A 72,089-nucleotide genomic window follows, 5' to 3' on the forward strand; every position below is an offset into this window, starting at 1 on the left:
ACTCTCATTCACATGTCTCTTTTTTAAAATGTACTTATTGATTTTAGATAAAGGGAGAGAGAGAAACATTGGTTTGTTGTTTCACTTGTTTATGCATTCATTAGTTGCTTCTTATAATACATGTGTACTGATGGAGATGGAACCCCCAACCTTGACATATAGGAAGAATGCTCTAACCCAGTGTTTCCCAAAGTGTGGTACGCGTACCCCCAGGGGTACAGGAAGAGTTTGGTGGGGGTACACGTTGCACCAGAGTTGGTGGGATATGCACTGCACCGTGCTTAACTGCGCCTAATTCTACGTTCTCATGAGTACGAGGGGTACTCAGCGTTATGAAAATTATAGAAGGGGTACACATATGTCATAAGTTTGGGAAACACTGCTTGAACTACCCAGCCAGTGCCTCATTCATATGTCTCTTAAACCTGATTACTTTGTTCATTTTGATGTTTAGTGCTACTTCTATCTAATTGATTTCTTATACAATTTATACTACTTTACCAACACCCCCCTCCCCATCCCTCCTCTTTCTTGTATTAATTACATACTGTGTCAAATAAAAACTTTGATGGCTTTCCCTCTCCCACAATATCTTGTGCTCTTTCAAATATGGGCCTGGCATAATGGCTCTCAGTACAGAAGGGTGGTAAGAACAAAGGCCATTCTGCCATCAGTGAGTTAGTGACTAGAGAATACGCAATCAATATTGAAGTGGATTTCAAAAAACTCAAAGAGATCTGGAAATTTGCCATGATCATGAGATGGAAACTCCAAATGTACCCACTGACACTAACCTCAACAAAGCTGTCAGGGCCAAAGGAATAAGGGATGTCCCCTACTATACTCGGGTGCTGTTGTCCAGAAAACATCATGAGGCTGAAGATTCACCAAACAAGCTCCATATGGAGGTTACTTATGTACTTATCGACATTTTCAAAAATCTACAGTTAATATAGATGAGAACTCACTGCTGATTGTTGAATGAAGTTAAAAAACTGCAAAAAGAATACTCAAAACAAACAAAACCATCCAAAAACTTTGGTAAACAATTCAAGATGTTCCATATATTATGTTCCCATCAATTCACTTTTTTTTCTTATAAGTCTGAGGACTCTACTTCAGCCAAACAAAATTATTTGTTTTAGGCACAAAATCAATTACAGTCTAGAGATATGAAGTTATTATTTTACCTTCATTTATAACTCTAATTAGTAATGACCTCAAAAAAAGATCTCTCTAAGCTAGTTCCTCTGTGGTCTTTGCCTTATATGAGCTCATCAGTCTTTATACAGGGTAGGGAAAATGTAGGTTTACAGTTGTTTGTATGGGAAATAACACAATAGTTAATGAATAATAATATGAAAATAAACTCTGTTTCTATAATAGTATCACAACCATAAACCTGTTTTTGCCTCACCCGTATTTCCTCACCTCCTTAATTACTTTGCACCTCCATATTCCCCCTCCAAAAATGTGCAACATTGAGAAAAGAAAAAAAAAATATTAAGAGGATAAATACAGTAGTGTAAATTGGATTATGTACACAGTAAGAATAGCAGAGTTAACTTTAGTGCTGGTTTATGAGTAGACTGTCTTTTCAAGAACATCTGTGTCATTCACTGTGGTTTATTCTACTACAAAGTGTCTGTGCACTTATGAAGAATGGCCACTAGAGTGCTGCAAGTATCCATTCAAGTTTGAGCCCCTGTTCTGTGCGGATATTCTTAGTGATAAAAACAAGACTGATCTATCTTTGGAACTTAAGGGCCACAATCAGTAAAGAAATACTAGGAATATTATAAACCATTCATAGTTTTATGGACTTGTACATCTATTACACATTTTTGCATTAGAGTCAGAAGTTACAGAAATAATTTAAATAAAGTAAATGTCTCAGTTAATGAAAATTAGTTTCAATTTTACAATCTTGTCATCAGTCTTTTAACTTGCTTTTTAAAAAATATATAGGCTTGAGCTTTTATATATATCCTTTACATAGCAATTCTTAATTTCTATTTATTAAGAATATAGACCATGCTAAAGGTGAACTTTGATTTTCTTCTTTAAGATATGCTATTTTGTTTGTATATTTATTTATTTAATATATCAATGAATACAATTTTTTAAAAAAATTAGTTTTACTTTAAAAAAATACTACTTTAATGATTTTTTTGTACTTAGTGGTGAGTTCTTTGAAGATAAGGATTTTATTCATCCTTATAGCTATAATATCTATAGCATATTTAAAAATATATAAATGTTGATTATTTAAAAACAGAATAAAATGTATTTTGCAAAAAACATTAAAAAAGCACTTTCCCTAGCATCTATGTGCTTTATTATTTACTAATATTTATCCTATATAAGCGAACTACTTATGCAAGGCTTGGTGCTCAGGGCTACTAGTAGTTAAATAATACTTTATATAAAATACTTTGTGATAAAAATAAACTCAAAATGGATACAGGACTTAAACATCAGACGGGAAACCATAAAAATACTAGAAGCATCCACAGGCAGCAAAATCTCAGACGTATGCCAAAAGAACTTCTTCACCGATACTGCCCCTAGGGCAATGGAAGCTAAAGAGAAAATAAACAAATGGGACTTACTCAAAATAAAAAGTTTTTTTTACAGCAAAAGAAACCATCAACAAAACAACAAGAAAGCCCACGGTGTGGGAGAACATATTTGCAAATAATACCACTGATAAAGGTTTAATCTCCAACATGTACAGACAGCTTATACAAATAAATAAAAGGAAGATGAATGATCTAATTAAAAAATGGGCAATGGACCTAAATAGAATATTTTCAAAAGAAGACAGAAGGAAGGCCAAAAGGCACATGAAAACATGCTCAAAGTCACTAATTGTCCGAGAGGTGCAAATCAAAACAACAATACGGTACCATCTCACACCTGTCAGAATGGCCAACATCAACAAATCAACAAACGACAAGTGTTGGCGAGGTTGCGGAGAAAAAGGAACCCTCGTGCACTGCTGGTGGGAATGCAGACTGGTACAACCACTGTGGAGAACAGTGTGGAGTTTCCTCAAAAAACTGAAAATGGAACTCCCATTTGACCCAGTAATCCCACTTCTAGGAATATATCTCGAGAAACTAGAAACACCAATCAGAAAGGATATATGCACCCCTATGTTCATAGCAGCACAATCTACAATAGCCAGAATTTGGAAACAGCCTAGGTGCCCGTCAGCAGATGATTGGATCAAAAAACGATGGTACATCTACACAATGGAATACTATGCTGCCATAAAAAAGAAGGAATTCTCATCATTTGCAGCAACCTGGATGGAATTGGAGAACATCATGCTGAGTGAAATAAGCCAATCAATGAAGGAGAAACACCACATGACCTCACTCATTGGTGGATGATAAAGATCATTATAAACTGAGGAACCAAGAGACAGATATAGAGAAAGTAAAGCAACAGGCAGACTGTCAAATAACAGTGGGGAGGGGAGGAAGATCTGGAGGAGATAATAGATCAACCGAAGGACTTGTATACATGCATATAAGTACAACCAATGGACACAAAACTCTGGGGAGGGAGGGGATGTGTGAGAGGGAGGGAGGGGGGCAAAAAAATTTAATAAAATATGTAAAAATAAATAAATAAAAAATATATAAAAAAATAAAAATAAAAAATAAAATAAAATAAAATACTTTGTGATATTATTATTTATAATGAGAAATATATATTTGGTCTTTATCCCAGTTTCTGAAACAGAGCTCCTGAAACCCTTGGAATCTCTTAAATGATGGAAGTAATCAAGGTGACTTTTGTTATGTTAATGAGATGTCTTTTGGATAGCAGCTAACAATGGGGGCTGATCAGAGGAACCAACCATGAAACTAAAGGGTTAGGAATTTCAGTCCCATCTGCAGAGTGTAGAGAGGAAGTTAAATCAATGACCAATGGCCAATGACTTAATCAATCTGGCTATCTAATGAATCCTCCATAAAAACCCAAAAAGAGCCCTAACTGGTTTGGCTCAGTGGATAGAGCATTGCCTGCAAACTGAATGGTCCTGGGTTCGATTCTGGTCAAGGGCATGTAACTTTGTTGAGGGCACATCCCCAGTAGGGGTTGTGCAGGAGGAAGCAGCTGATGGATGTTTCTCTCTCATTGATGTTACTAACTCTCTCTCCCTCTCCCTTCCTCTCTGTAAAAATCCAATAAAAATATATTTAAAAACAAAAGAAAACAAAAAAGGAGAGTGTTTAAAAAAATTCTGGGTTGGTGAACATGTGGTGATTGGAAAGAATGGTACACAAGGAGAGGGCATGAAAGCTCCTGGCTCTTTCCTCTCACCTTGCTCTATGCATCTCTTTCATCTGGATGTCCCTGGAATTGTAACTTTTTATAATAAACTGGTAACCCAGGGAGCAAACAGGTTCCTGAGTTCTATGAGCTGTTCTAGTGGTTCTCATGAGAACCTTTGGTTTATAACCATCAGTCAAAAGTACAGTTAACAACAGGGACTGTAACTGGCATCGGAAGTGAAGGAGGGAAGGTTTGTAGGACTAAACCTTCAACCTGTGAACTCTGACAATATTTCCACGTATATAGCCTCTGAGCTGATCAGAATTCTAGAGCATCCTGCTGGTATCTGAGAATTGCTTGGCGTTATATGGGGGGAACCCTCCCACACTGGAATTGATACAAAAATACAAAAAAAAAAAAAAAGGATACCTCATTACCAATCTTAGGATTAGAAATACTTGGTAGTGATAAATTGATTTTAAATATAAAGAAAATCAAGTCACAGAGTTTACATTATATGTTACATTATTGATTGATGTCATACTGGAATTCATATTTCCTGGCTGAGAAGAGAACTATTTTTATGGTCTTCATTGTAGAATAGTCTTGAACTTGCCAATGTCTATGTTGAATCAGTTCATATCTCATCAATATGAGATATAGTTCAATTAAAAGTATACCTCTACACACCAACTAAATAGAATCAGTTAGTTTCAAATTAATTAAATGTATTTCATAGCTCAGTGGGTTAGTGTCGTCCCCATAGGCCGAGGTTGTGCATTCGGTCTCTAGTCAGGCACATATAGGAGTCAACCAATGAGTGTATGGATAGGTAGAACAATAAATCTCTCTCTCTCTCTCACTCTCTCTCTCTCTCAAATAAATAATTAAAAAATAAACATATTTCATATAAGAACAGAAACTATTTTTACCCATCAGATGAGTAAATGAAATAGAGTCATTAAGATCCTATACCTGTTCATTTGTCTCTGAGATTAACAGATTAACAGATTGCCCTCTGTTGCCTGGTAGAGCCAGTGGTGAGAGAGGCATTCATTTTCTCAATAAAACTATCCAGCTCTCTGCTGCTTGCTGCTGTCCAGTTTTCCATGAAACTCAAGGCAAACCTATACTTCTAGTCTCATTTTTTATAAGAATATTTCATAAACTCTACCCCAGGAATTCATGTCTGTCTGCCTCTATTTCATTATGCACTTATTCTTAAATACCACCTTTCCAAGACAGCTCAAATTTCAGCTCATTAGAGAAACCTTCATAATTCCCAAATTGGAAAGAATTGCTTCCTTACTAGGAACCCAAAGTGTTCTGTTTATACCCTGTTTCCCCCAAAATAAGACAGTGTCTTATATTAATTTTTGCTCCCAAAGATGCGCTAGGTCTTATTTTCAGGTGATGTCTTATTTTTCCATGAAGAAGAATACAGTACACATTTATTGTTAAATGAAAATAAAGGAAATTTATTACCTGTATATGGTATGGTAGTATGATAGTTGTCAACACAAACCAGACAAACTGTGAATCCTACAGTATCAAGAATTTACTCATTTATTCAATGACAATCATGTCATCATCTTCTGGAACATCATCATAACAATCCAATTCCTGAATTTCCTGATGAATTTCTTGTGACTCCATTTCTTTCAGAATCAGTGGACCAAATCTCTCATGGTTAGCCTAGGGGGGAGCCTTTATTTTGGGGGATTGCCTTATATTTCACTCAGAAGGAAACCTGTAAGTAGGTCTTATTTTTGAAGGATGTCTTATTTTCGGGGAAACACGGAGGTCCAATTATGATATCATGGTAAGTATTTCTCTCTGTTTTACAAATAGGCATTTTTTTAAATGGATTTCTCACTCAGACAATTGATTAATTGAATTATTTGTTCATTTATTCCCCAAGTATTTGATGAGTACCTACTATGAGCTCAGAATTGCTCCAGACCAGTGGTCGGCCAAGTCATTAGTCAATGGAGCCAAATATCAACAGTACAAAAATTGAAATTTCTGTTGAGAGCCAAATTTTTTAAACTTAAACTCCTTCTAACACTGCTTCTTCAAAAGAGACTCACCCAGGCCATGGTATTTTGTGGAAGAGCCACACTCCAGGGGCCAAAGAGCCACATGTGGCTCTTGAGCCGTAGTTTGCTGACCATAGCTAAGAACTCTGAGTATAAAATAATGACAGACAAAAAACTCTGCCTTTATAGAGTTTACTCAAATGTAATTTGGGCAGATAATAAAATTTATAGTATGTAATATAATTAAAGTGATGCATGGTATGGAAAATATGAAGCAGGATAAAAGAATTAAGAGTGATGATAAGTTATATTAAAAAGTTTCTGTCAAGGAAACAGAGGCAGGCAGAGATTTGAGTGTCCAGAGGAGAGGACCAACCCATGCCACTATCTGAGGAAGAAGTTATCCAAACAGAGAAAATAGCAACTACAAAGCCTAGGACAAACGTGAACTTGACAAAGTGAAGAACAGCTCTTGCTGGGTAGCAAAGGGGCTTTCAATGAGGCAAGTTGAGAGAGGGGAAAGTGATGTCTTACCACCAAGCCTATCTTCCATTTGTTTCTTTTTGTTAAAAAAAAAAAAGTATCTTTATTGTTGAAAGTATTACAGGTGTCCTCCTTTTATCCCCCATTTGCCCACTTCTCCTCACTCCCTCCCCCTCCCCAGGCTTTACCACACTATTGTCTATGTCCATGGTTTTGCATACATGCATAAGTTATTTGGTTATTCCCTTCCTGGCCCCTCCTTTCCCTCTGAAAATCATCAGTCTGCTGCATGCTTCCAGGTTTCTGGATCTATTTTGTTTACTAGTTTATTTTGTTCATTATATTTCACATATGAGTCAGATCATGTGATATTTGTCTTTCTCTGACTGGCTATTTCACTTAGCATAATGCTCTCTAGGTCCCTTCATATTGTCTCAAAGGATAAGAGATCATTCTTTCTTTTACTGCTGCATAGTATTCCATTGTGTAAATGTACCTCAGCTTTTTTTATCCACTCATCCACTGATAGGCACTTGGTCTGTTTCCAGATCTTAGTTATTATAAATACTGCTGCTTTGAACATAAAGATATATATATAGTGTTTCAGGCTTCTTAGTATATATTGCTAAAGGTGGGATCACTGGGTCCATTTTTAATTTTTTGAGGAAACTCCACACTGTTTTCCATACTGGTTGTACCAGTTTACATTCCCACTAGCAGTGTATAAAGCTACCCTTTCCTCCGCATAGCAATCCCTTTGTTTCTTATATATCATATTAAATTTAATATATAGATTTCACACAGAGTGATAATGATAATGTAATACAGTGATTTTGAGTTAGAGTTGAATTTAATTTTCTTATTTGGTTAATGACATTGAGCAGATTGCATAGCTTGAGGCTTGGTGTTTGTTTTATCAATGTTTTCACTTTCAAGTTGAAAACCTTATACTAAAATTATCTATTAGAAAAAAAGAGATTAAACAAGGTAATTCTCATAGAAAAAAATGTATATTTAAGATAATTAATATTTAAGATAATTAGTTGAACAGAACTTTTCTCCTAAAATAAATACTTTAAAATACATAAATCCTCAAAAATCAGACAAAATTATTGACTTATTTTAAATGATAAAACTCCTTGGAGAACTGTGGGGGAGGAATAAATTATTCTTTACCCCTTCAGGTTCTTTTGGCTGGTATATTTATTAAGTCTATATGAGGCAGATTAACTAAATAACCAATTTAATTACATATGCATATATGACCACCCCACATAAGAGAATCAGAGACTCAGCATACATGAGAGGTCCAGAGACAGACCTAGCACAATTGTAAAATGAGGTATGTATGACATTGAGTCAAAGAATAAGAGAATGTACCCAGGGCTTCAGAGAAGAGGCGGGAGATTCATACGATGATGAGAAGAGTAGATGTTCCATAATTACAAGTGTGCCTTACCCTATGGGTCAGTGGTTCTCAACCTTTCTAATGTCATGACCCTTTCATACAGTTCCTCATGTTGTGCTGACCACCAACCATGAAATTATTTTCGTTGCTACTTCACAACTGTAATTTTGCTACTGTTATGAATCGTAATGTAAATATCTGTGTTTTCTGATTGTCTTAGACGACCCTGCTAGCGGTTCTCAACCTGTGGATCGTGACCCACAGGTTGAGAACTAACGCTGTAGAGCTTAAGACCATCGGAAAACACAGATATTTACATTACAATTCATTAATACAACGAATTGATTTTAGAGAGAGAAAGGGAGAGGGAGAGAGAGGAGCAATGTGAGAGAAAAACATCAATCCATTGCCTCCCCACAGATGGGACATATGGAGAGTGGCTACAGCACTGGGACAGGTTCAAGCTTCAGACTGATGAGAAAGCACAGTCCTCTTGTGGCAAAGCCACATACAAGTCCCAGCTTGGAGGGCAAAACCCTCCCAGCACAATATAGCCAAAGGCTATGGTGGTGAGCTTGACCTCATGGTCCTAACCTGTGATCCCAGGTGGCTGAGGGATATAAGCTGTGGGAAGCGTTTTTCTGCCAAAACAAAGTTTGATAGAGTTCTCAGGTGCATATAATTAGGTAGATTTGAAACTCGCAAGAACATTGTAAACATCCTGACCACTCTCTTCTTTTGCTCTGGCTGTAAAATAAAGACTTGTGTGTCACTGTTCCTCATCCAGGTGCAGTGATCCACCTGGCCGCAGCTATATTCTCTTGTCCTTTTTCTTTAATCCTTCACCCCGTGCCCCTCCTAAAGTTCACCACTGTCTAGGACACATGTGTCAAACACAAGGCCCATGGGCCAAATCCGTCCCGCCAGGCCTTGCAGTGTGGCCCGCACAGCGCTGTCATCACTGCACTCCGCTGCGTTTCCATCACAATGACAGTTTATGACTGTTCAGTAAACCATTCGGCCCGCGATTTAGGCTGGATTTTAGATTTTGGCCCCTTCTCTGATTGAGTTCGACACCCCTAGTCTAGGACAATCTCTTCTGTTTTTAATAGGTGGCAAACATCAGGATCATTAGGGAGAATGGTTTCCCCCAAATCTGCAAGCAACACAGTTGCTATCAATTAAGCCAGAATTGGTCTATTATTCTGTTTGAGGTGATAATTCTTCTGATTATATCTTTTGTCCTGAACTTACATGATCTCCCACCTCTCTTCTTACACAAATAGAAAATACTGATCATCTTAAATGTGACCTAGAGCAATGACTTTCTTTACTTCTCTGATGCCACCTTCAGATTGAATGGCACAACTAATATTCTTGATTTGCCTGGGATAGCTTTATCAGAAAATAAAATGAATGACAAACTTTTCCTTTTAAAGCCTTTACTTTCAGAATAAGACCTGAAAAATTAATATTGCCTAATTATTAGGTTGGGGATGTTCTAATTTCATCTCCTATCAACATCCTCTGTGATTCTTTTTCTTTCTGCCTCTGTACATGGGAAAACATAACTTGTTTCATTAGATCACTGTGAGATTACATATTGTCCTTTGGCAACCTATTCTACCTCCTACCTTTGAAAATTCCTAGTGTCATTAATTTCAGAAAAATAGTACAGCCTCTGTGAAGCCTTTCCTCACCTTTCCACACCATTAGAATTAATATCTGCAATGTTCTTTTATCCTTTTATAGACATTACTAGAGGCCCAGTGCATGAAAGTCTGTGCACATGGAGGTGGGGGGAGAGGGGTCATCCCTCAGCCTGGCCTGAACCTTCACATAATTAAGAACCTCTCAGGTAGATTCACTAAACCTGGAATGAGATCAGGTCCTATCAGGGCTTTCCTTTTCCTGGCTGCAGGCAGCTGGCCCGCCTCCACCGTTGCTACTATTTGCCATCTGTGCAGCACTTCCACCCCTCCCCTGCCACCAGTGGCTTCCATCTGCAGGCAAAGGGCTGGGGTGCAATGTCTTGGCTGGCCTGGGCCTCCCTCTTTCTTTTCTGGGGAGCGGGGCCAGCCATCCAAGGGCCAGCTGCCTACCTAATCTCCCTTAACTTCCCGCCTACCTACCTGAACACCCCTAATCACTCTGACTGCCTGTCTGATTGCCCCTTTACCACTTGCTTGGGGGCAGGGCCAGACTGACCCTATTGGTCAGCCTCTGGTTGTTATGACCTGGGTTTTTATATATTAGTATATTCTACTATTCCTTATGCTGTGGTATAATTATTGGTATGCAGTTCACAACTCTTCATTAGATTGCACAACATTCAAAAACAGAAGCTGTGTCTGATTAATTTTCATAATTCCAGAAGTTAACCTAGTGACAGGCACATAGAAGATACCAAATTATTATTGGATTAATTTTACCTTAAAGAAAATAGTATTTCTTTTGGAGCTAGAGAACTTCCCCTCTGTAAATTTCCCAGTTCAACTATTTCTATTCTCAAAAATAAAATGTTACCTATCTCGGTATGAATTTACACACATTAGCAAAAGAATCAAAAGCCCCAGTGCTCTCTGCAATGTTCTCTTATTTCTCCATGTGTGGACTCTTGGTTCTTGGGAACCTGTGCCCACCTTTGGTGGACAGGAGCAACCACATTCAAGGGGAGTAGCATCATCTTTGCCTTAATTCTACTATAAGATTTTGGCTGATAAATTTGCTTTTTTTCATCTAGAATGTATTTCTTCTTTTTATCTCTCTTTAACAATGCTTGTAAATATACTGTCATCCACTGAGTCTTAACACATCATGAAAATATTATGATGTTGGCAATCATCTCCTATTGAGAACACCTATAGTATATGTATCTGTCAATTTCTGTAGTTATCCTAAGTGATCTTGCACTGCATCTATAATATTTTTGTGGAATAAATCACTCACAGTGTCTAATAGATTTTAAGCTTCTTAGTAACTGTGGCATACTCTTGGTATCATTTGTTATATCCAGTACCTGCTTTGCATATGGAAAATAATAAATATATCTTGAATGAGTGAATGAATATATGTTGGTAAGGATATATATTACAGGTAAATATTTACTACTACTTATTTATACTCATCTTATAAATTAGCTACACATTTGCAGTGACTTCTCCCCATGTGAGATGTAGGAAATTTAGTATTAACTGGGGTTAGGCAAAATATTTTCTGGAAGCCAAATCCATATCTTTGCCTGTTTTCGCATTGCCCACAAGCCAAGAATAGTTTTTACATTTTTTAAAGATCAAAAAGTAATCAAAAGAAGAATATTTTCTGCCACATGAAATGAAAATTTCAGTATCCATAAATAAAGTTTCATTGGATAATAGCTAAACCTATTTGTGTAGGTATTCTCTGTGGCTGCTCTCATGCTCTAACAACAAAGTTGAGTAGTAGCAACATGTATGGCCCATAAAGCCAAAAATATTTATTATCTGGACCTTTATTAGAAAACGTTTGGTCACTCTCTTTATAAATAAACAACAGCAATACAAACACTGATAAAGCAAAATTCAATTTGCAATTTTCATTCACTTCATACTTTTCTAATTATTATTGAACCTTTCAATAATGCAATCCTATATTTATAAGATTGTAGTTATTGGATTTCATGTGTTGTCTTGTTACTTGCAAGAGATTAAAATGTACATGTATATTAAAGTACATGCAAACACACACATGCAAAATCAATGCAGTGTAGGAATTGAAGAGTCCTGGAGCAACTTTTATGCTGAGAACTAGGTGAGCTGGAGTGGTACAGTATAAACCTAGCATGATTTAAGAATTTTGATTATCTTAATGCAGGTAAGAGTTAACATTCACTCCTGTTGATTTTAATTAAAAGAACGGATGTACTAATGTATTTATGATTCTGCTGAATACTACATAAGCATGTGATGAATTTTATGTGAGAACATGTCTCACTTAAGTTGCATCTCATCATTAAAATTAAGGAATTTGCAGAGACTTTACTGTGCTTCTAAAAATCCAAAATATCCCATTTGTCTAAAATACTTAATTTTGATTTTGTTTATTTCTTTGAGGACAGAGTCAGATAAAGAAATTTGCACTGGTATGTAGTAGAAGTCTTGCAATAAAATAGACTGAATTTATCCTTTTAAAACAAAATGAAGTTAAATGAATGCGCTCGTGTTTGCTGCGCCTTTTCTTTCCCACCACAGGGCATCTCTTGATAATTTCTTTGCTCAGCAGTCTAGCAGACTTGAAGCAGCAAAATTTATGAAATGAAAGAAAACACTTAAGCTACAGGGTTGAGTGGGTAATCTTCCTCTCTTAGCAATTGCATTGCTAATGGAGTCTCCACCTCCCCTTGATGAGCCGTATAACTTTTGCCAAGTCGAAGATTGCATATATCTTGCATTGCACAATGATATCTTAGTGAGGGTATACTACTATTCCATTTTGTGTTTGTGTACTGAATGAAGAGCTTTACTTATATATTCACTTTAATTGAAAATTTCTGTTGCATAAAATAGGCTTTAATTAACAGTGGTTATTCCAAAGTTAGCACATATAATTATCAGCAATACCAAATACATGCTAACATTCAGACCCGGAGCATAATTGTAATGCAGGCAAAGTTGACAATGATACAATGAGTCTTATAGTTTTTAATGCTCATTTCAGAATTGTTTGGTTTGCTTAGATCCCAACTGCATTTCTAATTTTTGGTTACTCTATCATTTTTTCTAAATTTCACCTCAATGCTTCCTCCATTTTATTTCTTCCTCTAAGTGATTCTCAACCAATTACTTTTCTCACTATATTATTAATCTCCTCAGGACCTGAGCCTATTCACTTTGCCATTCTTATGGGGTACAAACACTATACAAATATAGTTTCATGTTAACCTGAATAGTAACTTGTCTCACTTCACATTCTTATGCTTTTAAAATATGAACAAAAGGATAAAAAATATAAAAGGATTCCTTGTTTGGGAATTTTAATTCCTTCTTCTTTTCTTTATTTTTTTTAAGGAACTTCTTTCTTTTTAAAAATATACATTTTTATTGATTTCAAAGAGGGAGAGAGAGAAATAGAAATATCAATAATGAGAGAGAATCATTGATGGGCGGCCTCCTGCACGCCCCACATGCTGCAACCCAGGCATGTGCCCTTGACCTGAATTGACCTGGGACCCTTCAGTCCACAGACCAGTGCTCCATCCGCTGAGCCAAACCAGCTAGAGCTGTTTCCAGTTCTTTATGTTTTAGAGTTTTCCCCCCATTATTCCCTGAATTATTTTAAAAAGGTCACATTATTTTCAACTAACTAGTTTACAAAATATTAACATGTGCAAAATATCATTAATAAATCATTAAAAAGATAATTAAACATAAACAACCCAATAATCATACTATTTAAAAACATCTAACCAGTTGCTCCAAAACCAATTTTTTAAAGTTCATTCTTGTCAACTGATAAAATGCTAGCCTTATTATAGGGTAAATTCCAAAATTAACTCAGTTTTTGTACTTTCCCATTCAGTTCCAATGATCTATTTAGTCCTATTAACAGGAAATCTCTTTTAAATTATATTTTCAAATCTATTTTAATTTCTAGATCTTAATTGTTCCACTTGACTATTTTTCTTTTCTATCATCTTAGTGAGCCTTAGGAAAGTAAGTTAATTTTGGCAGACACATTTGTATTTTCAAGTTCCATGATAATCTTCTTGGTGCTTTGAATTTTATAGAACTTAGGGGGACCAAATCATATGATAATCGTCATAGATACTAGAAAATATATTTGACAAAATGCAACACCCATTTATGTCAAGTCATGCACAAAATAGGAATTTATGAATACTCCCTTAATAAAGTAAAACATGTATAATTCAGTGCAGTTGCTAGCAGGTTACTTAGTAGAGAAATAGCAGGGATTTTCCTGTTAAAGATTAGAAAAAGAGGAGACTCCATTAGCAATTTTCAGTCCTATTTTTTGGCATTTAGTTGAAGATCTTAGCCAATGGAATTAAAGAGGAGAAAGCAATTATATATTGTAGATTTTATAATTTATAGATAAAAGTATAATTTAAACAAGTTGAGGCATATTAACTTATTCAACCATCATACTTTATAGATCTTTGTAGATACTTACTTGACAAATTCTTTAAAAAATTGAGAAAATGGAGGAAATGTGTACACAAGTGATATTGAGAAAGTATTTAAAAATTCTAGTGTGATAATAGTATTGCAAATCTATTAGATAATATTCTGAAATATTTTCAGATAAAATGATGTGATAGCTCAAATTTCCTGCAAAATATTCCTGGGTGGGGGAAGAGAAATAGGGGCATAGATAAAATAAAATTGGCCATGAGTTGGGTAATGATACTATTCTAATTTTCCACATGTTCAAAGTCCATCGTAAAAACATAATACTGTTTAGTTATTTATCCTTTACTCAGTCTTTCTTTGCTTATAAAGATATCACTCTCCCAGAAAACAATGTGCAGTCACCACTCTATCCCCTTCTTATATACCTTCAGTGCTTTTTTTGGAGTTTTCCTGAAGTTTCTGCATTGATCGGTTATATAAAGATGACAGGAAAGGAGGAAGGTTAGAGGGGTATATACTAACAAGTTATGACAAGTTCACATATTAGAGGGGTTGGAGGGTGCAATAAATAAGCATCTGCACAAATTTCTAGTTGCAATCTCAGGACTCAAGATTTTAAAACTGATGGATTTTTCTACCTTTTTCACGGTTGGTCTCTCTCCTAAGTTGATTTCTGAGGGCATCATGGTATGAAATTTCAAAGAAAAGAGTCTTAAAATTGTTACTTTGTGTAACCCATATATCAGTAATTCTTTTAGATCTGGTTAAACTGGGCCAAAACCCTAATTTCCTGGTTCAAGTTTTATAAATTCATATATTATAATTTTCTCAATTTCTCTTTGTTTCTGCATGTAAATGAGATTTTCTTAATTTTACTAATATTATTCTGTTTGAAAAGTTTGCCTCTTTGTTAACATCCACTAAAATATGCTTTCCGGTGGCCGGTGTGGTTCAATGGTTAAGAATCGACCCATGAATCACTGGTTAAATTCTGGGTCAGGGTAGGGGTATACAGGAGGCAGCTGATCAATGTTTCTCTTTTATCAATATTTCTATCATTCTATTCCTCCCGCTCCTTCTATCTCTAAAAATCAATAAAAGCATACTTTAAAATAATAAAAAAATAAACTTCAAAAAATATATGATTTCAGTAAATTGACCCTCAGTAAATTTTCTGAAGGTTTTGAAATTGTGAAAATCAAATTACTGAGCAAAATTATCTTCTGCAATATTACTGACTTCACATTCCTTTTCATCCCACCCTTTATCTTTTTCCTCCCTTCAGGAAATGGAATTTTTTCCTATTAACAAAGTATTTTTTTCTCACATTCAGGCCTTGCAAATAATTACTTAACCCAATTATTGTACCCTATTATATGCAGAAGAATAATTCTTGGTCAGTTTGATCCAGTGTTATAGCAGAATAATTGAAGACAAATTCTGCTGGTGAAAAGTAGAAATGGAGAAACAGACTGACCCTGACATAATGAAATGTGTAAGTTCTTAGAACTAATAGGTTTGGAAAGAGCATTTAGTTACTTCCTCATCATTCTTATGAAGACAAGGCCTATAAAACAAAACAAAACAACAAAACAGTATTGTCTATGGCTGCAGAGTTAGTGACAAAGCCAGAACTAGAATGTAGATCTTTCAATTCATGGTCCAAAATGTGTTCTATTGTGTTGCTTCTAATACCATATATATTTTTATCTCCTTGTGAAAATGCCAGAGTTTAAAGAAAATAAAAAGGAGAATATCTTTCCGCTCAATACAAAGAAACAAACTTTCCTTGAAGTACGAATTGAATAGCTTTTGAGAAACATGGCAAAGTCCAGGTTTGATCTCAGAGATTACAGCTCTTATTCTTTTCAGACTAGATAGATAATTGGATTGGTAAAGCTCATGGATAGTGAAATTTGACAGACGGCAGAAGGAAGATTTAAGAGATGTAATTGAAACTATAGGTTTTTTTGGAGATGAAGTGCAATGATGTGTTTGTGACAGAGCAGAATGATTTCTTATTTCAAGGTAATTACCTATGTGTGAGGATTTACTAAGATAAGAAATGAAGGGAAATTTATAAGAGTGACAGGAATTTTAAATGTACTGTCAATTACTATACATAAATATGTATAATAAGTAATTTGAAAGGTAATGTTATTTGAAAACATATGTAACAATTAGAATGAAAAAAACCAACATATTATTATATATTTTCGAAGGGAGACATAAGTAGTTTTCAGTCAGCAAATGTGTTAATATCCTTAAGTCAATTGTTCTTAAATTGTGGTACACATCAAAAGCACCTGAGAAGGTTTTTAAAGCATATATGCCCAGTCTGGCTGGTGTGGCTTAGTATTTGAGCTTTGACCTATGAACAAGGAAATCAGAGTTCCATTCCCATTAGGGTACATTAGCAGGTCGCCTGATTGATCCCTAGTAGAGGGCATGCAGGAGGCAATTGATCAATGAATCTCTCTCATCATTGATGTTTCTATCTCTCATATCTCTCAAATATATATAAAAGGCTAACTGACCAAGCTGACATACACTTACCACGAAGGGGCAGACACTCAACACAGGAGCAGCTCAGCGAAAACAACAATGCAGAGTGCCTTCTCACATTCTGGGACCCCTCAAGGGATGTTGGACTGTTGGTTTCAGCCCAATCCCTACAGGCCAGGCCAAGGGACCCCACTGGGGCACAAATCTGTGCACTGGGCCTCTAGTATATATGTGAAAAATAAAGCCCTAATCACTGTGGCTCAGTGAATAAAGTGTCAGACCATGGACTGAAGGGTTATGAGTTCAATTATGGTCAAGGGAATGTACCTCAGTGCAAATTCAGTCCCCAGCCTTGGTTGGGGTATGTGCAGGAGGCAACCAACCAATGTGTCTCTCTCACATCCATGTTTCTCTCTCACATCCATGTTTCTCTCTCTCTCATACATTCCATTCTCTCTAAAAATCAGTGGAAAAATATCCTTGGGTAAGGATTAATGATAACAACAAAAGCAAAAGCTTTAAAGCACATATGCCGACTCCTACCCTAGACCTACTTCCTCAAAGTATCTGTTTGAAGTCCAAGAAAGTCTATTTAAAAATATTCACACTGGCTGGTTACTCTAACCGTTAGAGCATCATCCCAATACACTAAGATTGCAGGTTTGATCCCCAATCAGGTACATACCAGAAGCAACTAATGAATGCATAAAACTTAGTGGAATAAACAAATATCAATCTCTCTTTCTTTTTTCTCTCTTACTTTTTAGTCATTTTTTAAAAGAATATTCCTCAGGTACCTGATGCACAACTCTTGTTAGGATGGGGCCCCTTAAATGTAATACTCCTGATAAACTCTGTTGCTCTGCTGGGTAGAGGAGAGATTTCAGGCAACATTCACTCACTGCCTGTCATTTGATGCCTAGATAGCCACCTCCCTAGGTGGTGATACAGGGCACAGCTAGAGAATTTTTCTGTTGAATCTTTTTTTTTTTCTTATCTTCAGATCCTGCATTTTAAATAACCCAGTTTCTACTTCGAGTTCATTCAGATTAATCTGATCACTCCAAAAATCTTTAAACAGAATTGACTGATTACAAAAGCATAAAACTGGGCAACATTGTCAAAAACAACCATTCCAGAGCATGAAGCAGCACACAATGGCAGTAAAAACAAACAAACAAACAAACAAAAAACGGACAGGACTGTGTTTATGTAAAACTGATCCAATATTACATAAGAATGCTTTACTTCTGGCTTCTTGCCTCCCATTATGCTCTGACTCAGAATTCAAAGCCCCAGTTTCATCACTCAGGTGGTAATCGGAGTGGGTTTGAGGCTGTCTGAGGAAATCAGCAGCTTTATACCATTAGGTGGTTGATTTGGTTCTGGGTGAGGGGTAAGATTTACAGCTCCCCTGGCTAAAACCAGTAAGATCAAAACAAGCAAGGGGAGAAAAGCACTAGCGCTCGCTCGCTCTCTCTCTCTCTCTCTCTCTCTCTCTCTCTCTCTCTCTCTCTCTCTCTCTCTCTCACACACACACACACACACACACACACAGAAATAGGAAAACCAGAATGATAGGCAGGCACCAGGTTTTAACTTCAGTTTAGGCAAATAGAATAAGAGGGAGAAATTTAACAGAGCGGTCCGGATTTGAGAAAGACATAGAAGGGCTGACATACACTTTCCCCAAATTCTGGCTGACTGCTAAACACAGATGCAGAGGAAATCTGGAAGTGCCAGGAAAAGGGGAAAGCCGACTGAGAAGGTGGAACTTGCAGCATCTTTGATGCTGAATTACACAAGGCATTTTGCAACACACACACAGCTCAGGTGGCATAGGGTGGAAGTCTTACAGGCTTTCTATGTCTGATCCTAGCCTCTTGCCCTAATCCAAATTACTGGCTGACCAGTAAACTAAACTACACAGAGGAGACTCCTCAGTGGATACATACAAATATATATATATATATATATATATATATATATATATATATATATATACATACATACACACACACATACACATATATGTATATGCTTATATATGAATATGAATGATTGTATATTACAATATAAAGGAGGTAGTTCTACAGTTAAGTCAATAAAAATAACTTGAAAAATAGCACAAAATTCAGAGACACTGCTGTATCTCATTTACAGTGTAATTTTAAAACAAAAAAAATTATTAAACATACAAAGAAATAGGAAAGGGTGACTACAATTCAGGGAAATAAAAAGCTTTCAATAGGCACTGACTCTGAATGGGCTCCCACGTTGATACTTTCACAAAAGTATCAAAGCAACTATTATAAATATGTTCAAAAGATCTAGCAATATGTTAATAATAAGACAAATAAAAAATAGCCACCAAGAAATACAAACTATAGGCAGTGCACTCGGTAGTCCCGGACAGGTCCCAGATCTCTCTCTGGCTTCAACACAGTGTTTGGACGGAATAGACCCAGGGATGCCTCTTCTTCCAGCCTCTGGCCACTCTCCTGCGCCTTATCCCTTCACCACCTTCAGAAGCACCTCCGAGACCAGCCAACACACCATTATTGTTTTTATTTTATTTTTTTCTGCCTTAACTCCTTATTGCCAAACAACCATGAGCTCCCAAATTTGTCACAATTACCCCACCGAGTTGGAGGCTGAGGTCAACCCATCTGGCCAACAGCCTCTGCGGGCCCCACACCTACCTCTCTCCGGGCGTCAGTTTCCACCACGAAGATGTGGCTCCCGAGGGCGTGGGCAGAGAAGAAGCCCAGGGCACTGAGTCTCTTAAAGTTGCAAAACCAGCAGCGCGGTGGCCGCATTCTCATCCAGGATGCGCTGAAGCCTCCCCAAGATGACTGGGCCGAAATTCAGGACATCATAGCAGCCGCCCTGGCCCCTAAGAGGAGCCTGAGCCAGGCCCTTCTGGAGCTGCAGGCCCTGGGTTCTACTGCGCAGGCCCTCAGCTCTGACTTCCGGGAGAACCACTTCCTGCGGGAGCAGGTGAAACTCACTAAGAAGATGGGCCGCACCTGGCTCACCCCGCAGGCTGGCCCGCCCCCAGGCTGGGCTGGGCGAGTATCTCTTGGAAAGGCTCATCCTCAAGTTCCACTAGGAGCCTTTGTGGGGCTCCCGCTGCATTCCCCTGGTGTCTGGCTTTACCTGAGCCTGTTCCCAAAACTACTAGCCATTCTATAAGCACCCTGAAGCCCTCTCCCATGCAGTGGACCAAATGAAACAAAAAAGCTTTTTTGCAGCAAGAAAGGGGAAAAGAAATAAAAACTATAATAAGAAGAATCTGGCTATTATGGGCTGAAAAGTACAATAATTTAAATGAAAATTTTCATAGCCGGGACCTATGTAAAACAAGCAGTTGAACAAGTGGTGCCAAAGTGAGTGAGACTAGAATGGGTGGGTGGGTGGATGAGCTGTAAGGCTCTATTCCTTCCAAGAATTTACCATGTCTTTCCTTGAGGCAACATTCCCTGTGGGAAAACCTGGCCATAGTTTCTTATGCTGACCTTTATAGTATTTATCATCTCTGTGCCAGTTTCCTTTTCCTCGTGAAAAAAATAAAAATAAAGCAGTACTAGCTCTAAACTATCTTGTAATTTATTTGGTAAAGATAAGGAATTGAGTCTTTGTTTTTCACTCATAGACACAGACCACAGCATGGTGATTACTGGAGGGTAAGGAGGATGGAGGGAGTTAGAAGAGGAGAAAGCGGGGATAAATGATGATGAAAGGAGACTTGACATGGAGTGGTGTACACACAATATAATGTACAGATGATGTGCTATAGAACTGTACACCTGAAGCCTACATACATTTATTAACCAATGTCACCCCAATAAATTCAATAAATAAATAAAAATAAATGAATAAAATAATTTTCATCTACACAAAGCATTTTGTTAGTACAATGAACCACATTAATGTTAAGTACCATAATTAATACTTCTGATTGTGATGAGAAGGTAGAAATACAGCTCTCCAGAAAAATCCTACAGACATAACTCACTCATGGCTCATTTTAGCAGAGGGAAAAAGATTGCCATTTATAACCAGCATCTAACAGTACCTTTAGTGAACAAATTTTCAAGTGCTAAAATATTCACTTTTTTTTTTTAATTCCAGGGTTCCAAATTCAAGTGTAGGAGGGATCATTTTTAGACATGGGATAATTTCAACAACCCTACATCATTTGGTCAAAATCACCTTCTTGAATTTTCTGACTGTCCCAACCCTCCCCAACTCTTTCCATGAAGATACATCAAGGCACATAACCAACAAGCACATATAATATTTCATTTTATTATAATGAACTAATGAAGGTATCGCCATTAATACAATGCTTTTTTCCATGTATTGTTTTTTATAGTAGAACCACTTTAGTTGAATAGTACATAGTAAATGTTTCTTTTCATAAAATGAGTTTTACAGTTGCTCTTAAAAGGGTATAATTACCAATTTAAGCTTAAACACTGGGAGTATGTGTTTATTTCTTCCCTATAATAAGAATTCAATATAGTGATAGAAAAGTATAATTTTTAAAATTATAAATTAATAAACTAAAGGAGATATTATTGGATGAGACTTTTTACTAAACTTCTACAAAAAGAAGAGTTGATGAAAGAGTGTTGATTAATGATGTAGAAGAAATCTTACATAGAACAATATGTAGAAGGTAATGTAACCAAAACACAGGTTTGGCTGCCTGCTGCAATAAAAACCAAACTTATGAGACAGGTTCTGGTGCAAAAGGAAAGATGTTTATCTATAACCTAGGAGAGAGGTGGACTCCTGCCTCAAAGATCATCTCCCTTCTTGCTCAAGCCAGGGGTTTTTATGGGAATACAAAAAGCTGGTGCTTTTTACCAGTCAATTTCCTTGCTACCGCTTTGCTGCTCAGTGTAAGATCCTCCCTTTGGGCCATCTAAGCCAATGGGAAGAACCCTCCCTGGCTCTTTAATGGCCTACGGTAACAGTGATACATCTAAAGAAAGTACAATTTTTAGCAGTCTGCTAATTTCCCCCAAAATCTATTCTGCCTTTCTCCCTTTGGGTAATTAAAACGTGCTGACATCCAGCCCCTCATTTCTAGCAAGGAATATGGCTCAACTAGAGATTAGATATTCTAGCTTCTCTGGAAGCTTAATAAACCATGTGGCTAAATTCAGACCAATGATGTGAACAGAATTTGACATGTAAATTTCTAAGTCAAAATCTTGAAAAGAAAGAGGATTGTGTTCTTTTTCTGAATTTCCTTTTATATTGTCAGGAAAAGAGCAACTTTAAGGGACTATACCAGATATAAAGAATTACCTAGTGCTTTCATTTAACCATTTATGGTTCTTATATATTAATTTATGTTGTCTAACTTTCCATTAATCTTTTAACATATACTAAGACTTATGAAAGAATATTTTAAGTTATTTTAAAAATATGGAAACTGTAACTTATCACTAAACATTTAAATGATCACTAAATGAATGAATCACTATAACACTATTCTGAGAAATGACAGGTGAAAAATTAATAAAAGCATTATGATTTTTCAATGATAATAATGCCAAAATTATATAAAGTTTCAAAAAACAGAACAGAAAAAAAATATTGAAATTAACTAACCTTATATAAATTCCCAGAAATACACATGAAAGTGTGTGTGTGAGTGTTTGTGTGTGTGTCTGTGTGTATATGTGTGTGTGTGTGTGATATCAGATCATTTTTCTTTATGGATACAAATTTTTTACCCTTTCAAAACCTAAATAATTTTTCTGTGATATGCAAAATATGGTATTTAGGGAAGTGCATGCTTTTGAAACAAGAGTAAATGCTTTTCAAACAAAGCTGGGTTAGAAAGCTAGCTGTGTTTCTTGTTAACTTTCAAAATATGCTAATGTTATTTAAGCTCTCTGATATATAGTTTTCTCATTTATAAAAAAAAAAATGGGCAAAGTGGATTTAGAGTTGTTTTTTAACTCATAGAGATAACAGAATCTGACACACAGAAGCTGCTTAATATATTGTAGCTGAGTTTTTTTTTTTTCCAGGAGGAATTCAGGAGAGTTGTTACATTTACAGGTACATTAAAAATAATTAAATGTAGACTTGTAATTTGATTTTATTTTTAGCAGATAATTAGTTTTATGATCATGAGATACATATTTAATTTAATGATTTTTGTGAAATAAAAATACATGTATTTTATAGTGCTACTGTGAATGTTATAAAAATATAATATAAAATACCAAAACTGTACTGCTACTATGTAATATATATATATATATATATATATATATATATATATATATATATATATATTATATCCTATATAATAAAAGCCTAAAGCCTAATATGCTAAGTGTCCAGTTGTCTGATGACTGGTCATCTGTTCAACCAATCAAAGTGTAATATGCTAATGATATGCTAAGGCTGATCAACTGCTACCTATGACATGCACTGACCAGCAGGTTAGGGGCAGGTGCTCTGAGCCAGGTGTCCTCAAACTTTTTAAAGTGGGGGCCAGATCACGGTCCCTCAGAGAGCTGGAGGGCCGGACTATATGAACTACTAATTCCTACTGTAACACCTCGGCTGTGCTCACTGCCCAAAAAACCTGGCGGGCCGGATCAGACTCTTCTGCGGGCCACATGTGGCCCGCGGGCCGTAGTTTGAAGACCCCTGCGTCTGACCAGTAGATTAGCTTGATGCTGGGGTCTGACAGATCAAGACTGAGCAAGATGGGCCAGACATACCCTGGAGCCCTCCTGTGGTCCCTTCTCTGGCCTGATCCTGCACCAGTGAGGTCCCTCAGCCTGGCCTGTGATCTTTCACAATCCAGGACCCTCAGGGGATGTCAGAGGGCTGATTTTGGCCTGATCTCACAGACCACTTCCCTCAGGAGGATGCACAAGCTGCTCCCAATTGGAACTAATTGGATGGGAGCCCGCAGCAGGCACAGTGGGGCCAGAATGAGTGGGAGTGGCAGGTAGGAGCTGCAGGTGGTGTTGGACTGTATGTTTTGACCCAATCTCCACAGGCCACCCCGAGGGACCTCACCCATGCACAAATTTGTGCTCTAGGCCTTTAGTACTATATAATAAAAGGGTAATATGCAAATTGCCCCTAATGGGGAACCACTGGTCAATATGATGCACAGTGATCAACAGAGGTCAGACGCTTAATGCAGTAGCTGCCACCTGGTGGTCAATGTGCTTCCACAGGGGGAGCTCCACTCAGCCACAAGGTGGGCTGATGGCTGTGAGTAGTGGCGGTGGTGGGAGAGGCTCCTCGGCAGCGCTAAGGATGTCTGATTGTGGCTAAGGATGTGTTTTTTGCAGGGAGTGGGCCTAAGCCGCAATCGGACATCCTCCGAGGGCTTCCAGACTTCCAGAGGAATGTCTGACTGTCAGCTTAGGCCCATCCCCCAGGGACCCGGCCTAAGCTGCAGGTGGACATCCTCTGAGGGGTCCTGGACTGCGAGAGGGTGCAGGCCTGGCTGAGGGATCCCACTGAGTGCACGGATTTTTGTTCACCAGGCTAGTAGTATATATATAATAGTACAGCTACCATTATTATGATATGCTTCTTATGAAAATCATTTGTTCATTTTCAGGAAACTTCTCTCAAGTATTAAACCAAAATTTACATTTTTTATTCACAAGACTTATATCCATCTTTAAAAAAAAAAAAATACCCTGTTTCTAATATGCTTTCTTTGTCTCTTTGCACTAAAATTTGAACAATTTATGTTCCAAGTGGCTCATTTTATTCTTAGCTATTGTTCTCCAATGTCATCATTAATCTCAAAGCCTAAACTATAAGGCTATCCCCACCTTCATCAGTTTCAGATTAGCAAATATAGATCTGTTCTAGACCATCAGATATCGTTCCACTAAGGTAGCTTTCTGAAACATGTCACTAATAGAAAACTGTCTTGGACGCATATGGATATGAATCAATAATATAACTATACTTTCCATTTCTCTTATTCCTCTGTTATTATTGCTTTAAGGTGACAAAAATTCACATACATCACCTACCCCTGGGGATTTTGTTAGTTTTAGTTCTATAAGAATACCAGTGTTCTCAGCTCTAAAGTCTTACTATTACAGATGCTCTTAATTTCACAAATATTTTATTGTGACAGTCTTTGATGTTTCATGCACTTCTATTAAAATATTGATTATCTGGGAATCTTTTCTTTTTAATTAAAAAATATACTATGAATATTTACCAGTTTTAAAGAGAGTAACTCAAATAACACTATTTTAAATTTTAGGCTGATAGCTACAACTGCCATTTTAAGTCAATAGTGAACTAGTCTAAACAATTAAAATTTTTATAAAAAGTCATTACATAATTGTCCTTTTGAACAAGATATAGACAGGTGTGTACTAAGACAAAAGTGCCTAACTTTTCAGAGAAGAGTCATAACTATTTTCAAGGAGCAGGAGCTAATAGGTTTAGCTTTGAAAAATAGCAGGCATTTTCAGTGCAGAAAAAGGAAGATTATTAAAAGCAATAGGAAGAGTTGGGTTAAAAAAAAAAACTATTTTAATGCAGTTATCAAATAACGAATTTTTTAGTTGGTTAGAGTATATGTACCTAATTAAAAAGTCTGAAAAACTGAGCCATTCAGTGTTTATTGAGAGAGAGAAAAAAGGATTAAGAAACAAAAGGGGAAAAGAGAGGAAGAAAGGAAGAGAGGTTTTTTTTAGGGGGAAAATGTACATTTTTTTCATTTTGAAGAGGAGGAAGGAGGTACACACAGATACCACAATAGGAAAGCCTATACGTAGCAGAAAGGAAGTATAAAGACAAAAGGCACTATTTTTTTCTATGACATATTTAATGCTTGAAAAATTAATTTATAGAAAGTTCATTTCAAGGTTACATACAGTAAGAATGTGGTAAATACTATAAGTTTGTAGGCTTGGAAAGTAGCTTTGAGAGCCTCATTGATGCAAGTCAGAGAACTCTCATCCAAAAATACTAGACTCATCAGACAATTACTTGATAGAAGTGGAATTTAGAATCTGGTTTAAGTTTAATGAAGCCAAATGGAAATATAAACTAAGATGATGTGCCACTTGATTCCTTCAACTCTCTCCGAGTAACTGTGTGTCTTCCCTCTGGAGTTGCTGACTTTTCTTTTTCTAATAAAGCTAAGGAATCAGTTATTTTAGTTGCTTTCTAAGGGAGGCCTGTCAGTGTATGATAAAGATAAAGCTGTACCAAGAGTGTGGCTTAAGATACACATTTGATAAAATTTCAGAACAAAATTTCTTCAACATTATATTATTCTTCCTTGAGGACCAAAAGCAAAACTAATTTGTAAACTCACACAAGCAATTAGAAGCAGAATCTAGGCCATTCTGTCTCTCTTTATCATACTAATGAAATAGGTACAATTCACTTTCTAGTAGTAAGGTGATGTCTACCAGGATATAGGGCATGGCAGGACGATAGGAAAGACTCCGCCAGAAAGGTGTCATATTTATAAAGAAAATAGCCATATGCAATCAAGTACAGTGAAGGGGGAGAGGTCATTGTGCATAGATAAATTGAGTGCCAGAAAGACGAACCACTGAGATAGGGCATCAGGTAGTTAAAAAATATACACCCTATGTATGCTGAAATGGACTTTGGACAAATTCATAGGTTCACAGATATGAGAGCCACTGACACTCATGTATATGGGGTTCCCTAAATATATATATATTTATACACACAGATACCACAATAGGAAAGCCTATACGTAGCAGAAAGGAAGTATAAAGAATATATATATTTTTTTTCTTTCATTAATATTTCTCTTATAAATTTAATTAATTACTGGACCAGTTGAAGCAACATTAAAGGATAAAGAAAAGTATCTTCCCCCATACTGGCATATACAGTAGAACCTTGCTCCTTGAACTTAATTCATTCCAGAAGGCTGTTCAAGAAATGATTTATTTGAAAACCAAATTATTTTTCCCCATTAGAAATAATAGTTAATTGAATTAGTTCATTCCAGATCCTCCAAGGATTCCCTGTTTTAACCTTTTTGTATACACAGTACATGTCCAATGTACTGTTTAACCTATAAACAAACACTTCCTTAAATTTATCAATCCACTCCCTACTAACCTTAAATAAATCACTTTCAGCACTCATTTCAGGAGTGTCTTTCAGGAAATCAGTATGCAGCATCTTTGCTTTTTCACATATCACTGCCTATAAAATGCTGTCACTGGTTAACAGCTTTTTGTTTATCCCAAATCATTGTTTTTCTACTTCCTCAATTGCCTGTGACCATTGTTTCTTTCACACCTTTAGCAACATTAGCACTCTTTAAAAAAAAAAAAAAAATATATATATATATATATATATATATATATATATATTTTTTTTTTGATTTTGTACAGAGAGGAAGGGAGAGAGATAGAGAGTTCGAAACATCGATGAGAGAGAGTCATGGATCAGCTGCCTCTTGCACACCCCTACTGGGGATGTGCCCGAAACCAAGGTACATGCCCTCGACCGGAATCAAACCCGGGACCCTGCAGTCCCCAAGCCGACACTCCATCCATTGAGCCAAATCGGTTTCAGCAACATTAGCACTCTTGATGGCTTCTTTTTGTTTTAAGATTGTGCCAATAATCCATTTCACCAGCAACAAAAGAAAAAATAATAAAATTAAATTAAAAACCCACAAAAATATTCACAGCACAATTTCCTACGATGTTAAGAACAGGAGGTTTAGTGGTAAACTGACTCACATTCCCTTCTTTCTGTCCTGCTGACACATCACAACCAAGACATTTTTTCCATGAACAACTTGGTCAAGAACAGAATTGTGTGCAAGGGAAATTAGTCCTAACCAGTTTGGCTCAGTGGATAGAGCATCGGCCTGCAGACTGAAGGGCTCCAGGTTCCATTCTGGTCAAGGGCATGTACCTTGGTTGCAGCCACAACCCCAGTAGGGGGTGTACAAGAAGCATCCCATTAATGATTCTCTCTCATTAATGTTTCTAACTCTCTATCCCTTTCCCTTCCTCCCTGTAAAAATCAATAAAATATTTTTAGGGAAAAAAAAGAAGGGAAATTGGAGGAAAAACAAGCTTTGATCATAACTAGGAAAAGACTGAAAGGGAGACACTCGGAGTGTGACTTAAGTCACTAATCAGATGAGACAGATGCAGCAGACCTACTAGTGGAAATTCTACATCTGTGGTCTTCAAAATTATAGCCTCTTTTCTCTTGCATTTATATTACAGAATTTACAAATGAAAAACATCTGTGCCAAATGCATTAGGTTACCATTCTTTCCAGAATTGTTTCATGAATTTTTAAAAAAAATAAGTCAATATCTAAAACATCAAGTGATTCTCTCTTTTCTTCTTTTTTGTTTTTACTAATAATATGTCATTAAAATGAATTAATAATCATTTGATAATATATTTTTTATAAAAAGAAATTTTGAAGATGAAGGGGAACAGAATATTCCACTCCAGATTATATCTCTTTTGTATAAGGAATATCTCAAGCTGATTATTTTTAAGAAATTGCAGACACATGAGAAATCTGAAAACTGAATTGAAGTTCCCCTTTTATAGGAGACATTTACATTTATAACAAAAATTTCCATTTTGCAAGGGTGTCTCCCTAAATGTATCAGGAAGGGTCAGATGTAAAAATCTCTAGGAACTTTTGTTAATATAAAGGCAATAACTTAACATAAAACCATTACTTTTATTACTTGTTATTGTGCTTTTCCTAATAAACCTTCATCTCTGGTCTTCCTCCCACCCCCTTCCCAACATTATTCTTTGTTTTTAGCTAGAGGTCATATTTAAGATGACTTGGGTCACCTCTGAGAGTTACTCAGATTTCCTGTGTCTTTGCCATGTATACAGGAGGTATCCATGCTATTAACATTGTGTGTTTTTTTTCTGTTAATCTGTTTGTTTTTAATACAGGTGGAACAGACTCAGACAAGAATCTGGGAGGGTAGAGGAAACATTATTTTCCTTTCCTTACATACATGTATGATACAAATTTTGTCGTTAATTATGACAATTAAGTATTTAGAGGCCCTTTATATTAATTTCACTTGTTAATTTAATTTAAAACTTGTTTAGTTACAACCTTTTTGCCAGTTATAAAAAATGTGGATAATTAAAAATTTTATGTTAAGACAGAGAAAATAAGCTCAAATCTCACCATATCAATATATCCACAACTGCTTGTTAAATGAGAAAATAAAAGTACTGTGGATAAGTTACTGCAATTTTATTTCTCCTTTCAGGGTCATATTTCACTACCAAAAAGAAAGAATATTTAGTATAATACAATAGTCTTGGGGAAAATACACATAATAGTCCTAATTCTGTTTATAGGAGATAAGTTTCAAATCTCCTAAATTGTACATTATTCATAATTAGCTTGTGCTTTGCTTCATTTAAAATTTTGAGGTTATCCCTAGCTTGTTTGGCTCTGTGGATAGAGTGTCAGCCTGTGGACTGAAGGATCCCAGGTTTGATTCTGGCCAAGGGCACATGCCTGGGTTGCAGGCTCGTGTGCAGGAGGCAACCAATTGATGATTCTCTCTCATCATTGATGTTTCTATCTCTCTCTCCATCTCCCTTTCTCTCTGAAATCAATAAACAAATGTATATAAAAAATAAAAATTTAAGATTGAACTTTTTATTTTGAAAATATTTTTTATAAACTACATGAAATGAATGAGCATTTAAACAACTTTGATTTATTTAAACTACCTGTGAGAGAGAGAGAAAGAGAGAGAGAGAGAGAAAGGGAGAGAGAGAGAGAGAGAGATCCATGTGAGAGAGATTCATCAATTGGTAGCCTCCTGCAAAAAACCCAACCAGGATCAGGGATGGGACTGCAACCCAGGTACATGCTCTTGAATGAAATTGAACCCAAGATCCTTCTGTGTTCAGGCCAACACTTGAACCAATAAGCTACACTAACCAGGGCTCACTTCTCTCATCTTTATCCCATCTCATACTTGGGTTTTACAGACCTATATTCTCTTTCATATAGATATTTAGGAAAATAGTTTTCAATAAAAATGCATGATAATTACTTAGTTTATAGAAGTCCTTATGAAAATGTTTTCTAACATTTTTCTTTCACCAACACACAGTCTTAGAAAACTTATCCTCCTCTATTCCACTCAGCATTTTTAAGCTTTTAGCACTTTTTACATTTTGCTACAATAATTGATTTTCTCATCCATTTTTCTCCACCCATTTGTAAGTCCATTGAAAGAAATTATTGTTACTTATCCATTTCAGAAGAGTCAGCTCATAGCATTTTGTGTGATATTGTACTAAGAGTTCAACCCATATTTGAAAGAATGAATGAATGAATGAACAAATGACAAGAGTATAAAGGGAGAAAACAATAGAAAGCCACATTTCTCATAAGAAGTATTTAGGAAACTAATTTTTAAGCACTTCTGTGTCTATAATTTTTGCAGAGACAAAAATAGACTAATTTATGGTTCATTCTTACCTCTTAAGATTTTTTCCTGTCTTCACAAAATCTCTAGGAGCATGCTATATATTATGCCTTAGTATAATGGAAGGGTTCCAATAATTTAATCAGTTAGAAACTGGTGAATAAGTAGATTCCCATAGCAATAGTTCTTGTTAAGATAAACGAATTATTGTATTTTTTGTTGTTTCAGTTTTTTCAGGTTTCTTTCTCAACATCATACACAATATAGGAACTGCTTAATCAATGACATGTTTTTAAGTTTCAAGTCAATGAAGAAGCATAAGGAAATCAATTTGTAATTCAAGATTCAAGCTTAAACACTCTTCTTATTTACAGCAATTTCTCTATGATGTTAACTAGTTGGTACTATAAGCGGGCATGTAACAATTATTTATCATTTCTGTTGATTCCAATAAAATAGACAGACTTGAGCAAAGTAAAGTTTTACTATTTGGTTGTCAAACACAGCATAATGTTATTACGTAAGCTAAGGTTAATGATACATTATTTTAAAACAAACAGAATGGCTAGCTTTTAGCTCATAGTCATAACCATTAATATTGTTTGCTATTTAAGTACTAAATTATTAGCTGAAACCTGTTTGGCTCAGCGGTAGAGCATCGGTCTGCGGACTGAGGGGTCCCGGGTTCGATTCCGGACAAGGGCATGTACCTTGGTTGCAGACACATCCCCGGTAGGAGGTGTGCAGGAGGCAGCTGGAAAATGTTTCTCTCTCATTGACATTTCTAGCTCTTTATCTCTCTCCCTTCCTCTCTGTAAGAAAAATCAATAAAATATATTTAAATAAATAAATAAATAAATAAATAAATGAATAAATAAATAAATAAATAAATAATCATCTTTTCATAAAAAAAACAAACAAATAAAGTACTAAATTATCAGGTAAATTTCTGTTCAGAAAAGAAACAGGACAAAATAGAATCGCTTTTGCTCAGCCATGTCACCAAACCAAAACTTAATAACTAACCCATCTGCACTTTCAGCCTTTCCCAGGAGCAGAGTTTCACACCAATCAGTCTGGGATTGTTCCAGATCCACATTAGTGAAATAATTTGCCTGGTAAGACCCCCTGTATTCCCCTAAGAGAGAGTGGTCTAGCTTGAAATAATCCACTCTTAACTTCTTAGTTAGACCCCCTTTCGGCCTATAAAAACTTTCCATTTTGTACAACTCAACATAATCATGAATCACTTAATAAAGATAATTCGATCTTCATGTTTACTCCATTGAATTTTATTCTTTAACATTTCCGACGCTTTGCTTTCTTGGGCACTTTTAGGGGAGCACAGGAGTATAAGAACAGTTGTGAGACTGAGGAGACAGGAGGAAGTTAGGTAGAACAGGGGTGGGACCATGGGAGGAAGGAGTAGAACCTGGGAACCTAACGGGGTGAAGTTACTGAAACAACCCAACTGGGTGGGAAAGGGCATTTGTGGGAGGCATAAGCTTTAAAATGTATGCCTGTTACTAAGATAGACAGCTTACAGATAATCACTCACAAGGCAGTGAGGCATGTAACCAGTCCCAGGGATGTTACTAAGGTAAAATTCCTCTCTCTCTCTCTCTTTCTCATTCTCTCTCTCTCAGAAGCGGGCATGTAACAATTATTTATCATTTCTGTTGAACTTTCTCATTCTCTCTCTCTCTCTCTCTCTCTCTCTCTCTCTCTCTCTCTCTCTCTCTCTCTTTCTCTCTCTGTGTGTGTGTGTGTGTGTGTGTGTGTGTGTGTGTGTGTGTACCTGGCACTAGGTTCCTGACTCTCCTATGGCAGAAAAATATGCTCCCCTGGGCCCACATGGCTTAGGGCCATGTGGGGCTCCACACACGGACTAAGAGACAGGACCAGCACAAAGTGTCTGACCAATGAGGTTAGACCAAACCTCGGTTCAACAACCTCCATACTTGTGTTCTGGCTAGGAAAGAATTCAGAGATAAGACCCAAACTGTAAGAGAACATTTATTTGATAAATCACAGAGGTAGAAGAAGTAATTCCTAGATGAAACGGATTTAGGAAAGTAAGGGTGGTACAGAAAGGGCTCTTGGAGTTTGGGAGTGCAGAAGCTAATGGTAAAGTGCCTGGGGCAGGGAAGGGTATGGGAAAGGCATAGGTAAACTCCTGGGAGGGAGAGCACATTGGGTCCTCTATCTGAAGGGTTGAAGGGGTGGAGACCTTAGGGGAGGTCCCAAGAGAAGAGCTCAATAGCATATTCAGTAGTTTTCCAGGTGTGTCCTTTCAGGATTGTGGTCTCCACTCATTGATTGGCCATCACTAGGACAGTGGGTCATCATTCAAAGCAGCTGGTCCTGAGGCTGGTTTTGTTGCTTATCTGGGTCTGGAGCTGAAATACAATTTGAGGCACAGATGTTATCTCTAGAGAAGAAAGGTCAGGGGGTCCTGGTCCAAACCACAGGCAAAGCAATATGCTAGGGGAGGAAAAGTCACCCTGGGGGTTAGGTCCCACCCTACAATTGTCCTTTGCTAGGCTTCTGGGGCTTTGTGCCCTGGTGACTTTCTGTACCTGGCCTGTCTTTGTTCTGCTCACATCTAACAGCCTATAGCAATAACACTTTATAAAAGCATATATTTAATTTAGCATTTTTATATATCTTCAAGAACTTCTAAATAAATTAATTTTAATAATCATATATTTTCTTAGTTTATGATCACTGGATTGAAAAGATTGCTGAAATAGGGTTTCCAAATAAAATATAGGATGTATTTTATTTTCAGATAAATAATGCATAGTATTTAGGATAAATATGTAATATTTGAAAAATACTTATAAAACTGATTGATCACTTATCTGAAATTCAAATTTAAATGGGAATCTCGTATTTTCAATCTGGCAACACTAGCTATAAGGGTTCTTCTCTTAGAGAGGAATTAATAGCTATTTTCTAGAAATTTTACTCCCTTTAGTGTCCTGTTCTCTTAAAACTATGAACATGAAGCATCACAATATCTTTATTTTATTGTTAAAAGTATCACAAATGTTCATTCCCCCCACCAATGGCTCCCTCCACCCCATACTTGCCCCACCTAGGCCTTTACCACAATAGTCCTGATGACACCTAACATTCAATATATTAGAAGCAAATCTATGAACTTCAGAATATTTGGAAATTATTCAGTCTTACTATTAGGCAAGAGTAAAAGTGAAAGAATTAAACTCGTGGTTAGAGTGTTATGCAGATACATCATTTTTCTTTAAGGCAGAAGTTTAGTGGAATATGTTAGAAAATTCTGCTAAAATGCTAAAGGTAGAACATCCTTTGTATGGAAATCATTTTAACCTTTCCCCAAAGGAGGTTACTTTTGTCCTTGGCTTCTAGGAGATAATCTCTAAACCCTTGGGATGTTGTGCCCCATTGGAGAGTCTGTTTGCCTGGAGCCTTGGAATAGCCAGATGGTAACAATGTGATGATATAGGGTGGAAACTTTGACCCAGACCAATAATGTAATGTAGGGTGGAGGTTTGAGGTCAAGGGGAATCAGCTCAAACTCCTAAGGGGCAGGAGAGGAAAGGCACTTGGACAATCAACTTGGCTTATGTGATGAAATCCTGTAAAGACTCCAGACATTCAGACTCAGGTAAGCTCCCCTCTCTGGAAGTACTCCATGTCATACATGGTTTCCAAGAGGCATTCCCACTGTCTAAGATTTAACAAGGGGAGGATATCTGGAATCTTCCTGGACTTTGCTCTAGAGTCTATGCCTTTTTTTCTCTTTGGTAATTTTAATCCCTACTCTTTTCCTGTAATATACTATAACCATCTGGAGTCCTTCTTACAAATAATAAAAACTGAGGGTGAACCCTCCCAAATATGAATTATTGAGGATAATTCTTAATACCCTTAATCTTGTTTTACCTTTAACATAATATCAATTATATTATTTTTTTTAAAAGCCCCTCAAAAATAAAATGTACTCTAAAAAGGAATAATTTAACTTTATATTAGTTATCTATTGTTGCATAATAAACCAGATCAAATTTTTGTGGCTTAAAGGAACATTTTAAAAAATATATATTTTATTGATTTTGAACAGAGACGAAAGGAGAGAGATAGAGAGTTAGAAACATCGATGAGAGAGAGTCTTCAATCAGCTGCCTCTTGCACACCCCCTACTGGGGATATGCCCGCAACCAAGGTACATGCCCTTGACTGAAATCGAACCCGGGACCCTTCAGTCCCCAAGCCGACGCTCTATCCATTGAGCCAAACCGGTTTCGGCTAAAGGAACATTTTACCACATTGTATCATTAGTGTGAGGCACCTGCCATCCAAAAAGCACTAATGGACAGTCTCACAGATAATTTTATTTATTGTTTCTTTGATTGTCATCCTCTGTGCCTCTAAGCCTTGAGGAAGTGTTTTAAAATTTGAAGAAACATCTTAAGGTTTTTTAAAATAAAGATATGCCATCTGTATAAGTTGTGGGACCCAAGATGACATTTTTAACCTGCTTATGAACAAGCATTAGTTGAGTTAGGTAAAATATAAAACACTTTTCCACAGAGCAGCTAAGATAGGTAAGAACATTTTACTAGCTATCACAGTTTTGAGGACTGATTGAACTCAGGAATCTGTCTCTCTCCATGAGACTAGTTTAAGGTTTACCTAATGAGCACATTGGTCAGAAAGAAAATAATCACAGATGGAAGTGCTGTGATATACTAAGAGCATTGAGTGAAAAAGATTCATAACTTTGTTGCCAAATCAAGTAAGCATTGACTGAAAAATTCAATGATAATAATGTCTTAATAAAAGGTGAGATTCAAAAAACAAAAAATATATATAGATATATAATTTGGGTCAGGGTACTTAGAATTTAAAATATTTTTAAATGATTATATTTTTCAGAGATAAGAAAGATAATAATTTTGGATATTTATAGGTATGCTAATCTAGTGTGTAATCATTAGGATAAGGAGAGTATAATTTCCAAATAAGTGGAGGAGAAATAGAATGTTAAATCTTCTAACTTGATCCCAAATATGTCAAGAAAATGAAGAAAAATCCAAATAAGAAGCAAGACAATAAGGCAGACTATCTTTAAAAGACTGAGTATTCCAACTAAAATCAAAGATTTTCAGATTAGCTACATAATGTTCAAAAAAGATACAGTTGCCCTGACTGGTTTGGCTCAGTGAATAGAGCATCAGCCTACGGACTGAAGGGTCCCAGGTTTGATTCCGGTCAAGGTGCATATACCTTGGTTGCGGGCACACCCCCAGTGTGGGGTGTGCAGGAGGCAGCTGATCAATGTTTCTGACTCTCTATCCTTCTCCCTTTCTCTCTGTAAAAAAATCAATAAAATATATTTTAAAAATATATAGTTAAGCATAAATATGCTAAAATATTAATATTTAACACATTCAAAATTTAGGCAAATTAAACAATAAAATGTGTATTACTATAATAATCTGAAACATAATAGATTTTAAACAATTCATTCATTATAAAGTAATCACCAAATGTTTTTAAAAAGTTTCAATTTAGCAGAAAGTTATAACAAATTGAAATATGTATTACTCATTAACATAACAGTATATTATAAACACATAAATAAAAACATCATAGAATTTTTTTTAAAAATGTATTTTATTGATTGTTTACAGAGAGAAAGAGAGAGGGATAGAGAGTTAGAAACATCAATGAGAGAGAATCATCGATCAGCTGCCTCTGGCACTCCCCCTACTGGGGATGTGCCCTCAACCAAGGTACATGCCTTTGAACGGAATCAAACTTGGGACCCTCCAGTCCGCAGGCTGACGCTGTATCCACTGAGCCAAACCAGTTTCGGCAACATCATAGAATTTTTTGGGAGAGATAACTAGTCACCAATAGACTGTGAGGCTTTAAGATACGTTCTTAGTAAGAAGCAAATGAAATGGACAAGAATTAGTAATAATTTAGAAAAACTATATAGCACAGTAAAAACTTGATTTACTGACATGTCAAATTCCACTTAAAAGTTGACAATACAAAGCATTTTTGGTAATAAAAAACAATAATAAAAGTAATTCTAAAAATATAGAACATAATTATTTGTAATAAGTGTTAAAAGAGAATACTTTCCCAGAATTGGAATGCATAAGCATATAACTAAGAATGTATAGTACTATAACTCAGTTTTTCTGACCTTAAAAAATTAGTACCTCTCATTGATTGTCTCTATATCAAGTAGAAGAGTATGACTTAACACAGTGTTCTGAAAATATAAAGCTTACTAAGAATAAACCCACTAGAAATTTTTAAAATTCTGAATAAATCAATGGCCCTCAAATTACATTTAAAAAGTTCTTAAGGATTCACCTCCAAAATGCTCTGTGACAGACATTTTAAAGGTAAAATTATGTTAAATTTTCTAGAAATAGAACACTTACATGTTTTGGTACTGTGATAAAACATAAAAAAATAGGGCATGTTATGCAACTTGGTGCTAAAACAGACACTGGGAACATAAAAAACAAAAAGCACGGATAAAGATAGCAAGTTTTCAGTCTCATTCCAACTCTGATTCACTAGTACTAGCTGCTGACAAGTATTATGTAAATAAGAAATCATTAGCCTCATTTGCTCTCACCAATTATAATATCTACCATGAATACACATGGCTCTACAGATGACAACATCCCATTCTTACTATAAAAAAAAAAAACTATTTTGAAATAATGTAGACATAAATTCCTATATAACATCATCAGAATCAATTTCAAGACCACAGTAGAAAATGATCAGCTACTGTGATTAAGATATGTTCACCACAGGAATCAATGAATGGTATTATCTTGGGAAATCTATTCATATATCACATCAGTAGATACAAAAGTGAAAACATATAAGTTTCTCAAGTGATGGCATACATTTTTTTGAAAGTATCTATTTACATTGATTTCAGAGAGGACAAGTGAGGGAAAGAGAAAAGAAACATCAATGATGAGAGAGAATCATTCTTTGGCTGCTTCCTGCCCTCCCCCTCCTGGGGATTGAGTCCGAATCCCAGGCATGTGCCCTGTAGGACAAACATGTCAAGCTCCAAAGCTAACACGGGCCAAATAAACAAGGTTTAAGTTTATGTGGGCCGCAAATAAACAGAAGTTTCAATTTCCATAGAAACATAGGTTTATTTCAATAGAGACATGTTGAATAAAAACGGCTGAAATAAATGAGTAATTGTTAACATAAAATAATAGAACATTTTAATGAAAATTAATATTTTTTCTTGAACATTAACTTACCAATCACTGCATAGCTGCACAAATTAATAAGCATAAGGCAAATAAACCTGTTTTTCTCGTTCTTTGAAAGTGAACTATTTCCTGTTGCACACACCAAACAAGTCAGTCTAAGATTAATGACAATCGGCTGCTAGGATATTCACTGCTGGTATTAGTGGAGAAAAATGATGCGCCTGCGCGTAAGGCACATAAGGGAAATGAATGCAAATGATTACAGTAATAAATCACTAGCGAATGTTGTAGTTCTTTATTAATAATTATGTATAACAGGATATTGTAAAAATTAAGTTATGAAATATTTATTAAAACGTTTTGCTTGGCCACAAAAATATTTGTTGTAGGCTGCATATGCTGTGAGTTTGACATTCTTGCTATACCGGAATCAAACTGTCACCTCTTGGTTCATAGGTAGATGTTCAACCAATGAGCCACACCATCCAGGCATGATGATATAAATTTAACAACTGTTCCTTGTAAAATACTCTTAAAATTAGCAGTAGCAGGATCTTTTCTTAATATGTTAAAAAACTTTCTGTCATAAACTAATAGCCAACATCATCTTTTACGGTGAAACTCTTCTGTCACCAGCATAGTATTTTTTGTAGGTGTTTTTGCTTTGTTTTGTTCAATTTTAGAAATTCTACCCAATGACATAAAAAAATAATTAATTGATTTAACTTTTGAAATTAAGGTACAAGATCATTATTCAATTCAAAGTTATAATGCAAAGTGATATTTTTGCAAGAGGAATTAAAACATGAAATAACTAAAGATAGTCCTAACTGTAAATGTTTAGACTTCTTCCAAATGAGGATATAGAAAGATGTGAAAGGCATGTCTCATGATAATAAGAAAAACATGAACAAATAATAACTATATAATTTTATGTGGCTAGCACAGAGCAGTAGAGAACAGAAAACCCTGAAGACATAATTCCAGAGAAAAACAAGCCTTTCTTATCTGAGGAACAAGAGCTACAACTTCCATATGTGGGGTGGACATTGGGCTGGGATGAGTAAATTGAGGAGTGACCCTGCCATAGAGAATTTTTGCAGGAAAAAACAGAAGTCAGCTGAGACTTAGATGGTCCATGGGTAGAGAAAATAGAATAAAATCAGAAAAGCTTAAATGCAATAGCACCAAGTCAAATGGCCAAACAATTCTTCCCTTACATAGACACTGATTTTACCAGGAAAGTGCCATGGAGGAGGGGCTAGACAGCAGAGCCCCACACATGCTCACAGGGCCAAATTCCAAAGCCCTGACAGAATTGAAATGTCAAGTGAACAAAACGTATCTCCAACAGTAGCCCCACCATCCAACCTAACTACTACCAAGAGCAATACCAAATACTTTCAAGATGGTGAGTTTTAGCTTGAATATAAGTGAACTCATTCCAACTTCAGGTCAATTTGAATGAAAGGATCAGAATGATCAGCTGTCACCTTAATTGACAGAGAGAAGGGCTTGTGTCATTTGGAAAATAAAACAAATAAAAATACTATCCCAGCTTTCCCCCTGGCCGCAGCCATCAAGGTCTTAGAAGGCTTGCTTAAATGATTTCTAGAAAACATGTAGCAAACTCATAAAACCTCTTAAGACCTAAATTCCTTTCCACTCAAATCTCAAGCCATCTATTTTGTGTATAGAAGTTGTTCAACTAAAGGAATAAATGTCTGTTAAACTGAAAAAAAAAAAAATACTATCCCAAAATATCGATGCATTGTAAACTACCCCTAAACTTCATGACTTAAAACACTAACAATTTTATTATATTTCATTGTATATTAATATAAAGTTGTTTTACATAAAGTGGGACTCTCCAGAAATGTCTTGTGAATAGATAATTTTAAATGTGCAACAACAACAACAAAAAAGTTAGATCTCTGCACAGAAACACAAGGACAATTCTGCCTTTGTAAAATCTTTCAAAATTTCTACCTAGAATATTAAAAATTTACTACCAGTTTAAATTAGGAATCTTAACACAATTAAAAAAAGTACATTTTATTTTCTGTACACTGCTGCTGTTGAGCTCTCTGTAACTGCCTTTGCTGTGTTTGGCATGTCTCTTAATGATATCTTAGCCCAAGCTCATAAAATTTTAGTTATTTCAGTTATTAAAAGAGCCTAATTTCAGTGATTAAAACTTGGTCTTGCTCATTTAAATACTTCAATTTCAAATTTGATTCAAAGAGCACTAGAAGTAAGTACAAGTTAAAGCAAGCTGATTATGAGAGCATGTCTGTGCTTCACAAGGTGAAGGCACAGGCTGGCTGTGAAATCACTTCAGGCTCCTAAAGGAGAATGCTATGACCAAGCAGGAGAGATTGGAGTCTAGGGAGCCTCTCACAAGTCAACAGCATGTAACTATGAGGTGCCCAGCCAGTGTGGCTCAGTGGTTGAGTGTTTACCTATGAACCAGGAGGTCAGGGTTCAAATTCAAGTCAGGGCACATGCCCAGGTTGGGGGCTTGATCCCCAGTGTGGGGTGTGCAGGAAGCAGCTAGTCAATGATTCTCTCTCATCATTGATGTTTCTATCTCTCTCTTCCTCTCCCTTCCTCTCTGAAATCAATAAAAATATATCTTTTTAAATGTAACTCTGAGATGACTCACTTGGGTCCCCTCCCTGCAGCGGGAAGTTTTTCTGTAATAAAACTTTACTTTCTCTCTCTCAAAAAAAAATTAGTAACTGTGAAAGACTGAAAACTAAGATAACTTACAAATTAACAAATGAACACAGAGAACTGAGGCAGATGCTGTAACGTTTAGAAAATACTCAGCAGACATAGAAGAAACAAATTGCTGAGTTCCACCTGCAAAGAAGAGCTAAATGTTGCATTGTCATGTTGGTTTGGAATGTCTGATCGCTCTCTTAATTTGAACTTATAAAGCTATTATACCAACAAACAAATTAGAAAATTTTACGTTATAAAGCATTGAAAATGTAAGTTGTTAAACAATAACTAAGTTGAGTTGCATGAAAAAAAGGCAGTGAAGACACTTTGTCCTCATTCCCGGCAATGTTAGGCTGAGCGCTCCAGCCATGGGTTTGGAGAGGACAGTGGTCTTCCCAGTACTCTTCCCCTTATCTTGGGACAGGTAGGAGAGGATGCAAAGGCATTTCTTTAAGTGCTGTCCTTGTTGGTCAGGACAATATGAGTATCCCGAGACCTCACATATCAAGGATGGTGACAGTGCTGAGATTATTTCTCATTATTTCTCTACCTAATACCCACTGGCTCTTTGTTCTTTTTGTATTTTGTGTGACCTAATGCCATCTCCTGGTGATACCTTTGCTGGTTCATCAAAGAACTGGATTCTGCCTCCCATGTCCTCCTGCCATGGAGAATCACTTAAAGTGCAACCTTCTCCCCTACTCCAAGCCTAGCCACAGGTCACCTACCGTGTTTCCCCAAAAATAAGACATCCTCCGAAAATAAGACCTACTTACAGGTTTCCTTCTGAGTGAAATATAAGGCATTCCCCTGAAAATAAGGCCCCCCAGGCTAAACATGAGAGATTTGGTCCACTGATTATGAAAGAAATGGAGTCACAAGAAATTCACCAGGAAATTCAGGAATTGGATTGTTATGATGATGTTCCAGAAGATGATGACATGATTGTCATTGAATAAATGAGTAAATTCTTGATACTGTAGGATTCAGTTTGTCTGGTTTGTGTTGACAACTACCGTACTACCATACCGTATACAGGTAATAAATTTCCTTTATTTTCATTTAACAATAAATGTGTACCGTATTCTTCTTCATGGAAAAAGAAGACATCCCCTGAAAATAAGATCTAGTGCATCTTTGGGAGCAAAAATTAATATAAGACACTGTCTTATTTTCGGGGAAACAGGGTACCTCCTGTCTTGTGCAGTAGCGGTCCTCTCTCAGGAAGTGGCTGTCTTAGAAGTTTGGCAAGAATAGCTAAGATGATGTAACCATCCAAATGTCCATCAGATCTATGGGAGGGCACTTACCTTTGCCAAATTAGGTGGATGTGATCTAGGCTCTAATTTCAGCTCTTCCTCTCTCTTGGGCCCCTTCTGTTTAAAGTAGCAGGAGAAAGTGATCTATCTCAGGGACTCAGCAATTTTCTGATTAAAAAAAAAAGCATTATTTATTAGAACTTTAAAAAAAAGCATATTTCAGGCACTGTCTAGTGAAGAGGTTGGAAGAAAAAGAGACTTCATGGTTGTTGCTTCAGAACTATATTCTTATGAAGACCACATTTCCTTAATCCTAGTCTACAGAATATATCTCATGATAGTTCACCAAAAAGACTTTAACCTTCCTTCTTATACAAAGAAACATGAATTCTATATAAAGAACCAGGTATTCTTCTGGTTCTGGAGCATTTAGCAGCTTTTCTCTATGCCCACTTTATTTTTTATATTTTTAAAAATATATTTTATTGATTTTTTACAGAGAGGAGGAGAGAGGGATAGAGAGTTAGAAATACCGACGAGAGAATCATCGATCAGCTGCCTCTTACACACCACCTACTGGGGATGTGCCCGCAAGGTACATGCCCTTGACCTGAATCAAACCTGGAACCTTTCAGTCCGTCTGCAGACTGATGCTCTATCCACTGAGCCAAACCGGTTTCAGCTGTATGCTCACTTTAATCACTGCATTGTTGAGTTAGCCACCATCCTGTGCCCACTGAAAATATAGATCTCAATTAGTACCTCTCAAGCACATTTATAAGGGTACCTCTGTGTTGGAGATTTATGAAAATGAGGAAAAGTTAACTATGGCATTTTTGATCCTCTGCAATCCTCTATAAATGCAAAATGTACACAAGCCTGTATCTAAAACCATTTCATATTGTGAGGAATAAAATGGAGATATTCTACCCAAAGAGATGGATGGTGAATGTTTCTTTTGGGCCATTTTTAGTTGCATAGTTGACATTTCAGCATAAATAAAATATTCAAAGTAGCATGAAAGGTGCAAATTAAGATTGGTAATAGCTCTGGCATCAACCATTTTAATATCATTTTCTGAAGTTATTATCTCATACAAAATTCTCATGAGAAAGACAAAGAATGAGCTATATAATTACACAAAATATAGGCATCTTACAATTGCTCCCTGTGATGGCTCTTAAAATGATTGCTCTCCATGTGAATACTTTAGTAGTTGTAACTGTCTAATTAGAAATACTTAGGTATAGTAAATTAAAAAGTTTATTCCACCTACTGTAACTCTCAAATAAATCACACCAGCAATTAAGCAAAGGAAAAGTATTCAGAAGTTTAAATCAAAGTAAAAGAAAACATATCATTTTCAGTTCTGTTGTACTTTCTGAAATCTTCAGATAGACAGATTGTCATTACCACACCTATGCCTTTAAGGGACATGTCTGGTTTTCTCGCTGCCACAGAGCAGAAAAGTGGTTTTATGGTAGCAACACTAGCATTTCTGCCATTTCCTAACACCAAATTTGACACAAATGGAACACAAAATCCTATAATTTTCCAAAAAGTGGCACCAGAGATGTGACACCATCTTAAATTACTGTCAACTCTATTCCCTGAATTGATGGCTTACAGCTGAGAGAGGCAGAGCTGGAGATGAAATTCTCTGATGATGACTGCACAGGATCTTGGTCAACACTAGGAATGCTAAGAATTTTTCAACATCCTGATTACATTTTAAGAACCTCAGATACTAACAAGTAAGCAAAATCTAGATATTTGAATATTAATGAAAGTTTTTGTTTCTTTTCTTAGAAAGAGAAATATACAATCACAACATATTGTGTATTATTATCAATCACATTCCTAAGGTTATAAGGAACAGGTAGCTAAAATTCCATTGCAATAAGATAACTTTATTTATAAGTTGCATTCTACATGGCAAACCTTATCTTTGTCTAATAATAACTAACTACAAAGCAGCTCTTCTACCATTTTATCCCTCAAGTAACCTGATGAGGCAAATGGTTTTCCCATTCCACAAGGAAGGAACTGAGACACACAAATGTTAGTCACCTTATTTCAGATCACAGAGCTAGAAGTTGTTTGGCATGAAAATTGAGATTCAGTCCACTTCAAGGTTAATAGCTTTTTTATATCCCATTGTTGTCTTTACATTATGGAAAGGGTATAGGAAGAGTGGTAAGAGGACATACCTTTCAAGGTTTCAACCAAACACAGACAGGAAATTTGGATTTTGGAAAACATAATATATTGGCTTTTGAACAACTCCTTTGAAAACGTACATGTTGATTTCATTATGAAAGCACCTATATGAACTACGTATCATTAAAAACAAAGGCAGGCAGGTGGGTGCTGTATACACCTTTATAATTCAATGCAGAGGATAGGAACTAAGACTGAAATATAACTGAAAGTCAACTTTGAAATGTGGGGAATGTCTCTTAGGGTACTTCTTTATTTTTGTTTTGCCATTGCTATTTATGGCCTCTAGTGTCTGATTACAATGTCTCAAAATATCAAGAGAAAATATATTCTGCTTGCAGCGACTTAGATGTTCCCCCCTTAATTTAATAAGTAATTCAAGTTCTTTATAAATCTCCCAAAATCAGGCTTTTAGAAATAGCAAACACTCTAAGTTGGCAAATCAGAAAGGGACATTTTCATTTGATTTACCATCTCATTAAAATTTGCGACACAGCACTGATTAATGAGGAAGTAAAAATAGGAACCAAGAAACTCAAGACAGAGAAAGATGATTTTGAATTAAAGTGCTGTTACCAAATATCAAACCAAGAGAAGTTGGCTTTGAAGTTCCAATGGGCATTGGCTATCTACTGTCGGACCAAAGAAGGTGAATTCCAACTCTGTGATCTTAAAAAATCACAACCACCCCTTAATTTCTATTGTCTCTCATTAGACTACATGATCAGAATAGAAGACAGATTTTTAAAAAGTCAATACAAGCAATAGCGTCAGAGAGGATATTGGCAACCACTTGCCTGTTTTCTTTCAGCCCAGCAGTTTATTTTTAAGGGTACCTTTCAATTATGATATAAAACCTTACTTCAACAATAAAGCTCTAGGTCTTTTTGAAAATAAATCTCCAGTGGCTCTGGATGCTATAACGAACACCAAATGCTGGGGAAAATCCTGAAATCATGAAGTCTTGGGAGGTAGTCAATATTCTGACACAAAACAAATGCTCACATCCACTTGGCTTTGCTTTATGCACAAGCCTGGCAGGCAGAAACTGGAGCAAAGTGGCAAAAGGAAGTGCGTTTTGAGCAAATGCTGACTAGGAAATAACAACAGGAGGCAGCCAGGACTAGTGTGTGTAGCAATTGGAAATGAGAAAACTCAATTTGAGCTAAATTGTTGGGCCATCCATGAGTCATACAATGAATGAACCTTTGAAGTTCAAACTATATTAGTCATTTCCATCATTAGGCAGTATCTCTGCACAAGTCTGCATTTGAGCAGATATGGAAAATGTAAGGCTTATAAAATACTTAGTGATAGTGATGGTTGTTGGATATTAAGTGTATGCTCCAGTAAGAAAGCAGCTATTTGGATGTGGTCCTGTACCTTTGTATTTACAAGTGGGCTACCATTACTATATTTGAGGTTAAGACCATTTTTTAGGGCCAAAGTTTTGTGTGAACATTGAATAATACTTAAAACAAATAAACAAACAAAAAAACAACATATAGCTCAGCTGGCATGGCTCAAAGTTGAGTATTGACCTTTTTAAAAAAATATACTTAAAAAAATTTTTTTTGGAGAGAGAGAAAGGGAAAGGGAGAGAAAGAAACACCCATGAGAGGCTGCCACTTGCATGCCCCATACTAGGGATTGAGACCACTGCTGGGGAACCAGCCACAACCCAGGCATGTGCCCTGAACAGGAATTGAACCAATGACCTGTTGGTGCATGGGATAAGCTCAACCAACTGAGCCACACCAGCCAAGCAATAACATTCTGTCTTAATGGAAAGTTAAGACTAAAACACAGATTACAAACAGTGGTAATAGCATAGACTGAATGTATCCATTTTTTGTGTCAAGCATTGGCTGACCTGTGTGATAGCCACATTAATACACAAAGGGTCTCTATTTTATGTGTACAGTGCTATGTGTTTTGTTCTTTGTTTTTTTTGTTGTTGTTGTTGTTGTTTTTTAAAGGATGAGGAGAAGTGACATGTTTTTTGTTTTTTTTTAATATATTTTACTGATTTTTTACAGAGAGAAAGAGAAAGAGATAGAGAGTCAGAAACATTGATGAGAGAGAATCATCAATCAGTTGCCTCTTGCACACTCCCCGCTGGGGATGTGCCCGCAACCAAGGTACATGCCCTTGACCAGAATCGAACCCGGGACCCTTCAGTCCACAGTCCGACACTCTGTCCATTGAGCCAAACTGATCTCGGCAGTGCTATGTGTTTTGAAAGGTATATAATTTAACAATCATCAAAATTAATATGAAAGAAATTATCAGCATATAATAAAGTTTCTTAAGCTTATTTTCAGCCTCCACCCACATTCCCCTTTCAGAATCTACCAATGCTCTTATTAATTATATTACTAGAACTTAGTATTCTTATCCTACATAATAAAAGGCTAATATGCAAATTGATCAAACAGTGGAACAACCTGGTTGCTGTGACGCACATTGACCACCAGGGGCAGATGCTCCATGCAGGAAACGCCCCAGGTGGTCAGTGTGCCAGAAGCCGGGTTCACGGCTGACAAGTGCAGTGGTGGTGGCACCACCAGGCAGCTCTCAGGGAGCAGGCCTAAGCCATCAGTCAAACATCCCCTGAGGGCTCCTGGACTGTGAAAGGACACAGGCCAGGCTGAGGGGCCCCCTTTTCCCCCAGTGCACAAATTTTGTGCACCAAGCCTCTAATAATTTTATATAAATGCAATTATACAGTATATACCGTATTTTTCGGACCATAAGACACACTTTTTTCCCCCCAGAAGTGGGGGGAAAATGTCCCTGCATCTTATGGTCCAAATATAGCCTACACATATACTTTAAAAAAAAAGTTTTTTTACTTGCCCGGCTCTGTGTGGTCTCTGTGTGCTTGCCCGTCTCTAAAATGGTTCTAAATGCTGCTGTTTACTTTACAGGGTTGATTACCTGTGTTTATGACTGTGATGTTGGGTTTTAATGCACATAAAATATTTTAGGACACTATTTGTTTCAGAATCTTTTTTTCTTCATTTCCCTTCTCTAAAAACTGGTGCGTCTTATGGTCCGGAGCGTCTTACGGTCCGAAAAATACGGTACTTGTTTATACCTGGCTCTTTTACTTTGCATAATTTCTCATTATCATCAACATGTTGTGGGAGGAAAGCTGACATATTTACTTTTGAAATTCCAGAGATACAAACCACCCAGGAGATGTTCTGGATTATGGTAGAATATTATTGCATTTACTTTTCATTTTTGCAACATCTCTGACCTATGGCTTGACCAACTTTACCCAGTGATCTTGAAGTTAAGAGAACTGTTTTTTGCAGTGTAATGGCTAAATGATATTGGGCAATGATTTACACTCTCTACCACTCAATTTCCTTATGTATATAATGAAGATGATAGTGACACACAAGATTCAGTGATTTAGTAAAGATTAAATAACAATGGATCTCAAAATTAGAGAGTTCCAACTTTTAGTTAGCATATGCAAAATAGATAATCTACAAAAATCATAGTTTTTCCTCAAACTGTCAGAGAGGCAGGCACTTTGAAGGAGAAGTAGGGTGTGAGTTCTGACATATGTAGGGCAGACCACAGGAGAAAAATGAAGCTTCCTCTACAAGTGGAAAAAATAATTCAGCTAAAAGTTTTAATGAATTCTAAAGGCTCTGTGTGGCCTAATGTGAGAGTTCAGAAGCCAGGGAAGCAGACCTAGGGAACTTTATACTCATTCAGTGACTCTTTTGCACAAATCCTCACTGAATGCTCATGAAAATAGTTAGAATAGGGTGGTTGAACAAAGAAACCACCTCAAATTCGCAGGTTTCTTGGGCGAGAGTACTTGTCACCTTTGGAAAGTCAAGAAACCTTGCTTAGATTCCCCGCCCCCCCCTCCCCCCCGAACAAAAGCTTTCATCTTTTGGGGGAAGGGCATAAAACACTACTGACCTCAAGGCACATGTGGAGATGGATGCTGGCTGGGGAAGAAAAATAGAAAAAGTTCCTCTATCTTTTTATTTTATTTTATATTTCAGATATTGTTTATTTCTTCAAATTAATCAGGAGTGACTGAAATAAAAAATATAATTGAGTCCCATCATCATCATGGAAATGGCTTTAAGAGAAAACTGGTCAGATGAATATTATTGCTTCCCATTTTCAACCAGTAAATAGTTGCCACTGATAAACAGACAACCAAAAGTCTGTCAAGAATGCTCAAGATATGTTACATGATATATGCCCTTGTATTGCTTGTCTGCAGTGATTTGCTTGCTGGCATGCTGCACCTGCAGCAGCAGCTTGACCCCCCTCGATGGGTGGTACCGTGGTCTTGGAGATGGCTGCGGCCACTCCACCTGTCAGGAAGTCCTTGGCAAAGGACACGGCGGCATCTGTCACATTGAAAAGAAGCTGGTGAGTACAGGCCTGGGATCTTAACCGGCTGAACTCCGGGGCTCTCAACTTCCTCTATCTTTGAGAAAGGGAGAAGAAATAGACCTGAGCCCAGAATTAGAAATTTTGTACAACTGGAGGATAGACAATAGTATGTCTAAATGTTGAACATGAAGACACATGGATACAATATCTTCTTAAGTCTGAGACAGGATCAGGATAACAGAGCACTTTCCCTGGGCTGACAAGCACTAAGAAAACACCATCAGCTGTTTGGTCCCTTAAAGGAGCAAGAGCCTGGAAAAAGGCCATTAAATAGTGAGGATTGGATAGGAAGAATTTAAGCAAAATTCTCTGTCAACCAAGCCTTATTCAAGGTAAAGGTAAAGAAATTTGAAACTGGAAGTGCATCAAGAGTTACTACAGCAAAACAAAATCCCAAACCATCTCAACACATGAGTAGACTGATTGACTGTACATCTCACACTTAGTGTCAAACAGGAAAAAAAAAAAAAAGTATGTGGGTCTCAAAGTCAGAAAATAATTTACCTCTGTCATTAATATGTGCAATGTCTAGAATTCTAAAACAAGAGACACAAAATGGAAACATTAACAACCTAGGTTAAAAATACAAAGTAATAAACAAGATCAGATTGAGAAATCATCTAGATATTAGAACTATTGAGAAAAAATTTAAAGAAACTATGAATAATAAGTTAATGGTTCCAGTACAGAAGGCATAGAACATGCAAAAGAAGATGGGTAAAGTCAGGAGAGTGAAGCTACAAAAAACTGTCAATTTGTAAGGCTAGAAAAAAAATGTGGTGTGAGAAATGAAGAATGGCCTTAATAGACTCATTAGTATATATGATACAGACTTGGATAGAAACAGTGAACTTTCAGTAAGGTCAATAGAAATGATCCAAACTGAAATACAAAGGGAAGAGAGAGAAAAAGAAAGAGATAAAGAAGAAAAAGAATAAGAGAGAGAGAGAGAGAGCAGAATAATACATCAAGTAATCTAAGATATGTGTAATTAGAATCACAGAAGGAAAAGAGAAAGAGTAGAGAATGAATATTTTAAGCAATAATGGTCAATAGTTGAAGTAATAATGGCCAAGAATTATACAAAAACAATGCAAGGCATCAGACTACATATCTAACCTCAGAGAACTCCAAACAGGAATAGCAATAGCCCACACGCATGCACTCACATACACACACCAGCACACACACACACACGCATGCACTATTTAAACAACAGAAAATAAAAAATAAAAAAATAAAAATTGAAGGCACCCAGAAAAAAAAACATATTACACATAAACAAAGGTAAGAAATGTAGCAAATCTTGAGTGAGAAAATTTTTTCCAGCAAAAAGACAATAGCATTGCACCTTTTATAGTAGAGAAAGTAAAGTATAATTTTCAATACAGAAAAATAATCATCCAGAGAGAATTATATTTCAGGGACAATATCCTTCAAAAATAAAATAGAAAAAAGACTTTTTCCCAAAATCAACAATTGAAATAATTCATTACCAGTGGAAAGCCTTATAAGAAACCTTAAAGAAAGTTCTGAAGACAGAAGTAATATTATGAGACAGAAATTTGCTTATATATAAATCACTGTCCATGGAGATGACCCAAAATATATAAAGACCCATTACAAGTCGATAGTATTTAAAACCCTAATTAAAAATATAAACATCAAGTTTGAATAGACATTCAGATGTATGGATTGAAAATAAGTATGTGAATAATTGTTCATGATTCATTATCCATTGGGGTAATGGAAATTATTTAAAGCCACAGTGCTATATCATTACATACTAATTAAAATCACTAAAATGAAAATGATTAAAAATATCAAGTGTTGGAGAGGAGGCAGAGCAATTGGCATTCTCAAATTTAGCTGATGGGAAAGCTATAAAAACTTTAAAAACATATGGACATCTCTTACAAAGTTAAGATCACACATCCCATGTAATTCCAAATTTTACTTTAGAAAAATGAAAACACAAGCTTACATAAAGTTTTGCATATGAATATTCATAAAAGTCTAAAATTGGAAACAGTGTAAATATGAGCAAATAAATAGCTAAAAAAGTTTTGATATATTTGTAAAATAGAATTTTACTAAAAAAAACAAAACAGAATATTGATATATACAATAATAATAACCTTGATGAAATTCAAAATGCAGAATGTGAGGAGCAAAACACATAAGATTTTATACTGTTCATATATATATATATATATATATATATATATATATATATCTGCAGGAAAGAATAATCTATAATGAAAGTCAGCATATCAATAGTTGCCTGCTGATAGGATGAAAGTGGTGATTGTTCAGGAAGTAGTGATGATGAAGATGAGAAGGAAGGCACAAATTAAAATATTTTTACTTTTGGAATATAATTGTTGATTTTAATTTACTATGTTATAGTTCAGTTACTTTCCGTATATATCTTTTATTTCCTATTAGATTTTATGTTCTTTTATTTCTGGAAAGCTATTTCCCTCAAACTTTTGAGCAGTTCTATTTATGTAGTACTTATTCAATATTTATTGGCTGACCAAAAAATGAATGAGTAAAGTAATTGTCACCATTTATAGCACCGAACATGGGGAATGAAGCATCATTCATGTTTAACAGAAAGTTAATTGGAATAACTAGCTGTTTTTGATTAAGCACCTTTCTCAGTTATTTAAAGCCTTTGGAAGCATTGCAGTTGGCTGTGATATAAAAGGATTACTTACGATGTTGCAGACATCAATTTTGGTGCATTTGTTTGTGTATAATTAGATGAGGACCTTACCAATAGTAATTTTGCTGAATTTAAGTTATGGCCTTATTTAAGAAGTGACTACTGAGTTCCCTTCTTACAAAGCCATTAAACAATGATCATGTCATTGCATCTCTAAGTTGAAGTTGTTATTGTTTGTGTGGTTTTTGTTTTTTGTTTTTTTATCAGCAGGTTCTTGTTCTGCTACTATTATAGTTTGAGAAGGCAAATAGAATAAATTGAATAAATTTCCAAAAAGGGCTTTAAAACATTTTGCTAAAACTTTCCCTAAATGATAAGAAATATTCATTTTCTTCTTTTTCTAGTAAAATAAGTGCCTTTCCATTTTTCATTTTGGTAATTTATACTCAAAGTTCATGGAAGATATATTTTACATTAGTAGAAGATAGTAACGAGTTGATTCATATATTAACTCATAGAAAGCTACTCGTCATATGAAATGAATCTTCCACAGTGAAGATTCATCCTGGAATTGTTACCCACATGAGATCTAATGTGCCTTTTCTCTATATTCTGGCTTGGATAGTAAGAGTATATTCATATTGATTTGCAACAGTCAATACCATGTAACATACGAGTGTTCACTCTTTCGTATAAAACAATTACACTTTGAAATAATCTTTTGAGAAAACTGGAAGACATTGAGGTGAATGTATCTTTGAGTGTAATGTTCTGTGCTAATGAAAAAAGTAAGTGACCGAAGCTTATAGTCTCAAAAATATTCTGTGTAGTAAAATTAGAGACATCTCCAATATTCTGGTATTTGCCTTCTGATGGGGAAAAAGGTAGCATATATTTCTTCTGAAGACACTGAGAGTGTAAAGAAATTACTGCTGTAAAGATAAAAAGGGGTAGATTGTGACAGATGAGAATTTATTATTTTAAAGTACAAAGCAAATGTGTATGTATAAAAGAGAAGCTTCAGCAAGGTCTCTGAAAAACTTAAAGCTATAAAAATAAGTCATCAACACATATAAACAAAATGAGCAGAAAATTAACAAGCTAATTTTAAAAATAAATGTTAGTTAAAGCCTATTTGTCATAGACATTGAGATACTCTTTTATTTTATAAGAGGTTATAAAAATATTTTAGTAAAATGTTCTTAATAGGGTAATGATATCTGTATATCACTGTCATCTTTACAATGTTTTATTCATTAGAATAAAGTTGAAGGAGTAATCACTGAAGTTGTTAGAATAATAAGCAAAAAATTTATCATATTATTTTCCAAAACTTTTAGCTTCTTGCTAATTTAAGACAATAAATATCCTTGTATATATAGTGCATTTTGCATATATACATTTAGAGAGATATGCATATATGCAACTATAGAGAGAGGAAAAGACTATATATATATATATATATGTGCATATGTGTGTATGTATGCATTACTTTGAGAAATGTAAAATATAAAGTATAATTTTATGTTATTAATATACTAATTCTTAAATATTCACTACACATGGATATGAAGTCTAGCTCCAAATATACTTATGGGAGTTAGAATTGGTCTATTTCTAATGTCTCCAATTCTAAAATTCTCCAAAAACAATCTCCATAGCTCCATGTTTTGTTTTGTTTTCTATATTTTTTATTGATTTCAGAGAGGAAGGGAGAGTGAGAGACAGAAACATTAATAATTAGAGAGAATCATTGATCAGCTACTCCTACATGCCCCCTATTGGGGGTCAAGCTGGCAACTCCAGCATGTGCCCTCACCGGAAATCAAACCGTGACCTTCTGATTCATAGGTTGATGTTCAACCATGGTTCCATGCCACCTGGGCCATAGCTCCATGTTTTAACTTATTGGTTAGCTGTTCCCCACCTTCTCAACTGGCTATGAGCAGTCTTTACCCATCCCTTTTGTTCTAGTCCCTGAGCCACTTCTAGATCTTCCTGACTTCTTTGTACCTAGAGCCTGGATTTCCCTTACCACCATCTTTTTCTTCCTTTGATATTGGGCTCTCAAGCACTTGAGATCAACAAGAAAATATCTTCTCTGACTTGAGAAGATACTGCTATTCTCTTCACAATCTTCAAACTGATATCTACACAAATTCTTTTTTTTAAAATATATTTTATTGATTTTGTACAGAGAGGAAGGGAGAGAGATAGAGAGTTAGAAACATCGATGAGAGAGTCATCGATCAGCTGCCTCTTGCACACCCCCTACTGGGGATATGCCCGCAACCAAGGTACATGCCCTTGACTGGAATCGAACCCGGGACCCTTCAGTCCCCAAGCTGACGTTCTATCCATTGAGCCAAACCGGTCTTGGCCACAAATACTTATTACATGGTTCACAATGTCTTTACAATCTTAATAGTAGTGGTAAAAAGTTCTATACTACCCACATCATGCAAGAGATAGTTTTAAGGACTTTACATACATTAACTTACTTAACTCCCATAGACATGTAGAGGTGTAAAGGTGGGAGCATTTTTAGGAGGAAAATTAGCATACAAATGCAGGAAAAGAAAGTATTTATTATGTGTAATGTGGCTTTGTGGATCACTTTTTCAAACAACTTATAGAAATCAATTATTTTTTCTCATTTACCCAGTTCAACAGAAATTGGAGCACACATTCCTGAATACCTTATAAAATGTAATACTTGATCATAATTCCAACATTCTTTCCTTTCTTTGCTTATCTAACATTGTTTTGGTTTAGTTCTTCTATCTTCTTTATTCTATATAATCTGTTTTAATTTTCTTATTTTCCTTGTCTTGTATCCTAAAGTTTATGCTTTGACCCATTGGCTGAAGAAGATGTTTCTAATGAATATTTTCCATGCTCTCAGCCTTCTGACTCAAGCGTGAATTCTGGTAGACAGTTCAGAGCAACCTTAGATTCATCTTGGCTGTCAGTATACCATCTCAAGTGCATAATGTCTTTCAGCATTCCCCTTCAGATCATTTTCTGAACTGGGTAGTTCACCCAGGGAGCAGTCAAAAGATTCAGCAAGAATTAACCTCTAGGCCAATCCTCTACCAATGGGAATTGGTAGCTAAATGCTCAGCCTCTAGCTTTTAGGTGCACAAATCTAGAAGAAATTTTTGTTCTTTATTAAGTCCTGGGGCAACTGAGTCTTATTATTTACAGCAGCTCCCATTCTCCATCCCTTAGATTTCAGTGATATCTATACATAGATACCATGGTCAATCCTTGTTTTAAATATATTTTTATTGATCTCAGAGAGGAAGGGAGAAGGAGAGAGATAGAAACATCAATTATGAGAGAGAATAATTGATTGGCTGCCTCCTGCATGATCAGGGATCAAGCCTGCAACCTGGGTATATGCCGTGGCCACAGAATCAAACCATGACCTCCTGGTTCATAGGTTGATGCTCAGCCACTGAGCCTCAATGGCCAGGACTCCTTCTTTATTATTACTGCCTATCTGTGACTCAGGCCAGCCAACTCCTGAGTAATAGTGTGAGGTTGGTGTGGAGGAAGGACAGTTAGGAACTGTAGCAGCTTTGTTCAGCACTGTTGTGAGAGCACTAATCCTCTTATGTCCTTTATCCTTTTAAGACATGGTCTCCCAGGATTGCTTACATTTGGTCAATTGATATGGCATGTATTAAAGCCCCTTAATTCGTGGGTCAATATGTTATAATAATTGTTTGTCTTCCTTTCTTTGTGTCAATTCACTTTGGTAAAAGTGTGTACCAAATAGAAAAAATCTGTGCATATTATTGTTTCTCTTTCAGTTTTAATTTTCCCACAATTATGCGCTGAACTGAAACAATGCCCTTGTTTCTTTTATGACCTCCCATCTCTATATTTTAAAGAATCACAGGACATATCTTTTAGGGGCCTGATTCATACTTTTAGGAACATGTTAACCCTCCCTTACTCCTTGTATGTAATGACTTACATGTAAAACCTTGTGTCTCTCTATCTTCACAATTTTGGAGCATCTGATGTTTTTTTTTTTTTTTAATGTAATTTATGCATTGAAGTCATGACCTCTTTTCTGCTTCATTAAAGAAAGGTTTCTTGCTGAGACCTGTTTGGCTCAGTGAATAGAGTGTCCCTGTGGACTGAAAGGTCCCAGGTTTGATTCCTGTCAAGGGCATGTACCTTGGTTGCAGGCACATCTCCAGTAGAGGTGATGCAAGAGGCAGCTGATCGATGTCTCTCTCTCATCGATGTTTCTAACTCTCTATCTCTCTCCCTTCCTCTCTGTACAAAATCAATAAAATATATTTAAAAATAAATAAATAAATAAATAAAATATATTTTTTAAAAAGAAAGGTTTTTTTATATATATTTTGCTCATTTTATTTGATAGAAGTCAGTGAAAGTAAATTAAAACAGCCTTATGTTGTCAAGTTTAGATGTGTATGTATAATTACTCATTATACTAGTTATTAAGAATCACTTTTATAGTACTAATTTTCATAAGATAATAAAATTATAACCACATACAATATGTAGGCTTTAGCAAAAATTCTTTTATCCTATTGGAAATAATAATGGATCAACTGCTTTCAATCTCAATTAGTAAAAATACTCATCTCAAATGCAATTTTCTGTCTTACGAGAGCATAATAAAATGTCTCAAATAAAATACTATCTAGAGAGTTGTACTTCAAATTTGGCTACAAAAACCCCATTTTTTCCTTTATTAAAGGTCTTTTCTTGAAGATGTATTTACTTGGCTAAAATATGACTTGAAATTTACAGCTAATTCATGCAGGCAAATGTAATGTATAGTCTAGCTTATAAATATTCAAGACAGTCATAATAGAAAGAAATATAGAGAACATATTTTATCATTAGAGGTCAGTGGTCCTTTTTACGTTATCTGTTGATTAAATACCTTAGAATAGGCATGGAAAAGAAGAAAACATTTTCCTTTGCAGAAATAGAAAATGAATCTTACAGTTTCTATTTCTATGAATTTATATGTTCCTTGTGTTCTTAGGATTTATATTGAGGAAATGATATGTTCTATTCTTGACTTGCAGAACTTATTTAAATACTAGTGGCCCTGCACACGAATCAGTGCGTGAGTAGCTCACTGTCACTTGTCTCAGCTGGCCGCTATATCCACCTGTGCTGTAGCTCTCCGCTGCAGGTAGCTCTCTGCCCAAACCTCCTGTACCTCTCCACTGCCCAGAGCTTGCTGCCCCTGCCTCCTGTAGCTCTTCCCCGCTTGTAGCAGACTGCCCTGCCCTCCTGGTGATCGGTTGTTATGTGTCATGGCATAACGAGCATTTGCATATTACCTCTTTATTATATAGGATTGTGAATCTCCATGTTCCATATGAGAAAGCTATCATTTATGGCATTTTCTTTGCATCCTCAATTTCTAAATGTAGATTACCAAATAAAAGTCTTTGCCACTTAAACTTAGGTGGAAAAAATTAAAGCTTTGTTCTAGTATGATTTATTGTTTTGGGTAGAAATATATTTTTCTCAAATAGCATCCAACGGCAATAAATTACTGAACTACCAAAATTACTTTTGTAGGCCTTATGCATGGATTCTAAAGGTATGGGAGGCTCCAGTGTGATTCATGTTCAATGACAACATCTATTAGAATACTGTAACTAATACAGTTGCTTTCCCTTCTGTGAGAGAGGACACATGCTTGTTTTATGTTTACAGCCTGGATCCTGCTTACAGTTCAGCTTCCTCCCTTTACAAGAGCCATCCCATCTCGAATTGCTAATATGCCAGCTTGGCCTGCCTGTTGCTATGGTTTCTCAGCAGTCATTGGCTATATCCTGTTACTTGAAATTATGCTTTAGCATGTCCTCATATAATTTCATTGTTTTACTATAATTTTGGTTGTTCTCAATTTTGCATAGAGCAGTAATCCATTTTTTGGTACCCATTTTCCATTGAGTTAATTTGACTATAGCTAGAATTGAATGTCTCCAAGGTTTATCTGGCTCAGGATTTATGGGGGTTTGTCTTGTTAATGGAAGACCCTAGACTTGTAATATCCCTATTGCTCATGAAGTTGAACAAATGACATGATTCCTGAATTTGTTTTAATGGCCTCTTGAACCTGCAACATATTATTTACATAAGATAAGTTTCAATGGTGACACAGCTGTTGGTTTTATCTAAGGGTTACCTTTTGTTCATTGTGACATGCTGGAAATACTACATTTTGCAGCATCTGTGAAAATCTAGGCCTCACAGTCCAATTACAAAGTATGCATGCATACTACTACCATTCTATGCACTATTAGCTTGGCTGGGAGCATTTTGCTCTGTTGGTGTTATATTTTGTCAACTACTCTTTCTGGGAACATGCTAACTTTCTTTATTTTGTTCTCTATTTTCTTTCTTTTTAAAAAATATTTTACTGATTTCAGAGAGGAAAGGAGAAGGATAGACAGATAGAAGCATCAATGTGAGAGAGAGTCATTGATCAGTTGCCTCCTACACAACCCACACTGGGAATATTGCCAGTTACCCAGGCATGTGCTCTTGGTAGGAATAGAACGTGGGACACTTCAGTCCGCAGGCTGATGCTCTATCCACTGAGCCAAACTGGCTAGGTCTGTTCTCTATTTTCCAAATGGCATGCTATTTAAGGATATTTTGTCAAAAGAGTAAAATTTAATCATCAATTTTTATTTTTCCATTTCCACTAAAGTTCCTATGGTCTTATGGTATGATGCAATCTCCCACTTCAATGGACTTCAGACTCATTACCTTATTAACATTATTGCATAGCAATTGTTGAACACTTATTAAAGTAAGATCATTTTAAAGACCAGTACAAAAATAAAAAGAAAAGAGGAGAATCTTAAATTTTTATTTTTGAATCAAATTGTTTAATTTTATTATTATTATTTTTCTACTTAAAGTTAATTTTTACATGATACTGTTGGCAATAGTAGAGAATAAAGAGGGGAAAAAAACAACAGTGAGAATGCAGGGGAAATAAATTCAGTTAAAACAATAGTATGACTTAATCTGGCTAGGATAATTAAATATTATATGAAGTTATATGTTACATACTTAGCACATATACATTTACTTATATTAAAGCCTTTAAAATGATCTAAGGCATTTATCTTACTCTCAGATATATCTGTCTCTAATTTGTGCTTGGTCACTCCACAGAAGTATCTCACACTTAAGTGTATAAGACTTGTTTTAGATGGAGAGAAAATTGCAATCCCTATGCTCTTAAATTTAGCCATTACTAGGAAGCATAACTTCATTATTAGTTTATGAAAAACCTTAAAAGAATGGTGAATTTTTTACATAGATAATTTAAGAGGTCGGCCCATAAGCTAGACAGTGTATTCTATTAAAAAATAGGAAAGCAGTAAATATGTACATATTTTCTTAAAAGTTAAGTTTAAATGTATCCTATATCTTGGCATCATATATTTGAGATTCATCTAAGTCTATTTGTTAATTGGGCCAAAGATATTTTTTGAATTATTTAAAAAAGTTATATTAATATTATCAAGGATTATTGATTTGTAACCTCCAGATTTTAACCTCTAGAGAATGTTAATTACATTCCTTATGATTTTGTTATGTCGAACCATAATTACTCAGTTCAAGTTTCAAACCATGTTTCTATAAAGAGTTCATTTTCACTGCAAACTTGGTGATAAATTAGCCCAATTTAGCTGTAACAAAACCAATCTGTATTAAAAAAAAAAAAAAAAAGTACAAAATTCCTTTCAGTTAGGAACATGGTTAAGGATCCATTTCTCTCACTAGAGTATACTTACTACTAAAATAAAAGGATAAGCAAGCTGAAACCCGTTTGGCTCAGTGGTAGAGCGTAGGTCTGCGGACTGAAAGGTCCCAGGTTCGATTCTGGTCAAGGGCATGTACCTGAGTTGTGGGCACATCCCCAGTAGGGAGTGTGCAAGAAGCAGCTGGTCGATGTTTCTCTCTCATCAACGTTTCTAGATCTCTATATCTCTCCCTTCCTCTCTGAAAAAAAAAATCAATAAAATATATTTAAAAAAAAAAAGGATAAGCAAAATAAAGATGGCCATGAAAGTGATACAGATTTTTAATTGGTGATCACAAAGGATTTTGAGAATATTCAACTGGACAAGGGCACCATCAGAGAACTATCTTTTAAGTGCAAAATCTCTGCATTAAACTGATACTGTTGATGAATTACTATTCATAATGTTGCTTTATGATATATGGAATTTTATATTTTATATGTACTCCCTGCCTTTTCTATTATGAGTCTACTAGAGGCCCATTGCATGAAGATTCATGCAATTGGCCTTCCTTCCCCTGGCACTGGTTTTCCTCTAGTACCCGGAACCCAGGCTTTCGCTCTGGCTTCTGCCTTCCATCTTCACTCTGGCTGGAATCTTCACTGCAGCTACAGTCTTTTTTTTTTTTTTTTTTTTTTTTTTTCAGTTCTTTTTTATTTTACTGCAGCTGGAGCCTTCAGTCTTCATTCCAGCCAGAGTGCTGCTCCTGTAGCTCCCTCTGCCCCCTGCCCTTTCCCTCATAGCAGGTGCCCTGCCCTGCTAAGCCTCTCAGTGCCTGCATGCATGCTGCCCAGAGGCCTGGAATGGCTGGGAGGCAGGACCGCAGCCATATTTGTTGGGTTAACTTGCATACTCATTCCTGACAATCAATTTGCATATTTCTCTTTTATTAGTATAGATGTGGTGTATAACAAAATTTGGAGTTAGATGTACTGCACTGTCCTCCTTCTACCAGTTGCTTCCTCTATTATCTTAAATATGTCACTTTAATTTTCTGATTCTTTCTCTTAGTATCTATAAAATGAAAATAATGTTTTGTGAGAATCAAATGGAGGGAAATGTTGGCCAAAATGTTAAACTGTAAGAAAATAACACAAGTGTTAATTAATTGTTAATTTAATAGTTGTGGAGGTTTATCTCCTGCGTTTCTGAGGATGGCATGTATTCTAAAGTTGAAACTGTGTTCTGCAAGAAAATACTTATTTTACTCTAGATGGAAAATATTATTAGTCACTACAGAAAAATGCATGAAATTGAGATGAATGAATAAAGCTATTTTAAGAAAGAAATACATTTTCCCCATCAAAAATGTTTATTTGTCCATTTGCAATCCACTTTCTACTTTCATTTCCACTCTCTCAACATAACTCAATACTTTCAGAATTTTTATTATTTTAGCTTAAGTACATTTCACTTCCTTGGAGTAATTCATAGTCATTACAATGACATAAAATGTTAAAAAATTTAAATAAGGTAAAAAAAAAAGCCCAACCTATTATATTGAAAACAATATGGACTAGAGTCCAAACAGTTTGGGCTCAAATGTCAATCTTTTTATTTTCTTACTCTGATCTTTATGAATAATTATTAAATAATTTGTACCTTGATTTGCTATTTATATGATAAAAACAATAATATTTATTTTTCCAATATATTCTTATGAGAGTGATATGAGATAAAACATGCAAACTATCTTCCATAGTGTACAGCACATAAACCCTTAATAAATGACAGCTTTTATCATTATAAAAGTCCTATTTCTCATGTGACTATTGTTGATATTTTTATTTTATTTTTTTGCTTAACATTTTAAAAGCAGTTTTCAGCTATACTAAATTCTTCAATTTTTACTTTTGAAAAGCAACTTAAGGTTATGAATTCTTCAAACTTTTTTTTTCATATTACTTTCCTGCTTTGCTTTCTAGTTTACAGTTTCAAATATCATACCTTTTACTTAAGTAGAAGTTCCCAGGCATTTTTACCCTCTAGATAAGCTTTATTTTTATTTTTAAAATATAATTTTATTGCTTTCAGAGAGGAAGGAAGAGGGAGAAAGAGAAACATCAATGGTGAGAGAGAATAATTGATCAACTGCCTCCTTCATGCCCCCCTCCTGGGGATCAAGCCTGCGGCTCAGACATGTGCCCCAACCAGGAATCAAACCAGGAAGCAGACTGTGACCTCCTGGTTCACAGGTGGATGCTCAACCACTGGTTGAGCCACAATGGCCAAGCAATAACTTTATTTTTTAATGTCATATTGAAAATGCATGCCTCAAGTGTTTGGATTAATAAATATTGGAATGGACCTAATCTTTGTCTGCATAATATGTTTCTATTAATAGTGCTTCTTTGCCAATTTCCACTTTTATTCTTTAAACCTTAAGGGAGTAACTACTAATTAAGCTTGAATTCCACTAAATGGTCTTACCTGCAACCCCTTAAAGAGTTGTCAGCGTTCTTTCATCTAATATTTATGTTTTAAACTGCAAATATAAATGAAAGTTTTTATATTTATTGTTAATAAACCTTAGTTGGCTTGATTTAGCACATAATTATAGATTAATTTTATATACTTTTATTCTAATCCTATCAAACCAAATATTTTAGCAATTCTCTTTGCTTTGTAATATTGACTGAATGTTTTATATATCTTTAGAAATATTTTTTACTTTCAAAAAAATTAAATAAAATAAACCCCAAAGTTAATCTTCTGATATATCTCCAGAGTAATTTCTCAAAGTTGACAACATCTATAATAATAAAAGCGTAATATGCTAATTAGACCGGACAGCTGAACAACCTTGCAGACGTCCTTCTGAAAGACCTTCCAGACAAAGCTGGGGCTGTGAGGGGCGGGGTCAGTGGGGCTGTGGCTGCCAGGTAGTGGGAGAGGCCACAGGGCGAGCCCAGTCCCTGCATTTCCCCTTTCACAAAGATGGCTGGAGAGGCCACAGTGCAGGCCTGGTCTCGGGCCCAGCACCGCCCCTTCCATAGAGACTGGGGGAATTGGGGGCATCAATGGTCCCAGAGCTTTTACAGAGGCAGGATAGGGTGCAACTCTGGTGCCTCAACTTCTCACAGCCCCTCCCCCAGTCAGCCAGTCCCAGATTGCCTCCCCTCACAGTGGGTGGGAGGAGGGTCCAATGCTAAGGAGCAGGGAGCCTGGTTTCTGGTTGAGTGGCCGCACCCTCCTACCCCCAGGTGGTATGTCTCTCCTGATTCCACAGCAGGCTGGCAGTAAGGAGCAAAGGGTCCTGGACTGAGAGAGGGCACAGGCCAGGCTCAGGGACCCCCCCATGCAGCACACAAATTTTGTGCACCAGGCCTCTAGTTTCATTAATAAATATTCAATTTTAGGTAAGAGTTGCTCTTTAGTTCACATGCTTATAATATAATCCTGTATCTATTCCTCCATTTATCCACATTGCTATGAAAATATTTTGCTGAATATAAAATGAAATTAAAATATGCTATTTATAGAGCAGTCACTTAATCTAATGGTCCAATGGGGATATAGTAAGTTAATTTTTACATGATGTTTTTTAGCAAGGAGGGTAGTTATCAATATTACAATTATTCCTTAACAAATAATTTATTTAATAATTCATTGTAGAATTTTTAACTGGATATCAAACATTGATTTGATATGATAGATTCAATTATTTTTCTATTAAAGAGTCCATTTCCATTTTTTTTATTGCCCCAACTATCATATTATTTTGTTATTTTGTAGAATAACAAATATATAGGGAGCAGCACACATGTGCCAAGTTCAGTGATGAGACAATGTTGAACTAGACATTTATAGTATGAAGGTTATATTACAGGGAGTTAGGCAATAAAAACATCACCTAATATATAAATAAAGGAAATCTATAAGGAAGTAGAATTTGAAAGAAAAAGAATAAATTGCTATGATAAAGAATAATAGAGGCAGCTTTTCATAGAAAAATATACATAGACAATGATTACTTAAGGGAGCAATATATTATATTAAAAAGGTCAGCTGAGTTAAGAACCAGGAAAAAAAAAATTAGGCAGAGAGAACAATGCAGAAACCTATACAAAAAATAATTTTATCTTTTCTGAAATGGGACAGAGATCCAGGTGACCGACTGATTTGGTGAACAGGGAAAGAGTGATTTGAGATGCAGTCAGAGGTGTAGTAAGGAGTCAGATCACTAAGTGAACTGAAGGCTCCTAACAGAGAATCAATTTTACTGTGTAAATTGGCCTCCATTAATAGACTATAATGGACAGTAATATGATCATCATACCCTCTCAAAGTGATTATTCTGGCTGCTGTGAAGAGAGAGGGTTGGTAGAATTGCACAAGAAGGAAGACTAGTTAGGAAGATTTGCAATATTCTAGTAAAGATATAATGAATGAGTGATTTTAGCTCAATTTGCCCAAAAGAAACATGCATTAATTTTAGAATGACTGAATCTTTTAAAATAAGTCAAAAATATGTTGAATGGCCAAATTGCAAATTTAACAATTTACTGAAACCATTATTTATTCATAAAGTTTAGCAATATTTTGATTGAAATGAATAGCTTTAATAAACTTTGAAAATCTCTGAGATATTTTAGTTAAGCAATTTAAGTTCTAATTTATTTTAAATTTATTATTTTTATTTGTTATGAGCCATTTCACTGTGGCAAGCCAAAATCTAGAATATTCCTGGATGTTTTACTATTCCTTGGATTGGAAATATGAATGTCTTTTGCATTTTCCATAACAATACATGGGGATAAATATTCAATATTGGAGCTTTAAGATTAATGAGTTTTTACCTTCCAATAACTTTATAAGCATAAAGTCATTAATAAGATCAGCCAAATTAATATTTGAGAATTTCTTAAGGACTGAAGTGGGAATCACTCCAAAAACAGGCATTTAAATTAACTTTATCAACAAATTCATTGCAAAACAACTAAAGATTTAACCATATTAAAACTGCTGTTAATCATCTTATCTTAACAGATAATGAAAAAGTTCTCAAAATTTCTTGAAACCACAATATGCTTGAAACTATGCAAATATTTAATATAAATGTGTTGGAATGAATTTGCATTTTTGGCCATTGGACCTTTATGTATTGGCTTTTAGACAATTGATTTTATGCTAATTTTTAATTAAAAAATAAACAAGATTTTGGCAAATTGATCATTTGGCTTGAACTCTGATATTGGCAAGGTCAAAAGAGGGTAGTGGATATAATACTCTGGCTGGAGAGACAATAAGATTTGACCCAGGGATCATTCTGAAGGCCAGGAAGAAAGGAGAAACCAGTGATTACTCCCACACTTTTGAGTTTGAAGACATGGTAAGTGCTAGTACTATTTACTAACCTAAGGAAATTGAGGCAGCAATTTGTTTGCTAGCAAGAGAAAGGAATGTTTCCAAATTGATATTTTTATATACTTAGAATGATAATATAATAGAGTGTCAAGAAGACAATAGGATATGCCCATCTGGATCTAACAATCAAGGAACAATATGAAGTTAAAAATTTAGGAATCATCAAAATATCACCAAGAGTGGGAGATGAAGAAAGAGGCAGTAGGATTCAAACCTGAGGTTCTAAACATATAGACTGTGTCTAGAAGTAATCCACCTGGGAAAGAAGTCTAAAAGAAGTAGCCAGTGAGATGTGCTGCTATTAAAAATAAGAAAGATCTCAGATAGGGTAAAGTTTTTAAGTATCTATAATACTAAAAATATAATATGCTAATTAGACCAGACAACCGAGTGACCTTCCAGATATCATTCCAGATGTCCTTCCAGATAAGTCGTGGTGGTGGGGGCTAAGGCAGAGGTGGTTAGGGGAGATCAGGCAGGCAGGCAAACAATTAGGGTCAATCAGATAGACAGGAGAGTGGTTAGGGGCGATAAGGCTGACAGGCAAGTGAGTAGGGGCAATCAAGTAGCTAGGAGAGTTTTTAGAGGTGATCAGGCAGGCAGGAGAGTGGTTAGAGGTGATGAGGCAGGCAGGCAGGTGAGCAGTTAGGGGCAATCAGGCAGCCCGGCAGAGTGATTAATGGTTATCAGGCAGGTAATCTGTTAGGAACCAGTGGTCCCGGATTGTGAGAGGGATGTCCAACTGCTGGTTTAGGATCAGACCTAAACTGGCAGTCACACATCGGGGTCCCAGATTGCGATAGGGTATAGACTGGGCTTAGGGACTCCCCCCACCCTCAAATTTCATACACACGGCCTCTAATATCCTATAAAACAACAGAGTTTTATGTACACTATCTTATTTGACTTCCCAATTCCCCTTTTTTCTTAAGCCTTTTACTTCACTATTACTTATAATTTCTGTGCTTTATTTTATACATAGATACACACACAAATGCATATATACACTTACATTTGATTATGTCTACATTCTATTTCATTCTTAACTGTTAGTTCTTTAAGGACAGGCACTCTGTCATCTGTCTTTATATGCACAGCACAGTATCTGGAAAAGACAAAGTGCTCAGAAATATATGTTGAATTGCGTCATATTATTTCCCATAAGAACTTTGTCTCAGTCATGATCAAGATACAAATATAAATATTGATGAAATTTGTAAGAGCATCTTGTATATTCAAGCTGAAATAAAAAATATATCTCAATCCTTAGTGGACCTTTTATCTTGGCAACTGAAATCCAAGACTACCTTTTTTTGGTTTAACATATATTGTTTATCTCTAAAATTATTTCTTGACTTTTTATGAACATTTTTGAGAGTACATATTTAAATCACAAATGCTGATCTCAGAGCAGAAAATTTGCAAAAAGCATGCCCACTTGCTACACCGGCTACTGATACCAAACTACAACCTGCACCTGTAGTGTTAACATTGTTTTTACTCCTCCTTGCATATGTCATCCGGGTCAGCATGAGTTTGAACCATTACTTAAGATTTTGTTATAAAATGTTGAAAGTTGCAGCGTGTGAGAATGATTGTTTTTCTGAAATGCTTCTCTGCTCATTTGCACATAGACAAAGGCCATATGTAAGCTCCTCAACAAAGCTATAATCTTGGCATTATGCCATTTTATGAGCAAAAATTTTATCCTAGAGATTTGTTTATTCCTGCTATTGAAATACTCACTGAAACTATTGTTAAAGAGAAAACTACAGATCCAAAATGGCATCACTTGTGCTAAAGCCAAAACCTAGATTTAATACCTGTTCTAATTACTGTTGCAACCTCTCTGAGAAATATAACCTTAATCAAACAGGATAGATTTTTCTTGTCTACACCAATATGTCACTTACACTCTCTCCATCCCATATACAGTGTAAAGAAGAGGCACTTTGCATGACAAAAACCTTTTCAGTTCTCACTGCTACCCCCCTCACCATTTCTAAGAGGTTCTGGTCTAAAAATAATCCTTTATTTTCTTTAGTTAATAGCTCCCTTGCAGCACACTTCTTTATATGTAAACCTTCCATTTTGTACAATCCCTTCTGAGTATCCTTCCAGTTGGGATGCTGTCTGATTCATGAATTGCTTAATAAAACCAATAAGATCTTCAAATTTACTTGGCTGAATTTTGTTTTCAACTCAATGAAATGAGAATGAGTTCCATTCTGTGAATAACACAATAAAATAATAGAATCATGTAGCATAGTGCATGTGAGAAAACAATGTTAAATCAAACTGAAATGGGGGAAAAAAAAGTCTTCAAACTCAGTAGCATATTCCAAAGGATATGTGTTTAAGTTTGTCTGAAAGTAAATATGCATGTAATAGATTTTCTAGTATTTCAACTTCACCTTTAAGGGTTATAGAATCATAAAACCACATTTCAGCATTAAGATGAATCTTAGAAATCCTAGAAAACCTAGGATTCAAAGGAGGAAGGCCGTAGGATGTGAGGCAATATTATGAGGAGCACGAAAAGATAAATTCATATGTCAACTTAGATTGTTTTTCTACCAAATCGCATGCTTGTCAAAGTGGAGATGAAAGCTTTTTTATACCAATCTTGTTCAGTATCTTAAAGGTTCCTAATAAAGAATAATGATTGCCAGATAATTATCTATATCTATTTATACTTGAAATTCAGGTACAGCAACAATGGAAAACATTGTTTATGTATCATCCTATTTAATAAAAGGATGCAAATTGACTATCACTCCAAAACACAAGGTGACTGCCCCCATGTGGACTCAAGATGGCTGCCACAAGATGGCCAGCAGGGGAGGGCAGTTGGGAGGGACCAGGCCTGCCAAGGAGGGCAGTTGAGGTGATCAAGCCTGCAGGGGAGGGCAGCTAAGGGTGACCAGACAGGCAGAGGAGGGAAGTTGGGGGAGGGACCGGGCCTGCAGGGAAGGGCAGTTGAGGGGGGGGGGGGGGAGGAAGACACAGGCCTGCATGGTAGAGCAGTTGCTGGGGACCACGCCTGCAACAGAGGGCAGTTGGGGGTGATCAGGCCTGCAGGGGAGGGCAGTTAGAGATGACCAGGCTGGCAGGGGAGCAGTTAGGCATCAATGAGGCTGGCAGGGGAGTGGTTAGGGAGTGATCAGGCTGGCAGGCAGAAACAGTTAGGGACAATCAGGAAGGCAGGCAGGTGAGCAGTCTGGAGCCAGCAGTCCTGGATTGTGAGAGGGATGTCCGACTGCCCGTTTAGTTTCAATCCTACCTGGTTCTCAGGCCTAAACGGGCAGTTGGACATCCCTCAAGGGGTCCCAGGTTGGAGAGGGTGCAGGCTGAGCTGAGGGATACCCACCCCGTGAATGAATGAGCCTCTAGTATTACTAATAATAGCAGAATATCTATCTAACATTCAAAATGGTCTTCAGTGGCTAACTACACACAGAGTGAAGTGAGAAATGAGTGCCAGTGTTAAAAAATTAACATTTGAAATTAATCAACAATAAAGTGCATAATTTCACATGCAGTTATTTTTTGAAATATTTGAATTGTTTATATTTATTCTTCATCTTGTCCTATGAATTCTGCAAAATAAAAAAGAGAGTAACTCAAAGTGGATAAAATATAAACTGACTTTTAGTTCATTACCTTTAAAGTATAAATCACCTATAATAACTCCCATTAGCACTAATGGAAATCTGCATGTATTAAATTCTTTTGGTGCCTGGAGAATATACCACAGCTCTTTTAAACTGTTTGGTGCTTTTACCTCTGGGTCTTTCAAAAGTGATGAGCCAGCAAATAATGTTCCTGGAATGGAATAGGACGATAAGTAAAGTATGTCCAATTTTCTGTCCTGGCATGTAACAGTCATTTCCCCTTCAGAGGTACATGCTTACCTATCTTAATACTCTCACTCAACTGTACTTCAGAGGCGCTCACATAAAAATATACTGAATCACATGAGGGGTACTGTAGTTATTACTTATGAGAATCTTATAACTTTCTATAAGTATAATTACAGTTACCTATAAAGATGTTTATTTATTTTCTTAAGTAGATAATGTTTCACTTTAAAATGACCATTTTGCTTGATTAACATAAATTGAAAATATCTACCAAGACAAAAGTCATACTTTAGTGCATCCAGTTTTTGTTTTAAAGGAAAAATCTTTTTTTCCTTCACTAACATTGCATAATAGTTTTAATGTCTCAACATTTTTTCTAATATTTGTTATTTTCTATTATCATGAGAGTGGCCATTTTAATGGCTATAAGGAAGATCTCACTTGGTTTTGATTTGTATTTCCCTAAAAATTAGGCACTTTGAACATCTTTTTTTAATGAGAACCCACTTGATTGTTAAGCTCCTTTATTTTTCCAACAGTTTTTATACTTTCAAGGAACCCTACCTGGCACAGCTCCGTGTTCAGGATCTCAGCTCAGTCATAGGTACCATGCCCTCTTCTTACATAGTCATCATTTATGTTGAGCACTCTATCATTTCTGAATTTGCTATAATCCATATTTATTTCAGCTTTTCTCAATTTATTCTGTGATAAATTAAATTGTATTAGTGTAGGTGAAATAATATGATGTATAGTTTTTATTGATAGTGTTTTTTCCTAATGACATTTATTCATAAACTTATTGAATCTAAATCTGAACTCCTGATCTTTCCTAATAACCCTGAAATCTTCCTCAATGTAGCAACTCAGTTCTTTCGATGGAGATCAACTTAATCACACGATTAAAGAATATCAGACACAGGTCAGGGCTTTGAAATTAGTGTGATTTGTTTAGATCCTTTCAGAGCTTAATAAAACTAGGGCTGTGGAAAAATCACTAAGTTTTTCAAGCTTAAGTTTACCCAGGTGTAATTTGGAGCCCATTTAGCTTTTCCTCTAAGTGGGTGGTAGAGAGTAGAAACTGACTTAAAGTTAGACATTTAAAAAAATGTTTAAAGACAGTTCTCATATCAGATATTTCATTGCTGTCTGTATAAAACTTGATATATTTCAAATTTTCAAACATTTCATAATGTGTGTTTCATCCTCAAGAGAGAATTTCAAGTGTTGAGGAAGAACAAAAATAATTTATCAGTTTATGCATTCCAAGATTGTATTGGAAAACATAACATTTTTAATCAAGATAATTTTATATATGAGAGACTACTAAGAAAAAGCTAATGGAAGTGTAAGTATTAGTTAAAAAGCTGTAACAATGTCCTAACCAGTTTGGCTCAGTGAATAGAGCTTTGGCCCGCGCACTGAAGGGTCACAGGTTGTACCTCAGTTGCAGGCTGGATCCCCACCTCGGTCAGGGCATGCGGGAGGCAACCAATCTATGCATCTCTTTTACATCAATGTTTATTTCTCTCTGTTTCTCCCCATTCGTTTCATTCTCTCTAAAACATAAATCAATGGAAAATATCCTTGAGTGAGGATTAACAAAACAAAACAAAACAAAACAAAAAGGTCTAACAATATTTCAAGTGAGAATAAAGAAGGTGGCTAGCAAAGAGACACGAGATGAAGTAAGAGCATATCTGAAAATTAGGAATAAATTCAACAGCAGGTGTAGGTGACTTTTACTTGGGAAACAAGGAAAAGGATGATTCACTAGAAATATTTGTTATGGTGTTTAAGTGTGCCTCTCACTTGGTGATGCTCTTAACAAAGAGAGAAGGAACATTGACAGAATGGTAGAAATGGAAACACATTTGTTTTCATCACTGAGTTTGATATGCTGAAAGAGTTTCTGTGAAGAGGGGTGCAAGGCCTAGAATTTGGGGACGTTATAGGGGACAGATAATAGATTTGATAATGATGAGAGTTTCCATCAATGTGCATGAAAGACAGGAAAAATAAATACAAGAGAAACAAAATATAAGCCAAATAGATATTTTTATGACTAATTTAGATGATAAAGAATAGAAACTGAAATCAAGAAAAACAGTTGAGGAAGGGGTTCGAGAGGCATGAGGAGGAAGCACTGTCCTGCATGACAAGTAAGAAGAGCAGAATAAGTGGGGGAAAGTGCAATGTTGCAAAACACTGAAAGCCTTAAAATGAAGGTTTATAAGAGATCTTCGGAATCAGTAATCAAAACTGTAAAGAAGTTCAGAGGCAAAGTGCATGGGATTTAAAAGTATCTCAACTTTTGTATTTCCCACTTGTATCAACCTTTATTATTGCTTTTGAGATACTCTATTCCCTAGTTAACTTTAGACACATTTCAAAATTACATTTCTTCAAGAAATTGAAGTAATCCTTTAGATTGGTAATGTTTTGTTGGGGAGTACTATGACCCAATGAATATTCTACACATATATATATATGATCTATTTGCCAGGAGTAGAAAATGAGTTAATCACTTAATTATTTTAAACAAAAATGACACCCAAATTATTATGGTATAACTTTACTGAAAATTTTCCTCATTATTAGAAACATATTTTAATAATATATGCAATATACACACACACAAGCACAATTGCTGTAGTACTTTTGTATAGTGGGCTCCTCTTTATCTAAATTAGCCAATTATGCTAAAAAGTACAGAGGGTAGCTTGACAAAATAGTGAATACTATTGGACATAAAGAAAAGATGGTAGTGATTGGGATATAAAGAAGAGTGATGGGAGGTGCTTTCAGGATGAATAGCTGACAAAGTACTGGGCTTCTAGGAACACATGGCAAGCAAGATTACCCTGGGATCCTTCTTGCAGATGCAATGCAATCTTGGGAGTTTTAGGAAACAATTGTCAGCTGTCAGCTCAGAGCAGACTGGAGCTCTCAGCCCATCTTTAGTCCTTAACACATTATCTGGGACAATGAGGACTTGGGATGGGACATTGCAGATTATGTTTTAGGCCTGACCTGCACTCTAGTTTGCATGTTAAGAAACAATTAGGTACTTTAGTCCAAAGACGAAAACTTACTCTTTCTTGGGAAATAATGAGAAGTCCCAACTTATTTCCTTAAAACCTTACATAAAAGTCCTAAAGTCAAAGACAACGCCGTAAAAATTGTCCTTCAGTTTTAAGTAACAATATCCATAACCAATTAAAGCAAAATACTGTGCAGTTGTCTAAGTCTGCCCAGGCTGCCACAGCAGAGTACCAGATACAGATTGGTTTAACAGACACTCATTTTCTCACAATTCTGAATATCCCAAAGTTCAAGATTAAGATGCCAGCTGGGTTGGTTTCTGCTGAGATCTCTTTCTAGTTTCAGACAGCTGCCTCCTCACTGTGTCCTCACATGGCCTTTCCTTCATGCACTCCGGAATAGAGATCTCCGGAGCCTCTTCCTCCTATCAGTACACAAGTCCTATTGTATTAGGGCTCTAACCTTTTGACCTCATTTACCCTTAATTACTCTCACAAAGACCCTATCTTCAAATATTGTCACATTGGGGATTAGGGTTTCTATATATGAATTTTGGAGGACACGATTCAGTCCATAACAGATGGGATCCATCTGATACAGAACTTCTCTCTGACAAAAATGGGAAATTTTAAAGATTTGTAAACTCTTTTATATGCCTTGGTAAGTAAAACTCTAATTTTAAAAAGGATAACTACCAATCAAAATATATTAATAAAAATATTATGTTGCCCAAGGTTGACTTTTAATTCGGCCCCAATTCATCTTTCATCAAAACGCACAAATTTATTGATTTCTATTGATTCTGATACAAATAGAAATAGATTATAGCAATGGTAGATTTATACATTTATATAGAAATTATGTGTTAGGTAGGGACAGTGGTGTAACTTTCAGGTATTTATAATTGAGTCTCTGGCTAACCACACAGTCAGATAACTAAAGTTCATGATGTGAAGTAATACTTCCCTATTATGAATAATTAATACTCCTCATATTAGGGAATAATGTATACTCCTTGTAAAAGCATCATGCAGCCCAGCCAGTAGTTGAGCATCCACTTGTGAACCAGGAGGTCAGAG

The sequence above is a fragment of the Pipistrellus kuhlii genome, unplaced genomic scaffold (assembly GCF_014108245.1).
Source record: "Pipistrellus kuhlii isolate mPipKuh1 unplaced genomic scaffold, mPipKuh1.p scaffold_m20_p_5, whole genome shotgun sequence".
NCBI lineage: Eukaryota > Metazoa > Chordata > Mammalia > Chiroptera > Vespertilionidae > Pipistrellus > Pipistrellus kuhlii.